Genomic DNA, 71,293 nt, shown 5'->3' with positions numbered 1-71,293 from the left:
CTGTTTTAGTTGATCTTTGTTACCAATCAATGATTTGATTTGCTGTGTAAGAAATACTGTGAAATATGAAGAAATACATTATGTTGCATGATTCTTTAGGTTTCATTTTAGGAAAATATCCAGTGATGTTTTTTATTTATTTATTAACTTATTTTTTTATTCTTTATTCTATTTCTTCTTCATTTTTAATGGACCAGATTTTAAAACTTGCCACCACTTTTCAACATTTAACAAGAATATCAGAGCTCATGTAACTGACATTTCAGACATAATATGACCAGATATTTTATTTAGATCCCGAAGAAGCCGCACTCACTGATCGCCCATCAGCTAGCTGTCTAGCCTGCTGCTTGTTGGGCTAACATTCCTGCCAATTTCTGAATTCCCATTAAGGATGCAGCTAGTCTTCTCATTTCCTCTGATGAGCTTTCATGTTATAAGTCAAAAGTTTTCTTCATGAAAAATATCATTTGCCATGCGCCATGTTATGCCGATAACTCTGCTATAGTACAGATTTAGTTACGCTATATTGCCAAAGGTTTTGGGACACGCCTCCAAATCACTGAATTCAGGTGTTGTTTTTCAGGGGTTGGACTCGGCCCCTTAGTTCCAGTGAAAGGAACTCTTAATGCTTCAGCTTCATACCAAGACATTTTGTACAATTTCATGCTGTCAGCTTTGTGGGAACAGTTCGGGGATGACCCCTTCCTGTTCCAAAATGACTGCACACCAGTGCACAAAGCAAGGTCCATAAAGACATGGATGAGCGAGTTTGGTGTGGAGGAACTTGACTGGCCTGCACAGAGTCCTGACCTCAACCCGATAGAACACCTTTGGGATGAATTAGAGCGGAGACTGAGAACCAAACCTTCTCGTCCTAAATCAGTGCCTGACCTCACAAATGCGCTTCTAGGGGAATGGTCAAAAATTCCCATGAACTCACTCCTAAACCTTGTGGAAAGCCTTCCCAGAAGAGTTGAAGCTGTTATAGCTGCAAAGGGTGGGTCAAGTCCATGTTACATTCATGTGCATGTTCAAGCAGGTGTCCCAAAACTTTTGGCAATATAGTGTATCTGTTACCAGAATTAAAATTTATGTACACACAGACACAGACAAGCGTGAAACATCCTAATGAGGTTATACTACATATAAGCACTGCTAGAATTGATTAGACAGATTAGAGAACAGCAACTAAACAAAAATAATACACATCCAATAGTATCATTTTGCGTGAATAGTGGAAGTTCTTCGAAGATTATGTGGTTGCTGAGGATCCCGCAGACAACAATCAGATTATATTTCTGATTGTGACCTAAATTCATTTTTTCTTCTCAGTACCTTATGGATTCCCATCGTAGCTCCTATTTCCCCGCCCGTTCCGTGCTGTTCCGGAAGGAAGCGAATGGAGTGACGTACCGCATACCTGCTCTGATCTTCTTGCAGCACTCCTCCTGCTTCCTGGCCTTCTGTGAGGAGAGAATCAGTCCTGCAGATTCCCAGGCTCACCTGCTTGTCATGCGCAAGGGCACCTTCTACAGGACCTATGTAGAGGTCGGCAAGGAAGAAGCAACAGCGTCTCAAACTTCTTTTAGTTTTGAATGCATACATTTAAGCTATGTGAATCTCACATCTCCTTTGTTCTTTTCCTCGATCTAGTGGGAAGACATGCGAGTCATTAGCACGGCTGTTCTGAAAGGTCACCGTTCAATGAACCCGTGTCCCGTGTACGACTCCTTCACCGGGACAATTTTCCTCTTCTTCATCGCGGTGCTCGGTCACACCACAGAGTCATATCAGCTGGTGACAGGCATCAATGTCACTAGGCTATGCTACGTGTACAGTCAGGACAATGGGGAGACCTGGAGTCCTGCCACTGACCTCACTAAGACGGTCATAGGAGACACAATTAAAGGTGAGTTCTTAGTTCCTGGATGCTATACAGTAGAACCCCAGCATACAAATTGAATTCTTTCTGGTGGCGAGTTCTTAAGGTGAAAATTTGTCCTCACAGGAAGTTGTGCCTTCAAGCATGGACTAAAAATAGAACGGACCATCCACGCCACCAATCTGTCAACAAACAAGCACCCCAAAAATCACCTAGCTTTTGAGCACATACCCTAGGCAATGTTGGTATCATGTATTGAGTCTTTCGAAACAGCTTCCTCTGACTTAAAAAATGTTTGTAAAATTCATAAACTCGCTTTGCTTGGGTTTCCACTGACGCAAACAAGTTTTGAATGGCTCCCGGATGTACCCGCTACTTAGCCGGCGTTTGGTTGTTTCGGTTCGGTTCGTTCATACACCGAAAGTGCTTCATATGCAGATGCAAGGTTCTTGCAAAATTTCAATTCTCAATGCAAACATTTGTAAGGGAGGGCATTCGTATGCCGAGGTTCCACTGTATTAGTTAATGTCCGAATTTAAACCTGCCTCATTCACTGGAATGTAAAATTTGAGACCATAATTATGTTGAAACAGGATCCACCCCCCAAAAACAGTATTGTTTATTCCATTGTAGTAAAGAGTTGCTTTGGAACAAGAAGTTCTAGTACTTCATTGGGAACTACAGCACTTTTTTCACTCGAAGGTGTGTTAGAGCAAGAAATTGTTCAAAATGTCCACTGAATTCTCACACTCAGAAATACCAAACTATACTTTTCCTTTTTGCAGGAGTAGTACCATCACGGGCATGTTTTAGCTTGCCATATCCTAGGTATAAACTTCAAAAGCTATTTCTTTCTGAGATTTCCAAGGGTACAGGGCTGGGGGGCAGAAGTCATGCTTCAACCCTTGTATTCTGTTTATACAATTCTAACATTTGTTTTCAGATTTATATTTACAGTTACATTGCCTCATTTGAGTAAAGCATTTATCCAAACTTGAGAGATGATAAAACTGAGCAGTTTTTGTCAGTGGTTTTGCATATGGACCCAAAACCTAGCAAATATTTCAAACATTTCATGTTGGCCAAAGGTAAAATGGTCTAGTAATGTAACACCATCTATTGGCTAACTCTGTTTTTATGTATAGTGTGGGCTACCTTCGCTCTCGGCCCAGGTCATGGGATCCAGTTAAAGTCTGGCCGTCTGCTGATCCCAGCCTACACCTACTACATTGACTGCAAGCAGTGCTTCGGAAAGATGACTAAAACCACTCCGCACTCCTTCTGCTTCTACAGCGACACACATGGCAGGACATGGCATTTTGGTGAAACCGTGCCAGAGCCTGAATGCGTGGAGTGTCAGCTGGTCTCAGTGGACGAAGAGGACGGGACCAACGTGCTCTACCTTAATGGCCGCAGTGCCCTCGGCTCCCGTGTTCAGGCCCTCAGTTTTGATAATGGTACCATTTTCCAAAGAGGACAACTGGTGCACAAGCTTGTGGAGCCTAGAAATGGCTGTCATGGGAGTGTGATCGGCTTTCCAGCACCTTTCAACCTCCTCCAGAAGTCCGATTTGGGTGAAGTCCAATCATCTTCCACTGCAGCAAGCCCATCTGAGAAGTTTTTAGCACCAACCTGGGTGGTGTATGGACATCCAACCTGGCCCAAGGCTCGCCAGGATCTTGGCTTGTACCTCAACGTGCGGCCCCGTGACCCGGACAGCTGGACAGGACCGTGGGTCATCTACGAGGGTCCGAGTGCATACTCGGACCTGGCTTATATGGAGGTGGCATCTACAGACGAATCACCGGTTCCTGTTTTTGCCTGTTTATTTGAAAACGGCACAAGGACAGCATTTGATGAGATTTCATTTTGCATATTTACATTGTTTGAGCTTATTAACAACCTCCCCCAGGTCCTACCTCGTCTGAGTAGTGTAAAATCAGCAGAGAAAAAGAGGAGGAGGAGGAAGAAGAACGTGGGTCAAATTTGTAGAGTGTGTTAACCGCAGAATATAAACAAACTCGAAATTCCATTTGTTTTCCTGTCCTAAGAAAAGAACCAAAAATATGTTGAACCTGCAGAATAGAAATCTATAGATATTTGTCAAGCTCCATCACTAATGTTCATATACATATATGTCTGTATGGTGCTAATTAGCATTGTAGCGCAAATAAACTGAGTGAATTGAATTTGATGGACTTGCATGGGAATTGATCCAAACAGTGTAATAGTTTTTCCTTCAAGAACTTAATTCTTGTTTTTGTCATTTAATGCTAACATTCATGTTCAAAAACTCAAGGCCCATCTCTCTTTTTATCTGTTCCTCAGTCTGTCTATTTTTAACAAACACAATATCTCATGAGCGTCCGGTTGAACATTTACATGGAGGATGTTGTAATTGATCCAAACTGGATCGAGGTCAAATGTCTAAAATAAGCCTTTCTTCAATAGCTTACTTTTAATCAAAGAGGACTCTATGATTTATCAATAAAAGTTGCTAATTCTAACCATTTATTCTCTTTTTCTCCTATAAAAAGAGCATTCTGTAATGTAACCCAAATGTAGAATCTTCAGTTATATGTGGTCAACTAAAAAGGACAATGTTTAGATCCTTAAAGTTATTTTTAATATACAAAAATACAATATAAACAATGATATAATCAAACAGTATATATATATATATATATATATATATATATATATATTACTGACAATACAAATAGCATATATATACAGGTATATATAGAGTTTATGTACCCTTACTGTCCACACCAATATGTCCACCTGCATGTTTATCCAAATATCTGAACAATCAATCAAGTGGCAGCAGCGTAACACAAGAAGTGATACAGATACAGGTGAGGACCTGCAGTTAAGTTAAAAATGAGGAAAACAAATGTAACCTTCATTAAACTATGGCATGGTTGTTTTAGATAACACTGTATAAGCTGCTGGATTTTCCACACAGAGTCTAAAGTATCCACAGAACGGTGCAAAAAAAAGGCTCCAGTACGTCAAACAACCACTCTTTACAACCACGGTGAGCAGAAAAGCGTCTCATTTAGAAATTTTAGTTCATTCAGGTCATTTAGAAATTTTTACAGCGCTTGTCTTAAAGTAGCTGGTGAGTGAGTACAGATTTATAATATTGATCAGCTGCCATAAGTTATATATAAGCTTTCTGTTCACACAACACTGATTTTCCTCATGAAGATTGGCTTTCCTTAAAGAGCATGACCACTCCTTTCTTTGTAGATTCTGGAGAGTACACAGACATTTTTTCACTAGGTGTCCAGATTCCCAGGGCTTGAGACAGCTTTTTTCTAAAATTCTTGCACATGAGGAAGTAAATGATGGGGTCCAGACAGACATTAAACATAGACAACAAAAGCGTCGCCTTTTTCCCGGTCTTCAGGGAAGAATTCAGCAGCAATCCATCGGTCTGGCTTTTAGTGAACGGGATCCTACACAGGTGATATGGCACGAAGCAGATAAAAAAGACAACCAGTAAGACTAGAATGTTCTGGCCTTTCTTGGGCTTACGTGTGTTTGTCTCTCTGACTATGACAAACTGGGCAGAGGATCGATGGATGTGTCTGTAGATGGATATGTAGCAGGTGAGCAGAGTGATCAAAACTAGGAAAAAGATCAATATGTTTATGTAGACCACCACTCCATGCCATTTTTTACCTAGCTCACTCTTTAGATCTGCACAGTTATTCATTTTATCCACTCTAGTCTGATTGGTCAGTATTGTATTAGGAAGCGAAAGGCCCATCATTGTGAGCCACACCATTACAGCCATGGCTACGGTGAAAGAGTAACTGTAAAGACAAGCGCCACACTTTCCACCGAACGGCCTCACGATCTTCAAGTAGCGATCCAGAGCCACCAATCCGAGGAAGAGGATGCTGGTGTACATGCAGCAGTAGAAGAGCACGGCTGTGTAATTACACGACACGTCTCGAAGACTCTGGGGTGCCAGTTTGGACTCGATGAGCACGTTGATTGGTATAGTGAGGGTCATGAGGAGGTCTGCCACAGCCATGTTGCGCAGGTATAACAGGAAGGTTCGCCTCTGCGAGCGGATCTGGAAGAACACCCACAAAGCCATGGAGTTCAGGAACAGGCCGGCCGTGAAGATTATTATGTACAGGCAGATGAAGATGATGGAGGAGGGTCCTAGTGGGTCATCAAGTGTATTGCTACGATCCATGGCTGAGAATATAAAAGGCACAAAATTATTGCACAAAACAAAAACAAAAAAGAAAACAACTTCTGGAACCAGATCTTTCAAATCTGTCTTCTTTCCAAGTGGCTTGAGTTTCACTACAGGTTTACTTTCATCTCAGATACTGTTTGCATGAATTGCATGAACTCACTTTCAAACCCTTATAAGGGTATGTCTAAAAAGCCAGATTTTCTCTTTTATTAAGAATGTCCTCCATTGTCCATTCCAAGATTACACTACTCTCATGTTTACACCATCTAATTCGAGCATCATGTAGAATTACGAACGAATTATACGTAATTCAATATGTTCAGTGTGCAGTTTGCTGCCGATTGATCAAAAATAATATTAATCTGTCATGACATTTAAAACATTAGAGTTTGTCTTTAAATATTATAAACTGCAAAGAACATGTACTAGGATTAATTATTTTATAGGACTTATTAATATTTATAAATGTATTTATTGAAATACATTATATATCATTTTTATTTTTTAATTAATAATTAAAAATAAATTAATCATTTATAATATAGATATGAAGAATAAATATATATAATGTATATTAAATATTAATAAAATATATAATAATATATCTCATTATGAAAGAAACAAACCATGCTTTCGGGAAAAGAAAAAAAAATCACTGACAATGGAAAAAGTGATAAATAAACAATAATTTAAATGTTGTTAAACACAGCACTTTTTATTTGTTTTGGATCGTGAATATAGCTGTTGCCAAAAAAACAAACAAAAAAAAAAACCCACAACAACAGCATTTAGATAAACCTGCGATCTGAATTGCAGTCCATTGTTTATGGATTAAACTAGTTACTGTGGTATAAAAGATCTAGAGTAAAATAATCAATACACATGCAGTTCTGATTAAAAGTATAGTGTGCAATATTTCTATTTATATACATTTATTGAAACGCTGTTCATACTTTCTATTCTTTTCTTGGAGTCTTTTTTATCTGCCTTTCCTGCAGACCAACATTTTCTGTTTACTTTCAGACTAAGAGCACTTCCAAATATCTGAACAATAAAGTGCTTCCTAGGAAACAAAGATGTTTAGAACACATCATAATTTAATGCTTTTATAAAAATCTAAGATTACTCATTAATCCTCTACGCATACGTTTCTCTTTATACGCTTCACAACATGTCTATATGAAATATGCATGAAACATGACCTTATACTGATAAGCAGCTGTATGTATAAAAAATATATATATTATATTATAAATAATGATAAATAGTCTCACCTGGATGACTGGGGTTATTTCTGTCCTGCTGTCCTGATGCGTTCTTGGTGTTTGTATGAAAGCAGGAAGCAGCAGCGACGGAACTCTGCCCCATATTTTATTACTGAGTGGAGTGACGAAATTCACCTCTACCTCTGATGTGTTTGGGCTTGCAGCAGCGGTTCAGCGCTTTCCTAGGAAATTTGTATCAACCCTATTATCTATTATCACAGATTGTTTTTAAGTTAAACTCCCTGGAAAAAATCAATTTCCAAAAATCTAATTCCATTTTGAATTTCTTTATTTGATTATCAAGCTGGCATATAATCTGTTTCTGTGAAAACCAAGTCATCAGTAAAATATAATTTAATCTAGCAAGACTAATACGATAATAATAATCAGGCTGATCTTGGATGCTCGCTCTGTCACATGGGTTTGCTGCAAAATGTTTTCTGTAACAGTGAGAAAGCATGGCTGCTACAGAATTCGTTGTAAACAAGTAAACAAACTTTAAGATTAATAAATGAGCCACGTTTAACAAGCTGCATAGAGATTAAATAAACATGACTGCTTATAATTATTTAAAATGGAATTATTTACTGTACTTATACCTATATATATATTTTTTTGTCCCAGGGTCCGCTGTTTGTAGTGGACCATGCACCCGCATGATTTTGGCACAGGTTTACCTGTTGCAACCCTCCCATTTTCACCTGGACTTGGGACCGGCACTGAGAGTTAACTCTTCAGTGGTGGGGTGGCGCCCTGCCGAGGACTCGAACCCGGGCCACGGTAATGAGAGCGTGGGACCCTGCCGCTGGACCACCAGGAGGCCACTTATACCTACTGTATATATGCTTTATACCGTGGAGTAATTGCCTGTGTGTCTTTAGTTCTATACAAAAAAATACTAAAAGAAATTGTATTAGAAATACGATAAAATGTAATAGAAGCTACAATACATACAATAAAATAACCTTACAAAAAAAACCCCATACAATAAAAAACTATACAGGTGGGAAAGGAAGAAAATATATGGGAAAATATCATAATGTATATATGAATGCAGGTATGTTGTGCTATATACAATTGCTGTCTATACAAATTTCCACATTCCAAGAAATTGACGGCTGATAAAATTATCTGTGAAAGTGTTGGGAAATTTGCTGACTAAAGCACAATCAAGACATGACAGGAAAATCCTCCTCTGTGATAAGGTAACTCTTCTATGTCTCAGCGTGCATCCTGACACCCTGTTACTCATTACATTCCATTAACGCTGCACTGAAACGACCCTGAGCTTGTCATCAGAGAGCAAGCTTATTCTGCCATGTCGATTTTCAGGGAGCGTTGGTGTTATCGGCTTATCTGCCTTCTTATCGCTTCTGAGAGCACACAAGAGCTCCAGCTGCCAACAGGATGTGCTTAATATACAGTAAGCCGGGCGTGAACGTACAGTCACGTACATACTCTAGAGTGCACATGGGATATAGAAGGTGTCATGTGCAGTTTATATAGTCAGTCAATTATGGAATTGAATTAGCTTGTAGTTATAAATATTGCTAACCACATTTTTCCCCACAATTTGATCTCCTAATTACCAACCACCCACATAGCAGATGGGACTGGGCCAGATCTGGCATTAAGCTGGCACTGCTGGCTGAGTTCTGGCATGGCAAGTGGTATGTCAGCCAGGTGCGGACCAGGTCTGGCAGTGATGGCACTGTTTATATAATGGCATGCCAGATGTGGCCCGGTTATGGTTTGGTTTATGTGGCGTGGCCCAGTGCTGGCCCATGTCTGGTTTGCCAGAGGCCATCATTCTTTGTGGTATGTGAGCCGAGTGTAAGTGCATTGTGTGGGCCAGACCTATTTTGCTATCTGGGCAGGGACGGTAAAGGCTATGATGCTTCCTCAGAGACATCAAAATCTTTTCATAGCGGACGAAGGTTGGAGGAAAACGCTATCCACCCACTTCTGCATACACAAGCTACCCACAAATGGCTAGTTTCAATAAAACTGATATTGTATAATTTTCATTTCTGACATCCTTATCTAGAGTGACTTACAGTTTTATCTCATTTTCACATCAAGGGCCTTGCTCAGATGCCCAACAGTGGCAGCTTGATGGACCTGCGACTCAAACTCACAATCTTCCAATCAGTAGACCAACACTTTAAACACTTAGCTACCACATCCCCTTCTTTTCAAGACTCCATAGTACAACAAGACAAAAGCTTTCACTTGATTCATTCAAATGTACCGTGTGTTTTCTTCTTCTTAACATCTACACCAATCATGCATAACTTTATGACCACCTGCCTAATATTGTGTTGGTCCCCCTTTTGCTGCCAAAACAGCCCTGACTCTACTACATCCCTGAAGGTGTGCTCTGGTATCTGGCACCAAGATTTGAGCAACAGATCCTTTAAGACGTAAAGGACTTAAAAGATACTTACAAGTCTTAAAGGACTTACAGGATACTTTTCAGAGATACTGACCACTGCAGACCGGGAACACCTCCACAATAGCTGCAGTTTTGGAGATGCTCTGATCCAGTGGTCTAGCCATTACAATATGGCCCGTCGTCAAACTCACTCAAATCCTTATGCTTGCCTATTTTTCCTGCTTCTAACACATCAACTTTGAGGACAAAATGTTCTTGCTGCCTAATATATCCCACCCACTAACAGACGCCATGATGAGTCTTATTCACTTCACCTCTCAGTGCTCATAATGTTATGGCTGATTGATCAAGTATTTCTACATGTATAGGCTTGATTTCTTTTAACCACGATGCCACTGTACAAAGTTTTTAACCTTTAAAGAGCACTGGTATAGATTAAAATTTTCTCATATGATAACCTAATAGAAAAATAATCACAGCTACACAATAAATCATTAAATGTAACTTGATCCTGAGTGTAAAAGTTCTTTCTCCTTTTCTTTTGCAAACAGCTTCCATTGATCGAAAGCTGGAAGTGTGTGTCTGAAAAGAAAGACAGGTTGTGGGTGTGTTATTAGCTTAATATTTGATAGAATGCAACAAAGTGAAAGCAGAGGTAGAAAGGATTATAACATGTTTAGAATGATAGCAGATCACGCAAAGGGTTTTTCAAAGCGCTCGTATCCCGGCTTATTCCTAGGGGTTGTGATGATCTGGTACTTGTCTTTTCTAGTCACACTGTTACTATGGCAACCTTAGTATTGCTGTTAACAGGAGCAACACCCCTAACTTCAATAAACAAATTTTTTTGGACAATCCAGATCAAATGGCTTCACACGTATGAATACAGATGGAATCTTTAGATGGAAGGACAAACCAAATGGTTTGACTTGATATGCATCTGTCTAAATTCCTCGCCTTTTCGCTTATCGCTGCAAAGCCTAAGATAAAGGTGTTGTGTTTTTTCTTAACCATTACGGATTCCTCGTCATACTTAGCTGGAAAGGGGTTCGCGAGAAAGGAAACTTATGTGTTATAGACAAAGGCAGGCTCTGAGCTTCTGCTGAAATTGATCACTTGACTCTGACGTCACCTGTTGTGTCTAAGAAAATCTTAAGAAGAAACAGGTTTTCTTTTCTGTGTATGCTAATTCTTAATCATCTCCATCCCCTTTTTGAGTTATGACTAATTATCTGTTGCTAAATATAAAATGTTCATCATTTATTCATCTTCAGTAAGCAGTTTAGATCAGAAATCTATAAATTGACACAACTGGACATTCTTTCATGCCTTTTTTAAAAACACACACACACACACATACACACACACACAAAGTAAGAAGTTAGAATGTTATGACTCCATCTGCTGGATACTCAGTGACACACACACACACACTCACACACACACACACACACACACACGTTTTTCTCATCATCCTTGTGAGCACCTTGTGAGGAATTATTAACATATCCTTAACCTTACCCTCAGTAGCTTTTTAAATAAAATAAAATCACAGGAATTTGATATCAGTTCTCAAAAACAAGCTTGACTTTAGGTCATATCAAACATAGAGGACAATAATTTAACTCGACTGTCATTTGTTATCCGACTCTCCTGCATGACGATCCCATCTTGCCCGCTAGTTTCTAATGCAAATTCACTTTGAGGCAAAGTCAGGACAGATCGCTTTATCAGAGCAGCGGGACTGTAATAAGTCTATATTTTTAAAGGTATGGATGTGTCGCATTTTCATAATATGTTGTCTATTACATCACAAGTCTGGATATGACACTGAAGATTATAATGGAGGGATTTTAGTTTATTCCATCCATCCTTTTTCTGTATCTCTTACATTTGGCAGACACCCTTATCCGGAGTGACTTACATTTTCATCTCATTTTATACAACTGAGCAATCAAGTGTTAAGGGCCTTGCTCAGGGGCCCAGCAGTGGCAGCTTGGTGGATTTGAACTCTCAACCTTCCAATCAGTAGTCCAACGCCTTAACCACTAAGCTAGCACACCCCTCTGTCCTACCATAAGCTGGGATTTTGGGTACAAAGTACAAGGTAGGGGACACCCTGGATGGGGTATCAACCCATTGCAGGGCAAAATCATATTCTAACAAACCCTTTATACTGGGGAGGAAACCAGAGTACCCTCCTCTGCAAACACACACAGAACATAGGGTGGAGGTGCGAATCGAATCTTCAACCCCTGATGTGTGAGACAAGGGCCTTAACCACTAAGCCACTGTGATGCACCCAAACCTTTTTTGAACTGTTATCGAAATGACTGTAATATTTAAATCGAAATACACATGGCTAACCTCTGGCAAACTTAGACACTCAATGTGAGTCTGCACTCTACCAGAAGGAGGCAGTCACCTGGAATCTATCTATCTATCTATCTATCTATCTATCTATCTATCTATCTATCTATCTATCTATCTATCTATCTATCTATCTATCTATCTATCTATCTATCTATCTATCTATCTATCCAATTTCTACCCCTTATTCTACACAGGGTTTCATGGCACAGTGGAACCTGGAGTCTATCCCAGGGGATTTGGGGCACAAGGTACACGCTTAGGTTAAGGTATTAACCCACTGCAGGGCACAATCACCACTAACACTCCCTTTATACTAGGGAGGAAACCAGAGTACCCCCTCTGCAAACTCTGCACACACAGAATACAGGGTAAAGGTGCAAATCGAACCCCCAACCCTGGATGTGTGAGACAAGGTCAAACATTTTTTGAATTGGCACAATAGAACCTGGAGTCTATCCCAGGGGATTTGGGGTACAAAGTACAAGGTAGGGGACACCCTGGTTGGGGTCTCAACCCAGTGCAGGGCACAATCACACACTAACACACCCTTTCACACACTATGGACAATTGAGAAATGCCAAACAGCCTACAGCATGTGTCTTTATGGTGGGTGGGGGGACCAGAGCACCTGGAGGAATCTCCCATTGCAAAACAGGGTACAAGATGGGGGACATCCTGGACCGTGTGCAAGCTTATTGCATGATACAATCACACACACACTCATTCACACACTATGGACATTTAAAGATGATAAACAGCCTGTTTTTAAGAGCACCCAGATGAAACCCCCTCTGCAAACCAGGGGTCTCATGGCACAAAGTGGGGGACACCCTGGACAGCTCATTGTATGATACAATCAAATATACTCACATACACTCATTCACACACTACAGACAGTTTAGAGATAAAAATTAGGCTTTAGACTGTGGGAGGAAACCAGAGTACCTGTAGGAAACCCCGAATGACAGGAAAAACATGCAAACTCTCACACACCCAGTGCAACGGAAGGAATCAACACCCAGCACCAGAAGAACGAGGCAAATATTCTAACCACTAAACCTCAGTAACGGCTTCAGTGCAGTGACAGCAACGCATCCTTTAAATTTTGATTATTTTCATTATTTATATATTTACTGTATACAGTGGGTAAAATAAGTATTGAACAAGTCACCATTTTTCCCATTAAATATATTTCTGAAGGTGCTATTGGCATGAAATGATCACCAGGTGTTGGTAACAACCCCTGAAATCCACACATGCTATCCAGAGATGTCCATAAATAAAGTTATGTGTAATAATGTCAAATGACACAGGGAAACAGTATTGAACACATGAAGAAAAGGAGGTGCCAAAAGGTATGGAAAGCCAAGACACCAGCTGAAATCAATTAGTAATTAGAAAGCAATCCTGCCCCTTGTCACTGAAAATGTAACCCCCAGGAGCTACTCCAAGCAGGTCTTGAACCTGGGTTTCCAGCATGGTAGGCAGGTGCACAAACAAAGAGGTTATTGCCTGCAGCCTCTAGTGTCAGTCACCAGTGTGCCTCTTGAGATCAGGAGAGTGCACAGCACCTACCGCTGGCCTCTGTTACACTCACCCCCCTTAACCTTACTCCCATCTGGGTCACGGCACCAATGTAACCCCCCAGAGTCCTACTCGCAACCGCTCCGAGCGGGTGTCCAGCATGGGAGGCGGGCGCACTAACAAGGAGGTTAAAGATTGCAGCCACTAGTGTCAGTCACCAGAGCTCCTCTTGAGATCAGGGGACTGAGGATTACCTGCACAGCACCTAACGCTGGCCTCTGTTACAAAAATTAATATCAGCTGTTTCAGTCCCAACTGATGGCCAATAAAAAGGTGTCTCATTACCAAGGTGTCACACAAGAAACATCTCATGATGGGTAAAAGCAAAGAGCTCTATCAAGACCTTCGCAACCTCATTGTTACAGAAGGATTTAAAAACTTCTGAATGTAACAGTGAGCAATATTGGGGCCATAATCTGGAAGTGGAGTCAACATAATTTCACATTAAATCGACCACAACAGGGTGATTCTCCTGACAGAGGAGAGAAAAGAATTAATTGAAGAGAAATAAATACCGGAACGCAAAACACGAAAATCGGACATTTTCCGGAACAGGATCCGGCTCAAATTATACACTGGTCATCCCCAAACTGTTCCCACAAAGTTGGGAGCATGAAATTGTCTTGGTATGAAGCTGAAGCATTAAGAGTTCCTTTCACTGGAACTAAGGGGCCGAGTCCAACCCCTGAACAACAACACCTGAATTCAATGATTTGGAGGGGTGTCCCAAAACTTTCGGCAATATAGTGTGTATTTACTGGGAAAAAGGGTGAAATGTTCAATACTTATTTTACTCGCTGTATAAGGTCCTTATATCATTTATACTTGTAATAAACGTACCTCCTTTCTTGTGCAGGCATGACGAGGAACACAGTTTGAAGTCTTTCTCCAGCTTACAAGAAAACATCTTACATACCTGAAAGTTTTGCTGATGTAACATCATTTTACAAAAAGATTACATCACTAAAGAGTGTTCATACAGTAGGAAATATTACTGGTTATGTAATTAGTCCATTAGTCGGTGATGAGATTAATAATACTAATGATTGATTAACATTAAGAGGTTTTAGCATGTTTTTAGGTAATTCACTAAAAAAAACCTTACAGTTATTCCTCATAGTTTAAGCTACTTTCCTGTCTCTCTCTCTCTCTCTCTCTCTCTCTCTCTATATATATATATATATAATGCACTATTATATTAAATAAAGAAACAGTTTCATAAAATGAAACAATGCGAAAGTGATGTACCATCTTTGAATTCAACACACACACGACCACACACACCACACACAAACACACACACACACACCACACACACAACCAAGCATAAGCCAGTAGCCAAAAGAAGAAACACAGCTTGAGAAAGATTAGTAGAAAGGAAATGAAAACAGCATGACTGTGCACAAAATGGGAATATGTTTTTCCTGCATGCAGCACTTTTCAGATCTCAGATACCACATCTAATATCTAATAGGAGCGTTAGAAATGTTAGAAAAATAAGAAACACGGCAGTTTGTCATTTTGCAGATTAAAAGAAAAGGTCATCAGAAAAAAAAAAAACCTTCACAGAAACATGATGTTCGGGGAAAGAAAATTTGCATTCATTATCAAATGCTTCAAAAGCTGATTCAAAATATGTGTACTAATGAAAAAAAATTGCAGGTTCTTGCAAAACACATGGTCTTAAGCAATGCTGCATATTTTTGTAAAAGGTTTTCTTAATACAAGGCGTGTCAACTTTCTGTGGCCTTTTATTTAACAATGTATTAAATATACAATATCCTATATTAATAGGTAAGCATGCAGGATTTATTTATTTACTGATTTATTTAAACAAATAAAGTTAAATTAAATTAAATTAAAAATTGCTTTTTTGAACTGAAAATGTATTTGTATGATATTTTTGTATTTGTATGGAAATTTTATTCCACTGATGTATAGCCTCCAGTCATTAGGTGGACGAGAGAAGAAATTAATTTCAGTAGATTTGTTCTTTGAAATTTAGAAGTGTTCAATTTCATGAATACTCAAGTAGAGTGAAGTATCATAGTCTGGTTAAAAAGTAGTTGTTGTTTTTTTGCAAATACAGCCATAAACAAACTTATTTACCCACTTTATTCAACATGTAAGGTATATACAAGACTTCAAATCATCACGTACACTATATCGCCAAACGTTTTGGGACACCCCTCCAAATCATTGAATTCAGGTGTTGTTTTTCAGGGGTTGGGCTCGGCCCCTTAGTTCCAGTGAAAGGAACTCTTAATGCTTCAGCTTCATACCAAGACATTTTGGACATTTCCATGCTGCTAATTTTGTGGGAACAGTTTGGGGATGACCCCTTCCTGTTCCAAAATGACTGCACACCAGTGCACAAAGCAAGGTCCATAAAGACATGGATGAGCGAGTTTGATGTGGAGGAACTTGACTGGCCTGAACTTGAGACTGCGGACCAGGCCTTCACCTCCAGCATCAGTGCCTGACCTCATCAATGCACTTCTAGAGAGGAATGGGGTCAAAAATTCCCATAAACACACTCCTAAACCTTGTGGAAGTGCTTCGCAGAAGAGTTGAAGCTGTTATAGCTGTAAAGGGTGGGGCAACTCCATATTACATTCATGTGCAAGTAAATGCAGGTGTCCCAAAACTTTTGGCAACAGAGTGTATTACTAGGAGTTACTATAAAATAAAGTGCTATTCTAATTTCAAAAGAAATTCAAGAGAAATCAGGTGAAGGCAAAACATTAAAAAGTAAAAAACAAAAAACAAAAAGTATATACAGAAGAACCAAACATGTTTAAAAAAAATCTAAAATAAATCTGTCTTTTTTATTATTACAATTATTATAAGTTTGGTCCAGAAATGGCTACATGACTGTTCACATTTTACTCACTGCATTTAATTCATCTGTTAAAGTCTTTAAAGCAGCAAGTGAGATCAATGCCATGAAGAACTGGACTTGCAGTAAAAAATCGCTGAGTTCACATTATAAAAAAATCCCAGCGTGGGTTTAACTGCTCAAAAACTGATGATGTTCAAAAATTCTTCCAAGGAATTGCTGCTTAGGTGGATTTTTAAACTTTTCACAGCAGATTTAGCTTCACTTTCTTTTTTTTTTCTGCTTATTTGCCAAAAACTGATCTATAGTTACCTGATGCCTAGTCTATTATCTACCATAAATGTTTAGCACGTTTTGTTTTGGGAAGCTGAAGCTGCATCTCAAATGATGTTCTCCACACTATGCAGGTACACTACAGTAGAAGTGTCTCAAATCGTCTGAAATGAAATTTTGTTTTTGGAACAGGAAATTTCACGGCGATTTTGCGAAAATTAATCACACATCATGAACTAGTCTAAAAGACAGTTTTAAGATGTCTTGTTTACTAGAGTGTCATCAGCCATCTTGAGATATGACACTGGGGTTTCATTCAGGGTCACTGTCTGGCAGCTCCGCTCCTTTTCTTGCTATGTAATCAAAGCTAAGTGAACGTTGAGTGAATCAATAGTCCACACGGTGAAAATGGATTATATTATTGCCTAAGTGTGCGATTCCTTTGATTTTTCCTTTACAGGATCCTTTGATACCATTGTGAATGTAGAGTCTTAAAATTCCTTTTCTTTTGCATGGTGCCAGTGAGAGGTTATTTACTAGGGCGTCAGTCTATTAACTATAAAATTCCACATTTTCAAGCAAAGAAACTTTCCACCAAATTAATCAAATTTAGTCATTAGCCAGTATGTGAGATCAGTGACGAATAATAAATGAATAGCTTATACAACTTATATTGTCTACATTTTTCCATCCTTCTAGGGTTGAGCTTCCTGCCAGAGTAAAATATATGTACAACAAAATAAACATGAACTTGTGTGTGGAGGCTTAGGAAAACCCTTTAGATGTTTCCGAAAATGAAAGACTTTTAGTGAATAACATTCCTGTTCTCCTTTGTGTATATAGCAAATAAAGATATAGCGGTCCTAAAATTAGGATTTAGGATTATAATGTAATCTACTGTATATTGATACTTTTATATATCAGAGAAAAGCAGATGGGACAGCCGATGGGTTTTCCCAGGCCACCACAGATATTCAGATGAAGTACCGTAAAACCATTAAAACACCATTTGAAAGTGTATTCTTGAGTCCTACATCAAAACTGAGTACAAGTGGTGGATAAATGATTCAATAAATCCAGCGCTTGGTGGCAAACAAACCATTTCATCACGCTTCAGTTATATACAGTAAAAAGGAAATTACTCTGAATTACTCTCCAGGCATCACGTGATTCAATCCATCATTTTAATCCGAACCGTCGTCTTGTGACCAGACCTCCATGTTAAGGCGAGCAGAAGTCGTTGGCCTTGTTATAATGACCCATGTGAGACATTTCCTGCTTGGTCGAGGTCTCTGTAGGGGACTCGAGCACTCCACTGGGTAAAGGCTTGCGGCAGAGAGTGGCGGTTAATTTCCTGCGGAAGACCCGGCACAGGAAGACGTAGATGAGAGGGTCCAGGCAAATGTTGGTGGCTGACAGCCAGAGTGTGATCTCCTTTGCCAAGTAGAGCTGCTTCTGAGACCAGCAATGACTCGATGTGCCTCGTGTTTGAGTCAGGGTGTAGGGAACTCGGGCCAAGTGGAAGGGAGCGAAGCATACGAAGAACACGCCCACCACGACAAACACCTGAGAAGAAAAGATATGAGACTTCATCAACATGACATGGCGTGTCTGATAGCATTGTACACAAACCATTTTATTCCCTGCTTGTTTTTCTGCACAAGATACCGTTCCTGGGGCAAAAAAAATTCACGACAAGAGAGGCATGTAAATGCAGTTGGCCAGTTGTAATGCAAGTGTGTGAAAGTAGGTCTTTCTTGGCCTGAAAATCACCTCAGGATGAAAGACTGTGTGAGCAAACCGGCAACTGAAGGGCAGGCATTACATTTGAGTAAGGTCATTTCTGTGCCTAAAAAGACAATTATTTATTGCTTTCTTGGATTTTCTTGAAGCATAAGATTTATTATAACACTGTAAAGATTGGTGTCAGGTTTCCACTGGATGCAAACTACCCCCAAGGAGCCTGTAAAAGGTTTAATTACTCAAGTAAATAATAAAAAAATTGTGAGGTTTGTCAAGCAGAACATTTTCCATTCTGAAGTCAATCATTTTTCATTTAACATAACCTGCTGAAGTGTTTTACTCCTTTTACACCACACCAATTTGCCAAAGCTTACCATTTTTATTTGTTAAAGAATGATGTATCATAATTTTTGTCAGTTGATTTAATGTTAGTCAAAATCCATAAACAATTTTTCTGTTATAGCGGATCATTTGGGCTGCATGTTTCAATTTGGCACAGGTTTTACACCAGATGCCCTTCCTGACGCAACCCTCCCATTTAGTCTGGGCTTGGGACCAGCACTGAGAGTTAACTCTTCTGTGGCTGGGTTAGCGTCCTGCCCAGGAACCGAACCCAGGCCACGGCAATGAGAGCACTGGATCCTGTCCCTGGACCCCCAGGAGTCACAACATCAATATTTCTACTATTTTCTGGTAAAGAAAACATTTTTATATGCATTTATATTGGGATGTATTGATATATCGCATAGCTATATTACTTAATACAATTATTTGGATTGTTCAAGCTCAGTAAGCTGTATAACGAAAACATATTAGAGCGAATATAGTTGATTTGACCTTCTGACCAATCAGATTCAAGAATTCAGGAGGTTTGCAGTAAATTTGCAAACACTGCATAAGGTTTAGTTTTGACACATCTCAGTGTTATGCTATTTTTTTTTTTTTTTTTTTTTTCCAAAAACCCCTAAGTATTTGTGGTAAGTTTCAGTTTCAGATCAGTACGGATGCATGAAAACCTCATTTTCTATCATTTCCTTGCCTAGCTTTGGTATTGTTTCCAAACTTTTCACATGACATCATTCACCCATTTTACTGTTTTCATCAGCAACTGTTTAGGTTCCGTGGTCAGTCTTATCGGAAGTCTGCATGAGATTTTTACTTTCTGTCCCATACTTGTCAGTCAGAGTAACATGTACTGCGTCGTACCTTGGACTTGGTGCGTTTGCTGGCGATGCCGGAGCTACTCCGTGATGCACGGTACGACTCGTATACTTTCCTGCTGATGAAGGTGTAGCAAATGGCCATTAAACCCAGCGTTCCCCAGAACACCACCTGGCAAAAGTAGTTAAAGCCCTCGTGCCAGCGTAGGCCCAACGCACTCTTCATACTGCTGCATTTCAGCTTCCCACTACGACCCACAGGAGGCACCTGGTTACTCAGGATCACATTAGGCAGTGCGAAAACCACCATGACGACCCAGATCCCTGCACACACCGCCTTACCCACACCGACCCGCTGCAGGGCGCACTTTCCGAAAGGCTTCACAATTTTCAGGTAGCGGTCCAGGCTGATGAGACCCAGCAGCAGGATGCTGATGTACATGGTGGTGTAGAAGAGCACACCCGTGTAGCGGCAGTAGATGGCTCTCAGTGTGGCTGAGCCGATGCCCGCGTCCGTTAGTACCTTCAGAGGAATAGTCAGCGTCATGAGCAGGTCGGCCACCACCACGTTCTTTAAGTAGACCACAAAAGTGGAGCTGCTGTGGATCTGGAAGAAGATCCAGGCAGCCAAGCAGTTGAGGATGATGGCAGCCAGGAAGAGAACTGAGTACAAGCAGGGGAAGAGGACCGAGGTGATCCTGGTGTCCAGCTTGCATGGCATGGAGGTGTTCTGCTGACTCACATTCATCCTCACGGCCCAGCTTTGCCTGGAAAATACAAGAAGAAAAATATGCAATGAATTTGTGTCTTGTTGTTGCTCAGTTGATGGTCATTACTAGAAAATGATTTAATAATTAATTATTATATACAGCAGTTTTTAATGTCTTTTATGAACTGTTTATTTATTTATTTACTTATTTTCTGTTTGTTTATGTATTATTATAATAATATATAACAACAATAAATATGTTTTTTTTGTGATCCATTATAAATAAATAATTACTATTTTAATTATTATTATTTAATAATTCTTTGTTTAATTGAATAGTATTTTTTATTATTATTTTATTTTTTTAAATTCTTCCATACTTTAACACCCATGACAATGTCACGTAGGCCTTAATAGTAGGGCTAATAATTACAAAATTATTTTATTTCTTCCATGCTTTATCACCCATCACAAGGTATAGCAATGGTAGCCCTTTTCCCCCTAAACCACTGGATTTTTTTTTTTTAACCTGGGAAATGGAAATTTTACAATAGAAATGGGCCACTATAATACTGACTCTCCTATATGAGCACACTTATTGTCACGCCTGCTCTCAGTAAATGCTAACCCACATGCCTGGGGTGTATAGAGTTTTAAATAACAAACATGCTAAGGATCATGGAAACTAGACAGAATTTCCAACCTGCATCTTATTGCAACAGAGCTGTTAAGGTGCATGCGCAGAAGAAAATGCATGCATGTCAGATTCCATACTGGAAACTAAATTGGGTCACCAGCTGCAGCTCCTAACCACACAGCAAAACCTCATCGAGCTAACGACATCAAATGAAGTGAAGCAAAGCCAACGATACGATAATGCATTTTCTTTATGGTTTGCACCTGACATTTAAACACAACATAAACCTGATGCATTTACACGCTAACCAGGAAGCGACACGACTGACCATTTAAATGATCAAGTAAATGTTGATTAATACTTCTTTATAAGGTGGTTCTAATGACATAGTAGCTTATCTATATTAGCTGATCAGATCTTATAGATTTACACATGAGACTTAACCACTTCATATCTGCCTACTAAATAAACAAATCTTTCTTCTTCTTTACAGTTTCTTTATATTTATACTCCCTTGCTTTACATTACTATGCACCAATACACCAAGGTCAATTCCTTGTACATGTACATAAACCCACAATTTGGCAATAAAGTTGGTTCTGATTCTGGGCAGAAGAGACAGAATCTTAAACAAAAAACATGATTATAAATGTCATCAATTAGCATGAAGCGAGCCGATGAGCTCTTGCTAGGCTTATCCTTCAAACCGTTGTCCTGCAAAGCATGTCAGATACGCTAGAGTTGAGTAAAGGTTGTACTTCAGCTCCAGCTATGAAGAACGAAAGAAAACATGTCCCTCAACCCGGAATTCCTACTCGGGAACCTTGATGTTGAGCTCAGATCCAAATGGCTGCTCACAGCGTCATCACTAGCACATCTTCCTTTTATACTTGTTCGCTGAGTATGTTATAAAGAGCACCTGTACATTATTCATGTCGAAGCAGAACATTCTGGACATTGGAGGCCGAGAGTTCATGTCAAAGATCAGAATGGGGGAAAAAGTGTGATCTCTGACAGTTTAACCATGGCACAATTGTTATGCCAGTTGGGTTGGTTTGAGTGTTTCAGAAACTGCTAATCTTCTGGGATTTTCACACAGAACGGTGAAAAGAAACCCACCTTGTCAAACGAGAGAAATCTGGTCATTTCTCTCGTTTGACAAGGTGGGTTTCTTTTCACCGGTTTAAGCTGCCTGGAAGTAATAATAATAATAATAATAATAATAATAATAATAACAACTCAAATAATCAATCTGTACAACAGTGGAGAGCAGAAAAGCACCTCAGATGCACAACCTTAAGGCGGATAAGCTAGAACCACAGAAGAACACATTAGCCAAAAACAAGAACCTGGGGTTATCGACCCAAACTCGACTTCTCATTTTCAGCTGTCCAGTTTGAGTGAGTCTGTGCCCATAGGAATCACCCAGAAAAAGATCCAAGCTTCACGTTTACTAGAAACAGAACTATACGTACAGGAAGTACAGTACTGGTTTTGATATGGCTGTATGAGGTAAAATATAATTTTCCCTTATTGCACTAGGACATAATTTCCACCATTAACGCCACATGACTGGTTGATTAAGATGAGAAATCCCAAATACAACCACTACTATTCGTTATCCACCTCGAACGGACGACTGTGTCACAAAATTCAACAGTTTTTAAAGCTTTCTATTAAAAAATCATTTCAGACGCAGTACAACTGTCAAGTCACCTGATAATTCGACCTGAATTTTGACCAAGACTGCTTTGCTTTTATTTTACATGACCGCTTGTTGCTGCTCTCTACAACTTCCCTTACTTCAGATTAGCAGGAATTTTATAAAAAACACTCAATAAAGGTGAGAAAGCAAATGCATAAAAGTATTAAAAATTGAGCAACAGGACGTTTTGAACGATTGATATATGAGCTTTTAGCAATAATAATAATAATAATAATAATAATAATAATATATTCCTTTTAGATTGAGAAGCAGCTTAAGCATCTATTTTAAATGATTACTTCTATCTAATATACATCATATATATATATATATATATATAAGTGCTATTCATGCAGGTTAACAAAATTGCATTTGTACTAAAAAAAATTTTGTGCATAGAGCTACAATTATAAATACTGAAAACAATAAAATACAATTCAAGGAAATAATTAAAAGTAGCTTTCAGTGTAGTGTGATCTAATTACAGGGATCAGGGACTTACCGGCTGCTTTAGGAGAAGTGAATAAATTCTTCTGATTCTTTTGTTTTTCCAGCTGAAACTGCTATATGCAAACCAGTAAATGCCTGAGACCTCCCATTCACACTTTGCCTATTCGTCTGTGCTTGTAGCCCACATATGCTGAGATATACACATGCAAACATCACACACACACACACAGATAGCAAGAGAAAGACACACACACACACACACCCACTTGTTCTCTTTACTGGTGGCCTCTTAAAGACTTCCTTTCTCATTACAATAGGTCTGCCATGCCAGTGCCAGGGTGACTATCCCCATCCCATTCCATTTCCTGTCCTTTGTCTCAGTGTGGCCCCTGGTCCTGCTTCGTGCCCGACTTTATTTTCTCATTTGCATAAGCATCAATAGACTGAGAGGTGATAAGTGATGCTGCGGAACACTAGCCCGTGACGTCTTTTCAGGAACTGCACACTCTTGCTATGTCTTGGAAACAAGGGTGTATATACATATCTGTGTATCTGAGAAGGGATTTTTAACTGTCTGGAAAGTGTGAAAATGTGTTTCGGGTACATGCACTGTGAGCCGTTGTGCAAGTGCACGCTGATATCTATAAGACACACAGCTGTTTGTGGTCAGCTACAGTGTTTTCGCACACAACCTACGTTCCTTCCCTTTGCTTAACCAGTGTGTGTGTGTGTCTGTGTGTGTGTGTGTGTGAGGCAGATATTATATATGTATGTGCTCATTCTGATAAAAATGATATGACATGGACAATTTCTATTTTTAAGAATACACAGAAATGTATTTTTTACCAATGCTCTAAGTTTCACTTTTCCCCTTTTTACTGAAGCAAAGGATGTTTTACTTTATCACAGTGCTAATGAATTTTTGAATCCGTCTGGACATCGGATATTGATTCATTTTGTAGAACGGCAACTCTGGCGATTGTTTCTGCTGCAAATCCATACAAGGCACAAATAACAAATGAAACATTTCCAGTTACTTCGCAAATAAAAACGCAAAATTGTGTGCCGAAGACTTCTGTAACCGTTTTTTATTTAGCTATTTATTATGGAAGGAGTCTCCAGTGCCAGGACTTACCAGATAAATCTGTTGCTGTCATTTTTCCGCCACCTTCTCACAGTCTTTGGGACGTAAACTGAAAATAAGGAGCAATGGATTTAATGGAATTAACTTGGGTCATGGATATTATACAGCAATCTGATAAAAAGCACTACAGGGTATTATTTAATAATAATAATAATAATAATAATAATACAAAAAAACCCCCAAAAAAAACAATTAGAGCTGGCTGTAAGAGAAATAAATCACTCCAGGACATGAAGACATGCTTCTATGAGGAAATTAATCAAATTCAGACAGGGTAACAGGGATTATGCTTTGTTTCCTACAAGAAAACAGAACTTTTTAGACATTGTATGGAATAACAGCGATGCATTATTAGTTATCGATATTCATTATTATCATTATTAATATTAATAGCACCCTGGCAGCATGCTGTTGTTTCTGGGTGCAGTCTTTTTTGTCTATGCAGTGTTTTATTTTTTTTAAAAATACATGTTCAACATTTTCACACGAACCAATGTCGAAGACAGAATCAACAGATTTTACAGCTACAGCAAGAAGGCTATAGAAGAAACAAGATAAGCTTCTGTTTAATACATACTTTAACTCTAGGGAGAAAACGGAATAAACACAACCTCTCTGTTAGCCAGGTCTGTTTGTCTCTCGCTGAAGCGAGAATAGGTCTACAGTCATTGTAAGAGTCTGTACATCTTACTGAGGTTCCTGTTTGAGACGCTGACAAGAATACAGATGTGCCCTGGGGTGATGATGTAAAATGACTTTACAATACTGTTCACTCTCACTATGCCAACTTTGAGGACAACAACCACCTCCTAATTAATACACACACTAACATTCTACATACGCTGTATCTGCATCACACAACTGACAACTATAAAGGACATTGTTCATAATCACACTCTTCTGTGTTGAGAATAATCACACTTATAGTCACCCAAATGAGGATGAGGTTCCCTTTTGAGTCTGGTTCCTCTCAAGGTTTCTTCCTCATACCATCTAAGGGAGTTTTTCCTCGCCACAGTCGCCTCAGGCTTGCTCACTAGGGACGATTTTGTCGAACATCTAGAACTTTTGCACTATGTTTCTTATGTTCTGTAAAGCTGCTTTGAGACAATGTCCATTGTTAAAAGCGCTATACAAATAAAATTGAATTGAATTGAACTGAGTTGGGGCAGCACAGTGGCTTAGTGGTTAGCACTGTTGCCTCACAGCAAGAAGGTCCTGGTTTGAATCCCGGGTTTGAACCGGCAGGGGTGGAGGGGTGTGGAGTTTGTATGTTCTCCCCATGCTTGCATGGGTTGTCTGTGTATATGTGTGGCCCTGTAATGGACTGGAGACCTGTCCAGGGTGTACCATGCCTTTTGCTGGATAGGCTCCAGCAGATCCCAGTGACCCTAATTAGGAATAAAACAGGTATAGAAAATGGATGGATGAATTGAATAGTTAAGCTAGTATTTCTCCAGGAGCTCATTTGACAATAACAGTACATGTGTCATCATGTTAATAGCTGAATTAAATAAATACTTACTTAAATGTGGCCTAATATTGAGTTAAAGCACACACTGATTACAAACGAATGAAGAACTAACCTTGACATGAGCCTTATGTATTCATGCGTGAATTGACCTTAAGTACACGTTAGTTAGATTGTGTAGTGTATTGATTAACCTGTAGGGGTGACCAATATCAAATATGCTCAAAGACTCTAACACCCTGGAAAATAATCTTGCAAAATAACACTTTATCTTAAAGGATAATTGATATCAATGATGATATCAATGAGTGATATCCGTGATGAATGAATTAAAAATATGTGCAAAAGCAGTAAATTAAATGTTTTTTTTCCCCACCATTTAATTGGTGTTTATTATAAAGTTAAGATAACTTGTCATTATTTTGTCACATATACATTACTGCACAGTGAAATTCTTTCTTTGCATATCCCATCCTTGGAGGGTTGGGGTCAGAACGCAGGGTCAGCCAATGGAGCCCAAGATTAGAGCATCTTTCTATAGAAATAATATTTCTACATAAAGCCTACACATATGTAAGGATTAATATGAATCAATAGTTTTTACCCAAGACTGCAAAATGCCCTTTATGGTCTTCCATGGGACATCTAATGATTTGGAGTTTTTTAATACCCTTCTCCTGATCAATACCTTTCAACAAGTGTTGAACGAGTTTTCAACAGGCCATGGCTTGTACACCACAGCTTAACTGGCCAGATGAAACAAGATGACCTTTAATAGGGGTTAATAAGAATAATTTCACTGACGAGAGCTGTATGATAATTACTTTTGGCCATGAGATTGAATGTGATTGGTTTATTCAGAATCCAGCCATAAAAATTTATTTTTACTTTTTAATTAAAAATATATATTTATTTATTTATTTATTTATTTATTTATTTATTTATTTATTTATTTATTTATGTGTGAATGTATGTATGTATTTATTTATTTTATTTTATTTTATTTTATTTTATTTTATTTTATTTTATTTTATTTTATTTTATTTTATTATTTATTTATTTATTTATTTATTTATTTATTTAAAATTTATTTATTTATTTTACAAAATATGCCATGCAATTTTAACAGGGCAAGATTATTTTGAATAACCATAGTTTATATATACTATCTACTTGCCGGATGGATCTTCTTGCTTCCACCAGCAGTGGTCACCAGCAGACAGCATACCACAGCTTCTTCTTGCAGTTGTATCTATGTTCCTATTCCTTTTTCCTTAACCACACCCTTCTTCTTCTTCTTCTTCTTCTTCTTCTTCTTCTTCTTCTTCTTCTTCTTCTTCTTCTTAATATTTTTAACTAAAACAATTTAGCACATTTTCTGCATGCACTTCCTGTGATCCTTCTGGTTTCACCTTTCGGTAATCCCAGTCTTATCATAGCCAAGATAGACATGATAAGATAGAACTGAAAGTCTTCTTTCCTCTGATGTAACACCTTATCAAATTATATCATTACCACACATTTCCTGTGAGGCTTTTGGCTTCCACCTTTCAGTAATCCCAGTCTTAATTATAGCCTACATGACAAGATAGAAGTGAAAATATTTCAGCATTCTTCTCTGTGATGTAATACCTTATCAAATTATATTAATACCACAAATTGACCCACACATTAGCAACGTAAACTTGCAACTATTTCCTGTTGCCAGTTTTCTTTAAGCCTAGAAATTCTGTTAATAAATAATATTATTACTATTAAAGCAGAGTTTGTATTTTATAGGTGAATTACAGTATTGTAATGATATGAATGTAGCATAAAAGCAATAGATAATGAAGTTAATTAAATAAAACTAAGACTATTAAAAAATGTGCAAATGAATAGTAGGGAAAATACCATGCCTCACAACTCCAGGATCAGGGCTTCCATTTCCATCTCTGTGGACTTCAACCTGAGCCACTGGGTTTTCCTCAGGGTACTCTGGGTTTCCTCCCCTGGTCCGAAGACATACGTCATGGGCAGAATGACATCTCGGACTTTTTTGTGGTTTGTGAATGGGTCTAACGGGTGTATGAGGGTGTGTGATTGTGCCCTGGGTGTCTTGGGATAGGCTTCAGGTTCCCAGTGACTCAGTAGGATAAGCGTTATAGAGGATAGATGGATGAATGGATGAAATGAATGAACTGCATCTTTGCAGTTTAAATGCAAGCGTTTAACATACATTATAAGGACAAAAGTATGTGAACTTTGTGTATGTGAACTATTCCATCTTGTTGGACATCCCATTCGATAATAATGGCCCTTAAAGTTGACTAAGGTGCAAAGGATTCTAACCTCCGAACTGACCACTGTGCCAATGATCCAGGTTTAGAATCAATGAACTATTCAGTTTGACCCATTCTAGTGCCCGTGGTTATGTCTGGAGCTTGCACGGGTATGTTAGTGACCACATACTTTCCATATAGTGTAGCATTTCATTCCTCTTAGGTAAACAGCACTATACCTTACAAACCATCAATAAAAGCGGACTGAATGGACTGGAAGTACAATTTTATAATAGAACTGGAAAATCCACGAGGCCTGCAGTTTCCCACTTGTAGATAAACACCTCTTTTACCAAAGGTGGCTTTTTAGCAAGTTCCTGTCACTAAAATTCTGCCATGTGAGTGCCTGGGTGAATAGACCTGTCTCAGTGTTGACATGCTAACATTTATTCACTCATTTGCATCCAAGTTTTGTGGGTGAAAATGTGGTAAGTGAAATGGCAGGCCACTAGCCTGAGGTGTCTTTTGGAAAAAAGGCAAATGGCCACCATTCAAATTGTATTATCTACTGAAAGGTTGCACAATACACATAGAGATGGATTGATATCTGAGCAATAGCTGTGGGGTGTTCATGTAAATGTTCTATTTTTATGACTGCAAGCTACAAAAAAATAACAAGTCTTAACCTAAAGGTAATGGCAAACAGAGGCTTATGCACTGTTTGTAGTGAGACCTAACTTTAGCTGACGTTGATGTTTAGAAATCCAGTGTGGTAAAGTGGGTATGTTGAAACACGGTAAACAAGATATGAGACAGTTGATCATGATGACAATGTTTAAGAAGGTTCTGGTCCATAAATCTTGGAAGCAAAGGACAGAAAAACAAACACTAGTTTGTTTTTCTGTCCTTTGCTTCCAAGATTTATGGACCAGAACCTTGTTTAGCATCGTTTTATGTCTCTCTAGATTCATGTCTCTCTATACTAACCGACAGACCTCTGTGCTCCTGTGACTGAAGAAAAAGCTCTAAGCAACGGTGGAGAGAGTGCATGAACTTTGATCTCATGGAAACGTCACTGAAAGTCCAACGCCAGACAACGTGTGCTGTGCAAGACTTAAATACAAGTGCCAGTTACTTTATTTATCTAAGCCCTATTGGTTGCTACTTTACTACAGACGGCAGGAAGAAAGAGAAATGGCTTAAAGAAAAAAAGAAGAGGAAAAAAGGAGAGCTGATCAGCTCACACCAACAGAATAAAAAAATTCAAAAATAAAAATAAAAAAATGAATAAATAAAATAAATAATAATAATAAAAATAAACATTAAATATGACATTAAAAATTAAAATAATAAAATCTTATTAGAATAAAACTTTATTGGACACATTCCATGAATAAAAAGCTCAGTAGCTAGTAATTTGTCTAAACAAAAGATAACCACATGCTTATTAATTGCATTTTAGCCCGTACGTTAGCAAAACAAATCTGGTTTTGTCACAGGGTCAGTTTTCCACAGATACTGCAGATGATCAGCTCTTAGACCTTTAAGACATTTGTGCAATAAATTTCAAAATTCTTTTTAAAATTATACAAAAAATGTACAAAAAAGTAAAAAACAAAAAAGGATAAACAATTCATCACAAAAAAACGCTTTGATGAAATCTTTATATGACAACAAACATGGATGTGTAAAAAGATATACTTTGGTCTCTGATGTGAAACTAGGCACAATTTGAGCTTCCTGATGTGGTTTCAACACCGTCAGCGTTCAGTGTTCTGCAAGAATGTGTCACACACTTATCGTGCTATGCCAGCTATTTACAAAAAGGCACATGCTAACAGTTTTTTTTCGGAGCTGTACGACTTTTACATTAAGCTTAGAATGAAGTATCTGTGGACTGACATCCCTCACCGTTTTTGCCGACAGTTGGAAAAAATCTTTTAAGGTCACATATCTCCATAAACTTCTCTCTGAAATCCCTGCAGAGGAAGAAGTAGATCAAGGGGTCCAGACACACGTTTAGAGATGAGAGCCAGAGGGCAAAGTCCTTCCCAATTTTAAGTGAATGCTTATAACATGTGTTATTACTTTTAACCTGTAGGCTAGTATAAGGTATGCGGATGGCGTGGTAGGGTAGATAACAGATCATAAATACGAGAAGAATGAGAAAAACACGGAACTTTGCTTTACGTTTCCGCTTGTCGTTGTCGCCGCGAGATCTCTGGTATGATTCTAAAACCGTCTTAGCAATGAAGGTGTAACAGAACACGTTCACAATGAACACGGCCCAGAAAATCACTTCGGCGAACATGACGACTGCCTTGTGAAAAGAAAGTCCTAGATCAGTTTTCATGGCGATGCAGATCTCTCCGGGCTTATTCGTAGGGTCTTGGTTTGATGTGATAATAATCGGTAACGTATTCGAGCAGATCAACGCAGTCCAGAAAAAGAAGGCGAGGAGGTTACTAAAGAGCAGGTTCTGACACAGAAGAATTCCCCCGGATCTCACAATCTTCAAGTAGCGGTCAAGGCTGATGAGTCCCATCACAATCACGCTCATGTTCATGGCTAGGTAGAAGAAGACGCTTGAGAACCGGCAGGCGAACATTTTCAGCTGATCGGAAGCTCCCGGGAGCTCGCTGGCACCTCGGATGGGGAAGGTCAAGGTCATGAGGAGGTCGGCTGCCACCAAGTGCTTCAGGTACACCATGAAGGTAGAGTTGGTTTTGAGACGTAAACATACCCAAGCTACTATAAGGTTCAGCAGAAGAGCAGGGGGAAAAATTGCGAAATAGAGGCCAGGAAGCGCCAGTGCCCATGCTTTTTCATCAATTCCACAATCTGTAGGGCGTATGGTTTTGTTTGAAGCCATGATTAAACCTAAAAAACAAATTTTGGATGAATATACTTGCCTTGCATACTCACTTTTTAACATAATGACTGTTTTCTTTTTCAATTCGTTCAATATAATGAAAAATCTTTCAATGACTATGAACAAAACTAAGAAATAAAACATGTGAGGATTCCCCGCTTTGGAAAAATCTCTTTTTAAGGAATGCTGGATGGGTGTGAGTGTCTGTGTGTGTGTGTGTGTGTCTGTGTGTGTGCTTCACTGAACATGCCTCAAGGCAAGACTTGTGTCCTATTTGTAAAGTCATTTGCAAGATAAGGATCCTGAATTTGCAGATACAGCAGACTTAAAGATTTTATCTCTCTCACTTGGGTTATAAGCCTTGAACAAATCTGCCAGCGTGGCTTCCTAAATAAAAAAAAATCTTCACTGGTTAAGAATCCCACCACTGATGCGAGAAAGTTTGCAGACTTTTTGTTCAGAAAATTGTGTAAAAAGTACATGTGCAACCTGTGAGACGGTTCAAGCACGCATCATGGTACAGTGTTACATGAGACTGTCAAGATTTAGTGAAATCTGGCAAAGAGACCACAAATTCATATCTGTGCATGTTAAGACACTGAAAGTGAAGAAACCCATGCATGCAATTAAACCGAGCAATGCTTGTTAACATCGCCAGTTTCGCCGCTGATAACATTTTCGAATTTGGTGAAATCATTTGTTAATGATATGGATAAAAGAAGTGCACATAAAATCTTCAGCATAACCATTTCTAGTCCAGGCTTATATACAGCATGGCGGTTCGAAAACAGCATTTGAGTCGATTCGCTGATTTACATTTACCGCATTTGGCAGACGCCCATATCCAGAGCGATTTACATTTTATACAACTGAGCAATTGAAGGTTAAAGGCCTTGCTTACAGACAGCCTGGTGGAGCTGCAATTCAAAACCACAACCTTCCGATCAGTAGTCTAATACCTTAACCACTAAGCACCTAATTATCAGAAAGATGACAGTTTTAGGCTGTGCCAATTAAAACAGATTTCATACCATATTAAAGATACATTTCTCACCTATAATAATACTAGGTGTGAAGCGGGGACACACCCTGTATAGGATGCTTTTCTATAACAGCTCACAATACACACTAAGAGGTCATTTATCTTAGTCAGTCCACCTACTCAGAGGATTTTAAGAAACAACAAATCACAGAAACTCAGGATCAAACCTGCGATCCTGGAGATGTGAGGTAAGGATGCTGCCCACTGTAACCACCTTGCTGTGATAGAACTTAGAAGGAAGTCGCTGCATATTGCGCATTGCTGGAGGACTTATAAACGATTTAGTGTAGATTTGTTTCCAATAGATTATAGCTAACTATTTGAGATAAACAAGCAATGTTTACTGAGTTTTTATTTTTATTTTTATTTTTTTTTAATTTCCTTCAACTTAAATCATGTCTAAATAAAGTGACGCGTTCTTATAGGGAACAAACAGGATATATATTTCTGCGAGTCTTTTTCGATGGTTAGCAGTGAAGTTTTGATAATAATAATAAAAAAAAAAACAATAAAAAGAAACCAAAAAAATTAGAAAAAAGTTTAAAATGTTGATATTCACTAATAAAATAATAATAATAATAATAATAATAATAATAATAATAATAATAATAATAATAATAAACTTATTTTTTTCAGTTTTCGGATAAACTTATTCTGATCCTAGATGTAGGAAAATATTTCACATACCTCTTAAGAAGTGAGAGTGTTAAACTGTTCTGATGTTGTGTGTGCCACTTGTTCATCTGTATCCTCCCCTGTGAAGCAAGTCTGGTTAACAGGCTGACTAAGTGATGAAACACACCCACTTGCATGACAACTTCTCTGTTGGTGGCATTAATACTGAGAAGTAAATGCTGCTGAACTTATTCTGGTGCATTAAAAACCATATAGCCATGCTCTGGAAATAAAAAAAAGGAAGGAAAGAAAGAAAGAAAGAAAGAAAGAAAGAAAGTGAGAAAGAAAATAATCGAACCTTTCTAAGATCTATCATTTCCTATAATGCCTTTCTTCATAATAATTGCTGATCAAAAGCAAAGACAACTTGCCTGACTTCCTCTTTCACCAGTAGTGGTCACTAACAGACAACACATTTCCTCAGGCTGCTGTTTTTAAGCACCCAGATTGCTTCTCGTGTCATTTCTAAAGAGTAATACTGGCTTTTAAACATCCAGAAAAAAAACATGGCCTGCTTCCTGCTACTTGCTCTGTGAAAATGAGGTTATTATGAATGATAAGAAGAAATGAAAACAGGAAGTGTGGTCTTATGTTTTATTTAATATATCTATGCCATTAAGGGCCTTGCTAAATAAGATGTATTATGGATAGACTTAAAAAGACTTAAATATGAACAACTATATAAAAAAATTCACAATGTATATAAACTGATCAGGCATAACATTCTGAGAAGTGAGAGGTGAAGTGAATAAGAGTGAATAAGATGATCCTCCTCATCATGGCACCTGTTAGTGGGTGGGATATATTAGGCAGCAGGTGAACATTTTGTCCTCAAAGTTGATGTGTTAGAAGCAGGAAAAATGGACAAGCGTAAGGATTTGAGCGAGTTTGATGAAGGGCCAAATTGTGATGGCTAGACCACTGGATCAGGGCATCTCCAAAACTGCAGCTCTTGTGGGGTGTTCCCGGTCTGCAGTGGTCAGTATCTATCAAAAGAGGCGAGCCGGCGGAGACAGTGTTATGCTTTGGGCAATGTTCTGCTGGGAATCCTTGGGTCCTGCCATCCATGTGGATGTTACTTGGACACGTACCACCTACCTAAGCATCGTTACAGATCATGTACACCCTTGCATGGAAACAGTATTCCCTGATGGCTCTCTCTCAGCAGGATAGTGCACCGTGCCACAAAGTAAAAATGGTTCAGGAATGGTTTGATGAGAACAACAACGAGTCTGAGGTGTTGACTTGGCCTCCAAATTCCCCAGATCTCAATCCAATCCAGCATGTGTGGGATGTGCTGGACAAACAAGTCCGATCCATGGAGGCCCCACCTCGCATCTTACAGGACTTAAATGATCTGCTGCTAACATCTTGGTGCCAGATACCACAGCACACCTTCAGGGATCTAGTGGAGTCCAGCCTTTAATTTCTGTCCCTTCTGTTCTTTTATCTTGATGGGGAAATGGAATAATAGTTCAGACTTCTCACTGCTTGAATGCATGCTGGCCACAATACTGATTAAACTTCCTTCCTAATTTTAGCTCTGTGGTAGAGTTCTTTCAACACAGATCAGCTCTTGTACAAGAAGATGCAGTATTGTTGGCACCATAGTATCATTTTTTATGCAATGTCTCATTAACTATTATTAAAGGTAAAGCTTTTTTTTGAGAAATTAATTAAAAACATTTTTTTTTTTAAATTTAAAGAAATTTTTGTGTGTGTGTTTTTAGACTTACTGGTGGTATCAGAAATATTTATTATATGAAACAGAGGTTTGTAATTTTTTATTTGTAATTTCCTGTTCAGCAGAATTTACACAATTGGGTTTCTGGAAGATTTGAAATTTAGCCCAAGTGTATCAGGAACTTACTCAATACTAAGCATTACATTTCTATTCATGAAAGAACAACACAGCATCCTTTTTATCTGGTTATAATCACATTTAATGTCGTGAAACACCCGTGAAACTGCAGAAAAATGCAGAAAAATACTTTCTGACAATGTTTAAGAAATAAAATAAACAAAAAAAATACACACACATACAGTTGAAAGATATTTAAAGATATATTTAGTGACGTAGAAGCAAAAGTCAAGCGAGTTAGTCGGTCGTTACAATTGGTTAATTGATTAAGATTTCTACATTTTAATTTGTTGATTATTAATCGTTTTAAAATGTCTGGACTTACGAACATTTTTGTTAAGCTCTTATTTTGAATATAAAGCATTAAAGTGTCTAAGTGACTTTTCCTCCTCCTAAGACATTTTAAAATTTCATAGCAAAATACAGCGCATTCTGGAAAGTATATTATACTGTATTATACTATATAAAATACAGAAAAGAGGTTAAAAACTTCACATTCCGGATCATTTGTAAGAGTCACATGACTATGTTTGTGTCGAACGGTTTCCCACAAGGTTGCTGTCCGCAGGAGTATCCGTACTGAGCTGCAATGCCCCACACATCCCAGGCGAGAGGCGTAGGATTTTGAACAGCGAGTCTCTGAAGGAGGTACAGAGGAAGAAATAGATCAGGGGGTCTAGAAGAGAGTTCAGAGAAGACAGCCACAGTGTGCTCTCTTTCACCTGGAAGAAGACAAGTTTCTGTCTGCAGTTGAAATGATGCTCCCTCGTCTGGCTCAGGGTGTAAGGAACTCGGGCGAAATGGAACGGCACGAAGCATATGAAGAACACTGCGAGAACCAGGAAGACGTTAGCTCTCACCCTTTTCTTCCTCTCCTGGCTTCCAGCTGCCGTATTCAGAACGCGAGTCCGCGCGAAGGATTTGAACAGCTCTTTGGTGATGAGTGTATAACACACCACTACTGCTACCAGATTACCCCAGAAAATTACCTGGCAGACGTGGTTGACAACTTCGTGCCACTTTAAGCCTAATTCAGTCTTCAGGCTACTGCAGCTAAATTGGTCCGATTTAGGCGTCTGGCTGGTGAGGATCATGTTAGGGAGGGAAAGCGCCAGCAAGGCCACCCAGATTCCCACAGACAGGAGCTTCCTGTAGGCCAGCTTTTTAGGACAGGTGCCGGCGAAAGGGTAGAGAGTCTTTTTACAGCGGTCGATACTGATAAAGCCGAAGAAAAGGATGCTGATGTACATGGTAAGGTAGAAAACCACGGAAGAAATGCGGCAGACAAAAATTCGGAGACTAACCGAGGCCATGTTCGAGTCAGCCAGGATCTTAAAGGGGAAAGTCAGAGTCATGAGGATATCAGCTACCACGATGTTCTTGAGGTAAATAATGAAGTGCGAGCGACTCTGGATGCTGAAAAACACCCAAGCTGCTAGGCCATTGAGGATGATTCCTAGCAAGAAAAGAAGAGAATAGAGGATGGGGAACACCGTTGTCTTTAGGACATTATTGCGAGAACAGCCTTGCCATGAGGAATTAGTCAGGTTCCTGAAATTCACCAGGCTCAGTGATGTTCCTTCTGTGAGCTCCATTGGTTGCAGGGTTGCTGTGAATAAATATTAAAAGAAAGGGTTATCTGATAGCAAGAATGACATTTGATTCTGTTTCACTGTGGTAACAGCTAAAACATGCTAACCTGTTAGACCTATTAGTACTCATCAGTAGACAACCCGCTGCTGCTAGCAATGACCTCACACTTAACATTAAACACTACCTTTAACAGATAGCATGAAAGCCACCATCTTGACCAGGCAAAGTAGCACCATTATGCAAGGTGCCATAAGTTGCTTGTGTGTGAAGGACTTTGCAAAGGGTGCATAGAGAAGGGAAGTGAGAATGCAAATAAACACTTCAGCACTTCTGTTCACACATTCTATTAAAGATACCTTTTAAACACCGTATTAGTTCACTTGTATTGAGAGCAGTTCTATTTTTAATCACGAAGTGTGAAATCCTGCATGCAGGTCACTCAGGATGACAAAGAAAGCAGCCGAGCGGTTACCCTTTCGCTCAGGAGTTAAATAAAGGCAACTTGCAGAGGCAATGCTGTCATTTGATCTCAACCTTTTCATCAGTAGCTAATAACTTAACCACCAATAACTGGTCTATGGATTAGTGCTGGCTTAAATCTGGCCATTGGCGTAAGGTACTATATACACTATATTGCCAAAAGTATTCGCTCACCTGCCTTGACTCGCATATGAACTTTAGTGACATCCTATTCCTAATCCATAGGGTTCAATATGACGTCGGTCCACCCTTTGCAGCTATAACAGCTTCAACTCTTCTGGGAAGGCTGTCCACAAGGTTTAGGAGTGTGTTTATGGGAATTTTTGACCATTCTTCCAGAAGCGCATTTGTGAGGTCACACACTGATGTTGGACGAGAAGGCCTGGCTCTCAGTCTCCGCTCTAATTCATCCCAAAGGTGTTCTATCGGGTTGAGGTCAGGACTCTGTGCAGGCCAGCCAAGTTCATCCACACCAGACTCTGTCATCCATGTCTGGATGACATGTATGGACCTTGCTTTGTGCACTGGTGCACAGTCATGTTGGAAGAGGAAGGGGCCAGCTCCAAACTGTTCCCACAAAGTTGGGAGCATGGAATTGTCCAAAATGTCTTGGTATGCTGAAGCATTCAGAGTTCCTTTCACTGGAACTAAGGGGCCAAGTCCAGCTCCTGAAAAACAACCCCACACCATAACCCCCCCTCCACCAAACTTTACACTTGGCACAATGCAGTCAGACAAGTACCGTTCTCCTGGCAACCGCCAAACCCAGACTCGTCCATCAGATCGCCAGATGGAGAAGCGCGATTCGTCACTCCAGAGAACGCGTCTCCACTGCTCTAGAGTCCAGTGGCGGCGTGCTTTACACCACTGCATCCGACGCTTTGCATTGCACTTGGTGATGTATGGCTTGGATGCAGCTGCTCGGCCATGGAAACCCATTCCATGAAGCTCTCTGCGCACTGTTCTTGAGCTAATCTGAAGGCCACATGAAGTTTGGAGGTCTGTAGCGATCGACTCTACAGGAAGTTGGCGACCTCTTCGCACTATGCGCCTCAGCATCCACTGACCCCGCTCCGTAAAAGCAGTAAAAACAGTCTGCATGCCTAGGTGCTTGATTTTATACACCTGTGGCCATGGAAGTGATTGGAACACCTGATTCTGATTATTTGGATGGGTGGGCGAATACTTTTGGCAATATAGTGTATATGTATGAGTCTGCAGTTTCGAGATACTATATGTTTCTAGAACATTCACATTTTGTGTATTTACTTTATGTTGAATATTTGAAATAAAAAGTAATATATCTATTCCATCTATTTAATAAAATCCATTTCCTGTTCAGTCAGAACCTTAAATATTGGCCTATTAACAAAAAAAAAAAGTAAAGAATTGAAATTAAATAACGCATAGTGACATAGTATATATATCAAAATAATAAAAAAGAAAGGTCGTATTTTCATTCACCATTCGTATTGCTTGGATGTAAATTAAATCTCAGACTTCTGGCATTATTTAATTTCAGCTAAAAAAAAGAAAACGTAGACAGCTAAAACAACAATATATTTTCTGGATGTTATAATTCAATATATAATACAATAACATGACAGAACCTTGGCTTTGTTAATATTTGTGTATGTCCCAGAAAACGTTTGTGTTACTGGCAGTTTGTATTCTAGCCAGAGTTGAGGCTCAGATTATAGATTATTGAGATAATATATTTAACCACATAATACAGATTAGCCTTAAAATACAACACTTACAAATCAGTATCATCCGGTTTTACACTGCGTTTTAGACCTGAATCCGGCTCTTCTCGTACGTGTAGCATTCACGCCTATATGTTTTCCTTCACAGCTTAAATAAATACTCTGTTTCAATCTCTGTACTGACGGATTAATCGAAACGTTCAGCGTCAGAGAAATGGATTTTCTGACACTGTAAGAGAAAGGGACTGAATTCATTAACACGAACATTCCACACATTGTTTTGGAGATAGCTCCACATAAAAATAGCTCCACATAACCTCAAATCCAGATTTAGAAGGCTGATAGTAACGTGTCACCACGCTGTATCCTGGATATGTTTAAACTTTGCACCTAAAACACAACATTTCCATACACCCAAATTACAGTTCGCACACACCTACATTTGCATTTGTGTTTGCATTATTCCCACCGAAGTACCGCTGAAATGACCTGTGAAGACAACATTTTACTTTACTTTACTTTACTAGTCATTCCAAACTCACCTGTTACACACAGCTCCGTCTTGATGTACTTCTCAGTCTGATGGTCTTCTTCTACAAGTCTGTTCCGAACAAGAATAAAAGTAAACATACTAGAAAAACAGAAACTAAGAAAACTTTCTCTTCTGTTTTTTGTTTCCTGGCAAGCTGTGTGTGCAGAGGTTCGGAATCCAGAATAGTGTCAGTATGTCATATGTTTGAACTGCGCAATCGAGCTATTGTCTGCATTTTATGCACGCATTATATATTTTTTTGATTTTTAAATGTTTATTTGTTTATTCCATTATTATTTTAGTTTATTATTTATTATTTAGTTTATTCTATTATTTATTATATATATATATATATATATATATAAAATATAAAAAAATATATAAAGTGGTGTTCTTGTTTCAAGTAGCACAATAAGAAGGTAAGAAGGCCAGGAGAAAGCCATTACTGTGCCCAGGCCACAAAAAGGCCTGCTTTCAGTACACCAGACAAGCACCTAGACACGCCTCACAGCTTCTGGAGCAGAGTCATTTGGAGTAATGAGACTTTATATTCACAGCCATAAATGCTATGTTTGCAGAGGAGTCAACAAGACCTACGGTGAACTGTACACCATCCCCACTGTAAAGCATGGGGGTGGATCTCTTATGTTTTGGGGCCGTGTGAGCTCCAGTGGCACAGGGACGTTAGTCAAAATGGATGGCATGATGAATGCAGCAGGTTATCAGCAGGTTATGACTGGCAGACGATTTGCATTCTACAGCACGAAAGCTGTGCATGGGATGCTCTTGGATGTTCCAACATGACAATGATTCAAGTTGACCCTCCAATGGCTACAGCATAAAAAAAGGTGAAGGTTCTGGAGTGGCTCCTGACCTCAATATCATTGAGCCACTTTGGGAAGATCTCAAATGTGCAGTTTGTGCAAGACAACCAAAACATTTACAGGAACTGGAGGCATTTTGCGAAGAAGAATGGGCAGTTATACCTACCACCTGAGAGAATTAAGGACTTCATGCACAATTATTACAAAAGACTGCATGCCATCAGTGATGCTAAAGGGGCACCACACAATATTAACTAAAAGTATGCAAACTTCTGAACAGGAATTATTTCCTAATTTTCATAGTGTCATGTGTATCATTCCGTTATGCCTTTCATATGAGCTTAAGAAATAAAATAAATTTGTTTTCTTTAAAAAATGGTAAACATCTTGCGAATTCTCCCAAGGTATGCAAACTAATTACACTAATTTGTGGATGATAAAGATGATGTTGCTAGATAAAAATCAGAGTCGCATTAGCGATATACACTCACTGTCCACTTTATTAGGAACACCTGTACACCTGCACATTCATACAGTTATCTACAGAGTCGATCATGGTGCAGAAGCGCAATGCAAAACATCATGCAGATACATGTCAAGAGCTTCGGATAACGTTAACATCAAACATCATAATGAAAATTGCTAAGACATTTATCATGACATGCATGTCGGTACCAGGTAGGTTGGTTTGAGTATTTCAGAAACTCCTTGGATATAAACAACAGTCTATAAAGTTAGTCACATTGTGCTGCTGCTGCTGCTGCCATGACTGGAACAGGATCACATGATTGGCTGATTAGATAACTGTATGTATATACAGATGTTCTTAATTAAGTAGACTGAGAGTATTGAAAAGATTTGAATAGCTTATATTTGCTTTATGGTTCAATGCACTTAAATCAATGCCTGTTAAACAAATTAATGCTTCATTCATTATGTCTGTTATCTACTGTATTCCTTATCTCACACTTAGTGTTTTCCATCTCGATCCTGACCTAATTGAATGAATGAATGAATGAATGAATGAATGAATGAATGAATGGAAAAATAAATAAATAAACTAACTCAGAGGAAAGAAGATAGAGCTGAAAAGGTTGTTCCCCCACATGATCAGCTTTTATCCCAGACTTCTCGTTTTAGAAGAAAGTCATCTTGACTTATTGCTCCATCAGCAGAAGTTTGTTTCTATTTCAAGAATAGTGAAGTCATGTCAAGGATTCAACCCAGCGAAAAGACGGCTTAGAATCAGCATTTTGAAATGCCAAAGGTTTATATAAGAAACTGTATATTTCATAAAATGATCATTGTATAATAAAATACTCACAGTACCAGGTGGAAATTCCAACAAGCAGCCAGCTAACATGAAACATCAACAAGAATCACCAGAGGCGGTCCATTGGTGTCCATGGGTGTCTGTTCCATGAAACCATGATCCTACTACCTTTCTGTGGTAGTACACATTGTGGAAATGAGAGAGTTACTCTTCACACACACCTCAGTTAAAGAGAATTTAATCTCACTGTCCCTTGTCACGCTTCACCTCAAAGGCTCTTTATATTAATAGAACAACCTACCTCATCCTCATATTACATACATAATAAAGAGTAAAGAGCCACACCCAGAATAAGCTTCTGGGTCAATATTTGGCCATGTAATTAATCTTTATATTTTACCACTATAATTACTACATTTTTACAATGTTCTGACATGGAATTTACTGCTTCAGAAAATGACTCGGAGCTAAATGGCAGCCATTTCAGCCGAATGCTGCTGGTGTCTTTATACGGTAGCTCGCGCGTAATGCCTTGGATCCAATTCTAAAAGCTTTCACACTAGGATTAGACTTAAGCCTCTTGTAAACTGTGCAATTTCAGCGGTATTATAAGAATATACCTCGTCACGCTGTACAAGACGATCCCAATAAAATCCTGGCGGTATTTTAACGTCGTAGACTGCGCATGATATTGTACGTTGTTTGACAGATTACGCAATGCAGATCCTTTAATAATATTGCTAATAATTACTACACACCATTACTCAACCTGTGTGATTCAGCTTGTGCCGAAAATGGGGTTGCATGAACAGAAATAAAGCTTTGGAATATATCACTAATTTGGATTATTAGTAAAAATGGAAAATAAGATATCACAAATTGCCGAATTTTCAACGTGTGCTTTATACAATACAGGAAACTCTCATTTATCTGCTTCCACGTTCCACGTAACTTTTTCCCGTCATAATAGAAAGGCATTCTTTCTCTTGTGCCACAACCAACCAACCAAACAAACAAAAAAACCCACATGTTTTGTTTAAGGATTGCCATTGCCAATACAGTCGTTGTAGCTTTCCTAGAAGTCTTACATGATCCTATGCTTGGTCCTATGTTTTTGGTTATTAGATGATCTCTAACATATAGTTTTGCCTCATCTTTTCTCCTTTTTCTGAAGAAAAGATGAAGCAGTAGTGTAGTAGAGACAGCAGGCCTTCAGGGTCCCAATTAAAACTCAGGGCCCTGAGCGACAACATGGCTTTGAATGTTTTGTCTTCTTCTCTTGTATTCTTCTGCCTCTATTGGTGGGTTTATGCCAAGCATCATAGCATCATTTTCTAAGAGCTACATTTTCATATCCTGCCAGAAAATTGTCGGAAAATGCATTATCTATTCCATAACAGCAAAGATCTAACCATATTATTGGTTACTTAATTGAAGTTCACATTCATTCAAGTTCATTCGTTCTTTAAATGTATTTTTCAAGAAAATTTCAAGCAATACCCGAGGTCAAGCAATATCACAGAAAAGGACATCTCCTGAGTATTAACCTAGATTTGGTTCATTTCTTCGATCTGATATACAGTATGTTAGCTCTGTCACTGCGAAGTCTTGCCAACCAGCCTGTTATTATTAGGTTCTAAGAGTTATTATTCCTGACTCTGAGAACGTCTTTGCATTGGCCTGTTGCCTGTGTGCCGTCATGTACCATCCTTTGCCGGTCTGACTTCAATGAAATGTCCACTAAACCTTACCCTTACACCTGGATTCAATATTTCTCTTTCCCAGTCTCCACTGTTCCACAAAGAAGCAAATACATCCACGGATGCCATGGATCTAAGAGCAGGAAGCAATTTGTTATGCCTCAAATCTCAGTTCTGAATTCAGGAGGTTTTAGAATCTCAATAAAGAGCGTCTGTGCTTATGATGAGCTCATGATGAGTAATACGGAAAAAGCAGACAACCTGCTGCTGAGGTAGCTTCATGATGAACAGTTGAGGATTTATATGCTTGATTTATAAACCACTTGACTTGCTCTCATCCAGACCTTTTTCCACCTTAAATGGTGGGATAGTCACAGAACAAAGATGTTAAAACATGAATATGGTGGCATTTGTAACATACTTCTGATGAATCACTTTGTAAACATGGTGTCAGCATCATTAAAAGGGATTTTACATCCTGTCTTTACACAGCCCTTCTATTGCCGTTGAGGTTTATTTATCAGTCTGTGTGTCGCTTTCACATCATCCTATTAACCACATAATGCTGCCACATCTTCTTCTCAGGACAATAACTCGTCAGAGTATATCTGATTTTTCCTGTACATGACGTTCGTTGTGTTGTTTTTGTCAACACTGCAGATTTCTACCGCATCCTAGGGGCACTGCGGTGTTTTTTCACATATGAAAACAGCTGGGTAATCCTCACTGTTCTCACTCCCAGCTATAGCTCTTGACTCTGTTCCAGCACCGGTATTAAGATACTCAACAACTCAACACTTCAGTCTCAGCTCCGAGGAGTGGAAATTTACAAATCTGCACTCAGTAGGAACGAGAGCGTTACATTGGCTTCTATATTTTAACTCCGGATTTGCCCTTTCGTTTCGTTTTATTTGCCCTCCTTATTTTACAATCTGCTTCATTTCCAACCTGAGAACCTGAATGTGATACATATGGCTTTAAAGCTCTCGTGAAAGTTGGGAGATTTATCTTGGGAGTTCGTACAGAAATGAGAGAATAAAAATAAAGCTAAAATTTCAAATAACATCACTTTAGTTTTGCTTTCCTGATACAACAAACACTAAAGCCTTGTTCTTCCCAAAGGTAGGAGTGAGAAAAGGAAAAGCAGGAATTTGACACCGCTCCTGGTTTTCCATTTAAAAAACTCCCACTCTTTTCCACCTCCTGGGCCCCCATATCGTCTGCATCCCCTTCGTTTGGCCCCAGCTCCTTCATGTGCGACCTAGGCTACCGTCGTCCTCACCCTGCCAAAACAAACACTTCCCTCATGTGTGGCTTTGAAGGGAAAAGAGCGGAAAACTTTTTCTTCACTACATAGTCCTGGCTAGAACAAGCTTGTCTCTTTATACAGCTTTTGGCAGTGCTGCTGTTGTACCTCTCGTTCATAGCAACCCAGTGAGATAAAAGCAGCAACATTGGCAACTAGCTTTTATTGGTCTCTGTCTTCCTGATGGCAAAAATTACACCAAATCTTTCCTGGATACTGTGGAGTGGGAATGGAATGACCCCACCCTGAAAGTTAATTTGTTGAGCGGTGCACTATTTTGATTAGTCTCATTAGTCTCATCATTGTTTAGTTATCGGTGAGAATCGAGGTTTAAACAGAACAAATTTGGCACCCATGTGAATTATAACGAGCTTGGTGCCTTATGGCTGTGGTTTCTTCAGTCCTGGACTCTCTGTTTGTTCAGTGTAGGGTTACTGCAATTACCAATCCTGGCAGATGCCTGATCAGCGTTTTTATACAGTGGCCACTTTTCAACAATTTCATGGTCTGGAATTTAGCTCCCTGCCAGTACAAGGTTAAGAAGAAATGAAATAGGGGGCACAGCAAGCTGTCTCCCCTACCCAAAGGTATGATATAGGTTGTCTGTCTAGAGCAAGTAGGACAAAAGCCTTCAGTTCTCGTGGTTTTTTTAGCAAGGCTCATGGAACACATTATTGTCCATTTTTCCAGCAGTTAGGCCCCAACATCTGTAGTAAATTGTGGCTATGGTCTGGTCAGGGATGGTCAGGTGTACACTATGTACCAAGAGGCAATGTTTTTAGGATTAGGACACAGCGTTATGAGTCAAAGTCAGGCTGGATCATGAATCTCAGTTGTTTACCTTCCTGCTCGTCCACTAAGGTTCAAGATCTTTGTCACGTACACAGGTTTTCAACTTGCAGTGAAATGAAAACCCGACCACTCCTCATAAAGTGTGCATAAGCTAAATTTCTGAAACTAAGTTTAAAGAAGAATGAATAAAATAATATACTGTATACTTGTAGTAATGGTTCAGAGGGTACAAACGTGACAGAATGGAAATTGTTGTATTTAATGTGCAGGTGACTTGCATGTAGTACTAACAGTACTACAAGTGCAGTGTGCAGAAATACAGTGAAGTCTTTATGGGCAGTTTTTGGGATGAGGACACCGTGTTATCCTGGTCAGGGTCATGCTGGATTCAGAATCAAAGCCAGGAGTAGGATCCTGGTGTATCTGAGAATAGAAGCCTTTATTTGTCACATATACATTACAGCACAGCCAAATTCTTTCTTCACATATCCCAACTTGGAATGTCAGAGTGCAGGGATAACCATGGTACATCACCTCTGGAGCAGTGAGAGTTAAAAGCCTTGCTCAAGAGCCCAACAGTGGCACCATTCTGATCTTTCAATCAACAACCCAGAGCCTTAACCGCTGAAGCCACCACTGCCTACACAGCTTGACATTAACATGGACTAAATGTGTGGTTGGTATATTCCATGGTTGGGGCACCAGGTATAGTTAAATAAATGTTTGACATTTTATTTCACTTTTTAAACATGCTAGTTCTTGATACATAACATCACTTTGTCCAGTATCATGCTAACAAAGTTTCTGTAATACTAAGGTGCCTCTAGCTTGACAACCATCAACTTAATTCATATAGGAAAAGGGTACTTATGTTCAAAAATGTTTTTGTGAACTTCCTGCAGTTACATGTATCCACCACAGAGGTCTCCAAAGCTCTAAGAGATATGTACTGCTGCTTTAAGTCTTCCAGAAATGACTTCACTGTCTCTTCACATATGAACCCACTCTGTTCCCAGTATGATTTTATTGACGTTTCATTCTACAAATCATTACTCCAATAACGTGGTTCCAAGTGAGCTGGTGATTTATTTCACACACACACACACACACACACACACACACACACACACACACACACACACACACACACACACACACTTTCTCAGAGGAAACAGTTTGGAAATGTAGTCTCACTGGAATATGGTTTGATTCAGTTTCTTTTTTAGTGCCACATTTTCTAATTAAAGCAAAATGAGAAGCATATTGTAGAAACATCTAAAGAGCACGCCGTTTGAGTTATGTTGTTAATTAAATAAATTCTTTATTGTGCATTGCTGTGTTCATTTGTGTAATATGGCGTAGCGCTGAGGTTGTCACCTTGAAAATGTTGTTGTGGAGTGTGTGATGTTTGTGGTGCGGAATGTTCTGGACTCTGTTGCTGACCCAGTTTTGCACACAGCTGTGTGTTGGCGTTTGATTTTACAACCAAATGTATTTATCCACTGAGGTTAATTAATTCCTACATTAATGCATTTGCAGCCATCAGTATTGTGTGCTGTATAATCGACCAGAAGCATATCACTGTCCTCTATCTAAACTTTATGTAAGGAGTAAACCATTAAGGGACTTACTGTTATTGGAAAATAATCATAGCTGGGGTAGAGATTTATAACTCATATATCAACTATTATATTATATTATATTATATTATATTATATTATATTATATTATATTATATTATATTATATTATATATTTTTAATAAATTAATTAATTTGTTTATTTATTTAAATTAAATAAATAAATAAATTAATTAATTAAAATATATTTAAAACATATAATATAATATGATATTATATGATATGATATGATATGATATGATATGATATGATATGATATAATATAATATAATATAATATAATAGTTGATAATATAATACAATAATATAATATAGAGTTGATAATATAATACAACAGTTGATTTTAATTAAAGACCATCCATTTTTAGATGCATTTAGAGTATTGGAATGTTCCAAAAATAGTTCCTAGGTCCTGTTATCCTGTTACAACAGCTATAAACATTCCTTCTTTAACCAGCCTCACGTTTTTATTTTCCTTGCAGTTAATAAAAGAAAAGTAACACAGTTTGTCATGTTACACAAACTCCTCTATCATAAAGACCTTTTTGTTGCAGAAGACAACAAAACTGAGACTGAACAAGCACTGAACCTGGAGACTCCTTCCATACATGTTTAATAAACTCACATCAATCTACTCACATTCATTCATACATACATATATAACAACACTTTGTTTAAATAGGATTTTATGCTCAGATTACGTACAGCATCTGCCTTACAAGCTTATGAGCTGTTACTATAGAAACAACAATGTCTTCAACAATGCTAGCACTCAGGTCAGTGCTGCCGCAAACCGAAATTTAATCAGCACAACAGAAATGAAGCCTCTTCTAAATAATCTGCTGATTTTATTGCCTCAAAATTATACACGCCCACAAAGTGATGCCGCACTTTGCCATCGAGGGTAAACATGGTGAGAATGAGTAATTACCCATTAACACAAGCTTAAATCAACAGATTTATTATTCCTCTGCAGCCCTACACCATGTCCCACTGATGTTTTGAGTGCTCCTAGCGAATGAGGTCACCGGACGTGTGGAAATAAACTTGGATTTGTTGAGATTCTGTCGGTTTCATGACCTGCACTAGGTTTTTATTGCCCAAAAATTCCTTCTATGTTTGAACAAGAGCGTAAAATAGGACATCGGTCAGAGTATAACCTCATAACCCTTATCAGACACATAGTGTAGATATATATATATATATAACCTCTGTTTAAAACACATTCACACCATAGAAAACTTGTTTGTTTCATTTACTTCCTACACCTAAACTGAAAAACTTCCACTAAAGAAGCTATTTGGTTATTAAATGTTGGGTTAATGCTTTACACAGAAGCAACAAGACTTCTGAACATTTGTTTCTTGTTATGTGGAAGATAAAAATCACACACAGTAACCTCAGGTTCCTTTCCATAGCTACGTATTTATAGAATGTGTAAAAAGCCCCATGGCAGACATAGCAGTTCATCATAATTCAGTAGTGTGAAGTGTTAGAACCAAACATTTATCACATAAACCATATAGGCACTGAAAGTACTTAACCATTTATGGGTTTCAAAACTAAATAAGTTTTTTTTTTTTTTTTCAAAAAATGTAGGTTTTCAAAAAATTTAGGTTTAGGGGTGCAATGTATCTCTAGCTAACTCTGGATCTCTGGATAGCTACAACTTGTTAAAAGCATGACTTTCACCATGTGATTAAGTCACACATAGCTAGCAAGGCTAATGAAATCTAAATAGAATTCCAATGTTGCTTTTGGTGACATTATTGATTTTTAAAACTAAGGTGTCAAAGTATGTTTTTGGCTGCTTCCCAGAATTCAGCAACTGGCAAAATTCCAATGGGTTTCCGCAATCTGCCACTCAAGCACCTTTGAAGGCCATGAACTACTAATTAAGCCAACAGACAGCAATATTTGACCCTCCATTAAAATGGCTTTTAGGGACTAATATGAACCAGATGCACCAAGGTGCTTAAAGCATAAGCTAAGATCCATTCATTGAGTAACTACACAGTAGGGAATGGTGTTATTTCCCTGCCCACCCACTGCTATAACAACATGGTGCAGGCATGTATTCAGACCCTTCGCCCCGTGTCCCTAATGAACCATAACCACTCTACTGAGCTGCCTGGTTGGAGAATTAGAAACGTCAGCTCAGAGACAGGAAGCTTTTCCGGGCTCCAAAAGGAAAGGTGTGCTGTTGCATACTGTATTTAGTGTAAAATAAACAAAGTGTGCTCTATATTTAAAGGTCTGAGTTTGAACCCTGGGGGATGTAATAAGATGAGACTGATTTTGAAGTCTGGACTAATCAACCATGGGCCTCGGGGTGTCTGGGAAAGGTGCTGACCAGTTCATGTGGTTGAGCCAAGCTTCACCTGGAGCTCATTATACAGTGTGGAACTACATTAATCAAGGGAAGCAACTGCATATGTTTGATCTGAAAATGGTCAATGAAAAATACTTTGTGACACCTTTGGTTCGAATTTATGCTCCTAATTTCCAGTTTTGCGTTACTTTACATCCAGGGACGGGAAACCCTGTGATGGAAACAGAAAGATGAATCAATCCATTGTGGCTGTAGGACCGAAGTGCGGATTTTCAACCACAGTTGTGAAATTCCGGCATCAACGTAGCAGGCTGGGTGAAAAATATCCAAACGGGTTATAGTGATGGAATGCTGTGGGGATAATTCTACATAAATATTTCAACATGTTAATCAAGAGAGAGCTAAAATTAATGCTAGGCAAACAAATTTATTCTAACAAGCTTCACTTTACTTCACTAGTTTAGATTCATTGTTGATATTTAAGGATGAAGTACTCCTTAAAAAACAAGAAAAGATTATAATCACCTGATGGATGAATTACGTTTGTTTGGGGCAATTTAGCATAATCAACTGATCTCCCAGGGCAGGTGGAATACTGAGAGTAACAGTGTGTTTTAAATTTAAGTCAGATATTTTAGCACTACCTTCTTCTTCCTTTAAGTATGTCACATTAAACGGAATGACTGCTACCTTGTGTATATCATAAGACACTAGATTTGATTAAAGATATGATTAAAACCTAGAAATTCCTCAATATGCTACATAAAATATCAGCAGCATCATCTCATTCAATGAAGAGATTACAGAAGTGGCCTTGGTCAGTGTTTGTGGAAAACTCAGATATGGCAGGCCTTTGAGAGAGCCTCTGATGGAAATGGGCAAGCTTTATTTTTCCATTATTTTTCATGTGCTGTGTTGTAGCCAGCTGGAATCCCAAAAACGCTCATTCCAACTGGGGGAATCCACTGGCCAGATGTTACCCAATGCACAGCATGGATGGATTTGACATAAAACATAAACTAAAACATATTTTTAGTCTTTATTCATTTGACAAAAACTAAGTCAACCAACCAAAGCAAGAAAATCAGCTAATAAATACTGCTTGTTGCCAAGTTTTCACAACACTGATGTGACTTCTATACGACTTCCAAGTATGTAAGACTTATTTCTCAACTATATAAGTCTTAATTTGTTTGATTTAACTTATATCTTCTGTATTCAATTTTTTTGTTTTGCTCTAAGGAAAGCATAAGCTTTCCAAATGCAAGCTCATAAAGTCTGGCTAATTCAGCCCAGATGAGCTCATTTTAATGAGCCAAGCTAACGACATGTTTAACTTCCACCCTCCAGTGAAAGAAACCAACGCCAGTACAAATAATCTTGCATTTGTAACAAGGATATAATTAATATAGTACGCCATAGATTGTACTATCTATCTCTTTGCATGTAATAAAAAAAAGAAGAAAAGATTCTTTTAATGATAAAATCTTGGAAATCTCAGCAGCAGTCTTGTTTGGGCTTTGGGCTACTGATCAGAAGGTTGTAAGTTTATCTCTTAGGCAACTCTGTAAGTATGTAATTGAAAACTGTTCTTCATAAAAGCATTTACAAAATGAATAAATGCAGATAATATATATTTGAGGTAAGTTACAAACTTAACCTATCTATAGGCTTTGGTTACCAAGGATAACCAATGAAATCTTTCTGTACCGCATTGTAAATTAACAAAAGCTAGCAATCTGCCAGAAAGCTGTTTCTAGAAACTGAAGACCCAACAGCAGTTACCCATCATTGAGCTCAAACATAAATATCAGCACTAAAACCATGTTTTCTGACACAGTTTATGAGTGATTTGCTTTTCTAGGCAGGATTACATAACTTACCCCAAATTACTGTTTGTTACACAATATACTTTGCCAAACCACCTAATACCACTTGATTGTTCTTGAGCATATGCTAGCAGTTTCTCTGGCTTACAAATCAAGTCCACATTCCAGTGTTTATGGAAAAGACCTTCTTCAGCTTGACTTACGTATATAATGGAAGATGTTTTGTCTGAAAACAAGAAAAAACTGAAATTTATAATGCCCATTCAGAGTTCAATAACTTTCGATGAACTGTTGAAGAGTTAATAAAACGAAGGCTGGAGATGGGATAATGTGCTGTATAAAATAATGCCTGGTAGACATTTGTGTGAGAATTTGTGCCAATTAATGTAGTAATATATATATAAAAAAAGACAATAATGCTAACAGATTTTGTTTGTAAAATATTAAAAATCACCAATTCTGTACCATTAGCAATTTGGAAAATTATTTTAAATCCTAACTTAAAAGTCTCTGAAGGGCTAAAATTACTTGAATTCTAAGTTTTAAAGTGTATTTCAATACCCTTTCCGTACCCTTAATATGTAGAAATTGGTATTGTCCACCTTCCATTTGTTGCCCCTATATATACAGTATATATATATATATATATATATATATATATATATATATATATATATATATATATATATATATATATATATATATATATAATATATATTACTGAAAACAAAAATAGGATTGATTCTACAAACACTGACATTTCACAAAAAAAATTTAAAATGAAGTGAAATATTAATGAAATATTTTATAATGTATAAAAGCCACATAAATATTAAACACAGATATAAGTATTTCAGAAAAGAATTCAAAAGCCATTTATATAGTGACAAACACTATTGTTTCTTTTGTAAAAATATAACAATGAGACCACTATACGTGTATACTGATCTATACTATCAATCACATAAAAACTGTGATATTTTTCAAAATATATTAATTCAGTCTTAAAATGTTGTAACTTGCAAATATTTTACATCAACATAAACTGTACTACAAAATATATTGAAAAGAAAAATAGGTGATTGATGTCAGCTGCTCACTAGATTACTTATTACATGGGCAGTAAAAGTTTAGAAAGCAGTGAAATCTCATACATAGCAATCTCCTACAGCTCTGCATGTATTAGAACTTGTGATTAGTGCCACATATCGTTTCAACATAAAACTACTTGGTTGTAAAGTATTTCTTTGACTGCAGAATTCAGGGCCTTGTTGCAAATTCATGTCAACGTTCATGCCAAATAGCAGATCGGTGTAGTCTATTTAATACATCCATCTTTCTCCATCTTTCTTGGTATAGCACCCATGTGAATCTTAGAGTGATATATGGTTAAATAAATGTAAAACATTTACTACTGATAGCTCTCTAAATTTAGGATTATGCCACAACAGCACTTAATAAACAGAGGAATTTTTGGAAGCATTAGTGTCTGACAACTGTCTTAAAGATTTAAAGAGGACTGATTTATGTTTATTGGCTCTTTTAAATAACCGTCAGATATGTGACTCGGGTGACTGTTCCAAGATGATTAGTTGCTAAGCACTTATAAGCACCAGAGTCAGCTCTTGTTGGCTTCTGAATAATAAGTGTGCCTGAAGGATGGAGTAGCTCACTGCCTGTAGAACGTCCCTTTCCAGCTGTAGAGAGAACTGATCGGTCAGGTAGTTCCCAGGTGATTTCTGGTTTTGGTAATCCAACAGCAACGCAGGTTAGTTGCACTGGAGTGCCTGTTGTTGTCCTTATGTTTGGTGGGGGTCCATTAGCGATGCGGGGTATGTAGGCAACTATGATGACAGGCACAGTTAGAAGTGCATCCCCTACATTATTCTTTGCACGGCACATGTAAGTCCCACGGTCGTGTAAATTGGTCTGATGGATGACCAGTGTACCATTGTCCATTAGCTGGTAGCGACCAGTGATCTGAGTACGGCTTAAGACATGACCTCCTGGCATTGTCCAAAGGATGCTGGGACGAGGGCTTCCATCAGCCAAACAGTGGAGGAACAGGGGTTCTCCAGACATGCTGCGAATAACCCCTCTCGGACGTGTCAGAATGTAAGGCTTTTGTCCAACATCTAGAATAATTAGTTTCTCAATGTATCCCACCTTGTTCTTTGCAGCACAGCGATACTTGCCTGCATCCCCTTTATTTGGATTATGTATGATAAATGTGCCATCACTGCCCACTTGATGTTGAGATCCTATATTATGCCCTCCAATCAACTGGGTACCATTGGGTAAAGTCCAGATCATATCTGGAGGTGGGTTTCCATCAGCAGAACAGTTAAGTACTGTAGTTTTCCCTAGTCGGGTCACCAACCTCTCATTAAAGGGGTTTTTGAAGATAGGCCTCATAAGTTGGTTGGTAACCTCCAGGTGTATTACCAAGACAGCTTCACCCCCATCATTCCTTGCCATACAGATAAACTCAGCGGTATCTGTAGGTCTAACATTGCGTATTTCTAAAGTCCCATTGTAGTGGACATTAATTCTGCTCCCGTAGTAAGGAGCTGTAAGAAAGATATTGTCTGGCATTATCCATGTGATCTTTGGAGGAGGGTCTCCTTCTACCTTGCAGTCTATGAACTTCCTAGAATATTTTACTGCTGTATCCTTAACAACTGTCCTGTTCTGGTAATAGCCATTGATGATGGGTGGATTTCCATCCATTTCCAACTTGTATACTTTGCTCTCATCCCCTGCAGCATTGCGAGCTATACAAACATATTCTCCAGCATCAGCTAATTTTACATTGCGGATATCAAGAGATCCATTGACATGCATCAAATATCGTTCATTTGATGCAGCAATCATGTCACTCGATGGTAGCATCCACAGAATCTTTGGTTTGGGTTCCCCTATGGCCTCACAGTCAAAGCGGATGTTCCCTCCTGGCTTGACTTTGGCATAAGTGAGGGGTGAGGGGCGTATACGAGGTGCTGCACTCACAACAGTGATGTGAACGTGCATTTCATCCTTGCCTAAGGTGTTCTCTGCATAACATGTATAGTCACCTTCTTCATCCATCCCCACCCTATTCAGGTAAAGAGTTCCATTATCAAACAATATATAACGTTTAGATCTACTTCTTATTCCTCCATCAGCTTGAAGAGCATTGTTGACCAGTGTGCCATCTGGCAAGCCCCATGAAATCTCTGGTACAGGGGCACCAGAAGCCTTGCAGTCTACCTTTAGTTCCTTGCCATATGGTACCTGTTTCTTCCCAGCAAACTTGGGTTCAATCTTAGCTGGCTTCATGGGCACAGAGACTTTCATTAATTGTAGATCATCTCCAGCACTGCTGCGTGCAACACAAAGGTAGTCTCCAGCATCCTTATCACTAACTGAGTCAATGACAAGCGTGCCATTCTCCAAAACCTGGATACGACTGCCCATTCTGCAATAAAGAAAGTGAGATTTTGTTAAGCCAATAAGAAACCTGCTTTAGAACCTAATCTATCACCATGGACTCTAGTCTTCCTATACACTTCCTATACTATACACCACAGCCAATGGAAAAAAGATTTGTAAGGAAGAGAGTGGTGCATTTAGATGATATAGAAGAACAAACAGCGATGAGAGTGCTACAACTAATAGTTCCAAGTCTTTCACCTTCTGAATTAAGATATTTGATAAAAGGGTCAATTACCTGTGCCACTGGTCCACAAGGGCTTTGGATGGAAGTCTCCAAATAATTTGGGGTTTGGGAATGCCAGTTGCAGTGCAGTTCAGACGAAGTTGGCTGCCATATGCCAGTTCAGTCCTCCTGCCAGATGTTTCAATAATTTCGGGGGCAATTTCTATTTTTTCAACCGATAGTGTGACCACTCGGCGCTCAGATCCTGTGGAACTAGTTGCAATGCATTCATATTTTCCACTGTCAGAGACACCCAGGTTTTTCAAGTGAAGGGTGCCATTAGGAAATGAGTACACTCTGGAGCTAGTGTGAAGTGGCAATACAACTATCCCATCCATCAAAACCCAGTGTGTTGTGGGTTGAGGGTCTCCTTGTGCTGTACAGGGCATCCATACACTCTGACCAACATCAGCCTTCACCAGCTGCCGTTTTTCTTCCAAAATGTCAGGGGGAGCTGCCACCACCTGAAGACGCACGGTTGCTGTATCTATACCAGCTGGGTTACTTGCAATGCACTTATAATGTCCTCGATCATATACTGATACCTGTTGGATGACCAGAGTACCTTCTCGTGTAACCGTTACTCTGCCATGACCATTGTTTTGACCTCTAACTTGAGTGCGGTTTGCTAGAATCCATGAAACAACCGGCACTGGTCTTCCTTCTGTTTTGCATTTCATCTCAACTGTTTCACCAGAATGGGCTTTGATATCTCGAACCTTTGCTTCCAATATCTGGGAAGGATAAGCCACCACTGACAGCATGACAGTGAGTTTGTCAGACCCATAAGTATTCTCAGCCAGACAAATGTATTGTCCTTGGTCTTTGACATTTGCATTCTGGATCAACAATGTTCCATTCCCGAACACCTCAAATTTACCCATTTTTCCTTTAATGGTCAATGTAGTCCCTAAAATAAGAACAGAGGAATATAAAATCAAACAAATAAAACAAATGCATAACAACTCAATTTTTATAAAATGGAAATTTGCAAACGTTCCGAATTTGGGTACCTGTATATGGGGAGAATCGTTTCCAGCTGATGCTAGGTTCAGGGTTACCTGAAACCTCACAAGGAAGGAAAGCATCAGAGTTTGATTCAACTGTAAAACTGGCTGCATGTCCACCAATGATTCTTGGCTTAGATGTTATATCATTTGTAGATGATTCAAATGCATTGGTAGTTGATGATATAGTGTCATACACAGTGGTGTGATCATAAGTATTTGGAATTTGTTTAGAGATATTTTTGCTGGATGGAAATGAAGTAAGCTTATTGTTTTCTTCTGCTGTCACAACAGTTACTGCATCAAAGATAAGTGTCCTCTCAGTACTAGTCCTCTTTTTAGATCCATCTCTTTTAGTGTCTGGCAAAGCAGTTGTTTGTTGTTCCAGAAGGTCTTGGTTTTTGTTCATAGGTCTCTGAGTTTGATACCTTCCCCCACCTCTTTGTGATGGGATTCTTTTATTTGAGTTCATTCTTGCTTTGGATTTCTGTTTTTTTGACTTCTGGGTGATGTAAGGCATTGCTGTATTAGTTGTATAAGAAAAGCTTGCTGTAGGTGAAAGTTCACCTGTAATAGAATGAGTTTTTGGGAAAGTGGTTGGTTTGGATTTGGTTCTCCACTCTTCATTGTCAAAATCTATTATGTCAGATGATGTGTGAATAGTGGATTTTGCAACCTCTGTCGTAGGTATATACAAGGGCTTGGTTAGTTTTGAGGTTGGTTGTTGAGTGGTGGTTTCAAATGTAGCAGATTTGGTTGTTGGAGATAGTGTGGTATATTTTTTAAGTGGCCGTCTTCCTCTGAAACGTCGTCTGTGGGAATTTGGCTTTCGGATTTGTGAAGATGTACCAGCAAATCCCCCAGACCCTCCAGAGTAAGACCCTGAGAACTCAGCTGTATCTTCCTTGTATGTTTTCTTTGTTAGGGATGGTGGAATTGGTGCAATGTGAGCTGTAGCTGTAAATACCCTGGATCCATACGTAGGTGTAGATACTGGCTTGTACATAGCTGTTGGTTTGTGATACTTGCTAGATGGACTGGCAGTTGTAAATAAAGTGATGACTTTATAAGAATTCTGTGATTCTGCAAATTTTGACAAACTTGTTTTGTTATGAGGGGATATGCCCAAATTGCCTTGATTTCCTTGTGTAACGGGAGGTATGGCAGCCATTGGTGCTGGCATTGACTCAGCTGTAGGTAGGGCAGTTAAAACCCTTGATGGTGCAGTTGTGGTCATGGTTCTGACCGTTGTGCTCTTTATTATTATTGATGGTTTAGATGGTTTTCTTAGTCTCTTGAGAATTTCTCGCTGACCCTGTTTGCTTCCAAAGAATCTGTGCCATGGTATCTTTCCCTGTATGACTTTAGAAGCCTTAGTTGTCGTTGTAGTTGCAACAGCGGTTGAAACGTCTTTCTTTGGATCTTTTGTAGGTTTTTGCTCATGGACATTTGTAGATTGAATATATTCGGTGTAACTATCTGACTTCGATTGTCCTGCACTTATAAATGTAGTGGACTTTGGGGGTATCGTTGATGAAGTAATAAACGGGGTACTCAGGGTTGTTGTAATGAGTTTTTCCATTTTTCCCACAGAAGAGGTCAGCACTTGAGATGTGACAGCTGAATCTTCTGTGTTGGTTTTTAGAGTTGGCATTCTACCTTTCACGTTATCCAAATTTGTGGTCAGTTCCACTGTGTATGGAACAGTGGAGTTAATCTCATACTCTACAGATGGTCTTTTGAGCTTATCTAGTAAGGACTGTATATCTGTAATCTTGTTCGGACGAATAATTCTGCGCCTGCTGAAAAAATTCCGTCTCTTTCCTGGTCGCTTTTTATTAGGAGGAATAATTTGGATTTGCTGGTGGGAGATGATGGTAGATCCAGGAGGCAGATGCGGAGACTTGATTTTTTGAGTAGTATGAAACGTGATCTCATCTTGTTCTCTTTCTGTCGTAGTGATTGCTGTAAAAGTGGTTTGACTCTCAGGGTCTGTAGACGTGTGTACTACTGGGTTTACCCTTTGTGTTGGTCGATCCAGCACTGGCGTCACATTAGGGCCCTGTAATTTGATATTTGGCAATACCTCAGTTACAGTCTCTGGCATATCACCAGAAAACTGCAGTTCTGTTTCATCCATGGTCTCAGTAACTGTAAATTTCATGGTAAATGGTTGCAGAGGTTTATTTGTGCTTCTTTCAGAAATGTAGGCTTTGCTGCTACTAGGACCAACTTCATAATCTTGGGTGGTTATTAAAGGTGTTGTCTCATCATTTTGAAATTCATAATTGCTAAGAGTAACACTTGGCACCATTGGGCTGGCATCTGTGTAAGAGTAGGAACCTGTTGTGATTGTTCTCATGTTTTCTGTTGTTGCTCTAACATTGCTTAAATCATCACTTAGTACCTCTGTGATTTCAGTAGCCTTATTTTGATCATGTTCTAGCAGGTGATATGTGGTCATAAAACTACCATCAGTATTTTCTGGATTTTCTGTACTTGATATTGCTTGATCTGGCAAGGAAACCTCATCTTCAAACACAGCATTTCCTGAACCCGTCTCATCATCAACAGAAAGATCAACATTAGCTTGGGATTTATCTGATAGGTTTATACTTCCATCTTTCCCTGATTTTTTGTTTTGAGTTCTCTTGATATAATCTGCTAATCTCTCAGGGTCTACTCTCCTGTATGCTTTGTCAAACACCCTTCTAGACCAGCCAGTGTGTCTGTTACCTCCCCTTCTATTTGTTACTCCATGGCGAAGTGAGGGCCGGAGCCTGGGGTATGGTCTATCTGAAGTAATTGTCCTCGATTCCTGGTTAATTCTACTAGAAAACCCTTCACTGTAAAGTATTTGGCTATTTTCTGTACTTTCCTCTACATCATCACCAGAGCCATCTATGTTGGTCAGTGGAACAACTTTTGATCGATCATCAGAAACAGTTACTAGGGAGGCTAATAAATCCACCCCAAGAAGGTTAGCAGCTAGGCATCTGTAAAAACCCCTGTCTCTCTCAGTCAGTGGATGTACTGCTAAAGTACCATTTGGGTAGAGTTTCTTGTTTCCAAAAGGCCGGTCCACAACTGTGTGGTCTGGTAGTATCCATTGAATAGAGGCTTGTGGAGTACCATTTGTTTCACAGTCAAGAACTAAGCTCCCTCCCAATGTTCGGGAATGCTGAACACCGTTGGCCTCCTCCTCCTCTACATCTGGGGACAGTACAGTAACCCTAAAAGAAAGTACATCTGCGTCTAGATAATTAGTGGCAATGCAGTGGTAAATACCGGAATCTGAGCTATCTGCTGCTCGTAACGTAAGCTTCCCGTTGTCTAATATAACTATCCTCCGGTCCTCACTGCTATATGGTGCACGCACCTTTATTCCATCTGGTAATATCCACTCTATGGAGGGTTTGGGATCACCATAAGTCTCACAGTTCAGTTCAGCCACGCCACCAGAAAGTACTGAAAACTCTGTCTTGGTCTGGTTATCCTTTTTGATCATTGTCCAGCTGAATCGGTCTCTCCTCACTTTATTGCTTTCAATATTTATTTCAATATTGGAGAAATACTTTACATGGAGTGTTGAATACGTGGTGGTAGTAAGGTCCAGCTGTAGGTTAATGGTACCCTGAAGTAACCATGCAGGATTTGCCTTAATTTCTGCCTCAATCTCTGTGAAAATTTCATTCAGCTCAGGATCAGACGTTCTTGCTTGCTTGTAGTTGTAGATCATTTCTGGTGACATAGTGAGAAGTAACTCCCTCTCAAGTCTCATTGGGGAATCACTGTAAGAGGCCAAGATGCCCCAAAGCTGATGAATGTGATCATAATCAATATTACAAACAAGCGACGTAGACACAGTTGCACTCAGTGTTGTAACATCGTCACCTATTACTCCTTTGGTTACATTCAAGTTGTCCAAACCCCCTGGCCTCTGTACAACACAGGTGACGCTGGCATTATTGTTAAACTGGTCTGTGATTTTCATTTCCATCATCCCTATTGGAGCTATAAAGTCTTTGGGAAGAACTGGGGTGTAGCTGTTCTCCTCCATTGTGATATTTCTCTGTTTCAAATGGGAATGAATCCATGGCTTAGAACATGTGTAGGCTTGACTTGACAGATAAATAATATTACTGCCTCTGGAGGTAAGTGGCGAGGCACACATGGGGCACACCTGTTCTACAAAAAGCTTTCTGTCTCTTTTGCATTTCAGGACACCTGTAAAACAAAACTGATGTTTTAGGCAGAAGCAACAAGGTGAGAACAAGTAATAGTTACAATTTCTACAGAAATTTGCATTCTTCTCTGTAAAAGCCTTGGACACTTTGTGTGTGCTGAAGGTCTACTTTAGCAAAAACATATGATTAGGAAACATTAAAAACAATGTTCTTGTTATGTTGTCACTTGCCTTGCAGCTAATCATAAGTGGAAGTCAATATTTTGTGTGCAATCGGCTAGATTCATAAGTTCAATATATACAGCAGTGATTGGAAGGAAAAGGCTCTGTCAACCATACCTGGATTCCTTTCCATCCATGCTGCAAGCCAGTCCATTCGACAATCACATGACCAAGGGTTTCCACTGAGAAAGAGATTCTCTAGCTGGTAGCAACCAGTGAACACTGTAGCAGGTAGAGTGGTCAGTGCATTCTCTGAGAGATATATCGTCTTGATAGATGAATATTTGAATATCTGGTTGTATCTCAGAGTTATAAACGTATCTGGATGAAGCTGCTGGAGTATGTTGCCTTCGAGGTTGACTAACTGTAGCGAGGTGAGACCGTAGAAAGCTTCTGGATGGATGAATTCGATGGTATTGTGGTCCATATAGAGACGCAACAAATTCTCCAGGCCTTGAAATGTATCTTTGCGCAGCTCTTTGATTCTATTGTAACTCATTTTTAATACCTAAGGAGGCAAAGTCATCAAGAAACTCTCATTAAGCACTTAAACTGTATAGTGCACATGACAACTGACAAACTGATGACAAGACATGTTATGTCAGTATATACATGTATTGAGGGTTCAGTTATGCAGGTAGTTATGTTGTTTTTCTGCACATGCCATTCAGATGCAGTGCAAATTACCTCTACGAATTTCATACCTCTGAGATTTTCAGAAAAGAGGTTGCCAGGAAAAAAAAAATCAGTGAGAATATGAATATGAATAGAATATAGAACATATGGATGTTGTATACAACATCGAAACAAAAAACAGCAAGGGGTAATCTAAAAATGAAATAATAATACCGTGATATGAGAAGATGAAAAGCCTTAATATAAAGGAAAAAACTAGCAGAAGATTAGCATATTCCCAATTTATTGCTGCATGAATAGTAATCAAATTAATCAGTGTAATTTTGGTTCAATTTAACAGTATGGCTCTTAAGCTGTAAATGTGCTGCCTTGCTTACAGCTCACTTGAAGTTAACTCCTACATTTACAGTCCTGGTGTGTTAAATTTTCACATTATTTTTATTTTTAACTTTATAGTACTCAAGGGAAAATCATTTTCTTTGGTTTTCAAAACACTAACTGAGCAAAAGCTTAATCTCCAGTAAGGCAGAATATTTAATCTTCTGTATATAAGCATACTGACTTATTCTTTATCTTACTCTTTTAATCATATTATGTATAATCACAAACATTGGCATGCTTGCTCCTCTTTAACGTACTGGTCCATTCTAGCCGCGGGTCTGCACCGTTTGTTACTTGTTTCGAGGTCTTGCACATGTTTCTTGCATTAGTAAGCTGCAGTTTATTTATGCTTGTGGGGCATCAGTATGGGTTTTGTGGTTGGAGATTATTTGAAATTTTACCTCGACTGACTTACATGAAAAAATACAAACGTGAAACGTCAAGTTTGGCCGGGATTCACAGTCTTTTCTCGGGCATTATATCGCACAGTAGAATGCCTTTGACATTTCTGCGGCATTTTGTTGGTGCTTTCATCCAAGTCTTGTGTTTACCTATGTTTTGGTCTTTGATTATGAGCCATCATTACTCTATTTACATATGTTTTGACTTTTGTTTCTTGTTAAAATGCAGATTTTTGGAAAAAAGCATCCTGAAATACTGTCCAGTACGCTCTAATCAGTACTTTAGCACCAGCACAACGTTCCTAATTGCAGTATCATAGTATGGTATATGACATACAGTATACTATAGTACTCTGTAACAACAGTTCACAATTTTTTTCAGTTGAAGCCCTTTACACAACTCCGGGACTGTATTCCATTAATTATATTTTTTAATTTAGAATTAATGACTCATCCTTTCATCTATCATCTGTTTCATTTTAGCATCTGACCATCATTCAACCCACTTGTTTTGTTTTGGAAACAAACAACCTGAGGTCCAAGTGTTTTGTTCCAGTGCAAAGATTTATTTCTGCTTGTCTTCGCAATGTGTCGTGAACCGAACAGCTGAAGCGCATATGCACACATCCCGAGCATCAGCATTTCAGCACATCCAAACCGGACGAGTTTAAAAAAGGTCATTTACCTGCAGAGCCTTAAGGTCGCTGAACGCCCGGTCCTCAATCGTTTGGATGGTGTTACTGTGCAGCATTAACAACTCCAAGCTTTTCAGACCTGACAGTTCGTGTTCCTTTAGGATTGTTAGACTGTTGTAGCTAAAAAGAGAAAAAAATAAGAAGGATTATTAGCTGGAATATGCATGTTCTGCATGTAAACACGGACCTTTACTTTTCGATGGAAGCTGAAAGTGGGGATTCAGTGAGATGGAGTAGAACACAACACATGTGCAAGTGTGAATGAGTGACTGCGTGTGTTTGTATATCTTGAAACAAAATGTGAAAATGGTCAGATATTCCATTGTCCTGGCCAACTTTAAATTAAATAAACAAATAAATAAAATAAATTCAAATACAGTAACAAACTAACAAAAAAAAAAACAAAAAAAAAAAGAAAAATTAAATAAAATTAAAGTAAATAAAATAAATAAATGAATAAATAAATAAATATATAAAATAAAACAAAATAAAACAAAATAAAATTACATTATAAATAAATAAATAAATAAATAAATAAATAAATAAATAAATAAATTAATTAATTAATTAATTAATTAATTAATTAATAAATAAATTAAAGTAAATAAAATAAAATAAATGAGTTTTTTTCCTTTAGGTGACTAAGGTAAAGATTAGAGTTAGCAATAGTTAGCCTGTGTGTGTGTGTGTGTGTGTGTGTGTGAGAGAGAGAGAGAGAGAGCTCGTCTTACCCCAGGTTAATTCTTTTCACATCTGGCTGAACCGCGCTGGGCATCATGCTCAGCGACCTAAACGTGCAGTGCACCTCAGTGGGAACGTGGCACACGCACGGCGCAGGGCACGCGCTGCTCCCGCACCGTGCCTCCAGCAGAAACAGCACGAGCGCCAAGAATCCAGCGCGCAGGTAGCGCGAGCCTCCGCGGAGAGCGTGCATCTTGGACACGACACGGACGCGCGTCTCGCATGCAGTCCTTTTTAAATGCTGCAGCTTCGCGCGTCCATCAGTGCAGAGCTGTAGGTGGAGAAGCAATGTCATCCCCCCGCAATAAAAACCCGCATGTGGCATTCAAATGATGTTCGTGCTGAACAATTTGCTGGCGTTCTTCACGCGTCAAAATAGATAACTGTTCAAAACATCAGACCAAGAAGATGAAAAAGAAGAAGAGGATGAAAGAAAAAAAAAACTTTGTCTTTCTCAAACCATCCTTTTAGACTCTAACAGAAAACCACAAAACTTATATCTGATACCTGAATAATTACGTGATGCACACGTGAAACCTACACATTTCATACCCCCCCCCATGAGGGTACTACTATTCAAATATCATATCTGATTCTTTTCACATGATTCATTTAAATTTCACATGCGATTCTTTTCACATATGACTATATTCAAATGATTCATTTGATTTCACATGACTCTTTTCACACGATTCATTTAATTTCACATGCGATTCTTTTCACACGATTCGTTTAATTTAACAAGCGATTCTTTTCACATGATTCATTTGTTTTCACCTAGGACTCTTTTCACATGATCCGTTTCATTTCAGATCTGATTCTTTCCACGCTTCATATATTTTTCACTTGTGATTCATTTCATACGACTGATTTGTTTGCACATATGACTCAAATGATTCATTTTATTCCAAACATGATTCATGCATTTTCCCTCGTGATTCATTTCATATGATTCATTTGCTTTCATAAGTGATTCACAAAATTCTTTTAATTCCACATACGAGTCACCTTGGATTCAGTCCACACAATTCACCTATTTTTCACATGTGATTCTTTTCTGATGATCTTCACTTGTTTTGATTTGTCACTTGATTCATATCTAATTCATATGATAACTTTCACAGATTCCTATTCACTCGTGTGCTGATTCTCACATGCTTTCGCAGTTTATGAACTTACCTGTGCTGTTTGAATTTACTGGTGAAATAAGAATTGGCTAAGAAAATGTAGTATTGTCAGAGCAGCATTCGTTTGGAATGAAGAAAAAAGTTTAGAAGAAAACAGAAATAACACTAAACAGGAATTGTACAGAGAAAGACAGAGAGAAAGCAATCACTGCAGTCACGACTGTTTATATAAAGGCAACACACACACACACACACACATTTCCTGATACCACTGATTTCACTAAAATGAGCCCAAAAAGTACAAATACCAGCTAGATCTGATGGATGTGAGATGTCAGAAACTTACCCACTGCACCAACTTTCCAGGAAATTCTTGCAACTTCAGAACAACATTAAGTTCAAGATAAGTTTATGAAATAAAGTAATCCAGATTGGGGGAAAAACAAAACAATTAATCCATGTGATTATTAAGCTGTGTATCCACCAAGTTTCTTCCAAGAAATCCTAGTTCCAAAATTCCATCCAGAGAAAGACTGGATGTAAGAGGAGGCTTTCTGTGTCTCAGGTAGACTGTGTGTGTGTGTGTGTGTGTGTGTGTGAAGCTGCTCTCATCCACTACGTTTTCATTCCTCCCTGTCAGACAGAAGGTGGGGGTAGAGGGTGGGTTGGGGGATTTGGGGGGGGGGCAGTCATGTTAGATCAGGTTAGACCTCAAACAGACTTACTAAGGTGGAAACTGAGCCAATAATGTGGCTTGTATTGTAAGGAAAATTACTCCAAAAACTTCTAAAAAATTCTAAAAACATAGTAACCTTGTGATTGGGGTGAGATGTGAAGCGCCACCCAGAAATCCAAAACATTAGAACTGAAGTATATTTTATGTCTGAATCTGTGCTTTTGTTTATTTTAATAATGGGACTACTGGCTCAGCACTATTTTAAGGTGGAATTGTGAAGAGAACAATACTTCTCTGCTCTCTCTACTCTCTCTCTTTCCTTCTCTTTACTTTTCTTTATTGTTTCTGATGGGATTCCCCCCCCCCCTTTTCATTGATCCTAAAGCAAATGACAGTAGGGATGTAACTGAAAAGGAAGTCTTACAGATAATAATACTAATAGAAGGAGTGCTATTAAAAAATTGTCATGCAAAGGGGCGGGGTTTACTTTCAGATGAAGCTTGTTGGAGTCGTGTTAATTGCATGGTTAATTGCAGGACTGAAAAACTAGTTTATCTGAGATTAAACTTAATGAGGTAACTGAGGTTGAAGATATGCTAACACACCAGGCTGGTATTTCTAACATTGGCCTTTTTTCCTCGAAGATTTTCCAGTGGTTCTTGGAGCAAAGTGGTAGAGTTCAATTATTTAAAAAAAAAAAAAATCCTGTTTAGACCATGACCACTTTGTGTTTAAATCCAAGTATATTTAATCTTTGGTGGCCTAAAATAGATAAAGTTTTCGTATCTAGACATTTCAGCAAATCCTTATTTTATCAGGTACACCATGACTATAATAAACCCAAACAGCACAGGTAACGTAATAACAGCTATAAAAGCAAATGTGTTTGTTTCTAAATCAGTACCAGTTACTAATTTGGACCAGCAAGCACCAGAAACCTAAGCATCAGCATGTGAGATTGAAGCACACCTCACTCCTTCTCTGTATTCAAAGCCGTAGCGGACATTCTTTTAAAATGATGCTCAGCAGGGATGCTGTGAAAATACTTTGAACCGTTTCAAAGTGTTCATCACTGGTGGAAACAGTCCTGCATGTTTATTAACCAGTGATGGATTACTACCTGCCAGGGACTCAGAAACAGATGTGTGTGTGTGTGTGTTTAGATCATGGTGGAGTGATGATAGGTAGTGCTGTGTTGCAACTGTGTCTTGCTGAGGTGTTGTTTCTGATCCAGAGATTTCAAATATATATATATATATATATATATATATATATATATATATATATATATATATAATTTTTTTTTTTTACAGATATTTTAAGAAAAGCTAGTTCTTGAACTGAACCCTCATCATGGTCTTCTCACCAATTTAGTCTTCATCTTGTTTTGGTCTTCACCAAGTCCTGAAATATGTATGTAGCACCGGGGCCCTGGAGAAATTATGAGTTATTTCATTTCACTGTGAACTGCGTCAGCTATATATGGTTGAAATGACAATAAAAAAACTTCTTGACTTGGCATCTCTTAATCAGCATTATTCTTTATTAACACGGACATTCCATCTACACTAAATAAACACAGCAGTTGGTTGACTTTGTAAAGAAAAAACTGTGATGTCTCAAAAAATAGTAAAGTCTTGGGTGGTATGGGTTTCAGTATTTTCTTAGTGTTGGGTCGGTATGGGATTTGGGTTTGTCCTAGTTGTGATTGGTATAGGTTTAGGTTGGTATGGGTCTACTCTTGTAGATATAGGTCTTGATCTTGGAGGTGTATTGGTTTGCTGTCCGTTGGTATAGGTCTTGGTCTTATCCTGGTTTCTGTTGGTTAAAATATCTTTATTTGTCACATATACATTCTTTCTTTCTTTACATATCACATCCTTGGGGGTTGGGGTCAGAGCACAGGGCCAGCTATGATGCAGCATCTGTGGAGCAGGGAGTGTTGGGGGCTTTACTCAACACATCTTGTTTTGGACTTTATTCAGTCTTATATATATATATATATATATATATATATATATATATATATATATATATATATATATATATATATATATTATTTAGTTTGTGCGGATCGCTACCTCTGACTACTCCAATCATCCAATCAAAGGACGGGAAATTGCTGACATAATTGTATGCCTGCTAGATGGCCCCAGTGATGCCAACTCAAAATCTGATTGGTTAATGTAACAATTTCATTGCCACTTATTTTAAGCCTGATTCTGAAGGCCTGGCAATACATGATGTCAGCCACTGGCTGAAATATGATTGGATAAATACTCTTATCATAAATATACACTACTGGAAGCAGCGCAACCGAGAAAAAAGCTATGAAATGTAGAGAATAGACTATTGGGAATCATTTAATACACATTCATGGAAAAATATATTAAATATATTAAAATGATCACTGCTGTTTAGGCCAGCCCACCACTGTAGAAATGGCATCCACATCTTTTAACAGATTTATTGATATTTTTACATATTTAATTGTCATGGAAAAATAAATACAAATCCTTAAATACAAAGACACAAGAAAGGGAATTAATACAAACCTCACCACTGATTCATATGAGTCAAATGCGTTTATTTTTTAAATTTTTTTAAATCTATCAACACTTTTATTGAGCACAAGAAACACATCTAACAATTTGTGAACAAAGGACAAAGTCTTTCTGGTTTATTTTGATGCTTAGCTAAAAGATATTATTATGATTCAGTTCTCCAATTAAGGTTTCAGTTTAGCAACTCATTGTGGCCTGCTGAAATGGCAGCCACATACACGTCTAAATTAGGTTTTATTGAAGACATTCCGAGGCATTCTCTTTTAGTAAAGCACTGCTGAAATACAGCCAGGGGGAAAAAATAGAAAACCACCCAGACAGACAGGACAGAGGAGGGCAGAGAGAGGGGTGGAGAAAGTGTACGAAAGTATATTTCGTGAAGGTGAGAATCCTGTGTAGATATGAGGCACTTCAGAGAGGTCAGGGGCTCTGTGTTTCGATCACAACGGCAAATTTACACACCTGTCCATCTTTTTATATAGCATGTAAGTGAGTACTAGAGAACAAACAGAGAGAGAGAGAGAGAGAGAGAAGATCAGTATATACATATCATTTTGCTTCACATTTGGATCTTCTCCAGCCACATGTATATGTGTCCTGTAGGTTTTCCTGACTCAAACTGAAAGGTTCATGACACACATACATATGCTTCAAATCTTTCTGTCTATGTGTGTGTGTGTGTGTGTGTGCATTGTAATGCTGGACTGCTCTCCCTCTGATTTATGCCTATGTAGGTGTGCTGTCTAGATTACTCCAACCCCTGAGTGTAGTTATGGTTCTCTATGTTCTTCCAACAAATATCTTGCACATGGTTTCGGTGGAAACTTGCGGTCTTGGATCACTGTTGGAGATATCTGACTATACCATAGCAGTCTTGATTTTGAAGTATGATTTAACTTTATACAATAATAATAAAATTAGATCTTTTTACATAGCATTTTAATGCTAAAAGGTGAAAGCTATGATGTATATGAGTGAGCTTATTTTTTTTCCTCATTCATGGTTGCATTCAGGGTTATGTTATGATAATGTAATGGATTGCTGACACTGAAGACTCATTCCATACACTTTGTTCTAAAATCATCAATTAATTATTTTGTTGTCGTTGTTGAATTAGAGTTAAATCACCCTGAGCTCTCACCAGGCCCTGTGTATTCGCTGGGGCAATGGAAATGGTAATGTATTAGAATGAACACATTAATTCCTAACCCTAAACTCTAAACCATAATCCTATCCCTATTCCTAATCCTAACCCCTAACCCCTAACCTTACCATTAACCCTAACCCTAAACCATAAATCTATCCCTAAACCCTAAACCCTAATCTCAAATCCTAAACCTAGTTTTGGTGGTCAGAAGTAGAAGAAACGAAGAAGAAGTAGTAGTAGTAGAAGAACATTTCCCACATATTGATTACAGCACAGTGAAAGTCTTTTCTTCAGCTTGTTAGAAAGTCGGGTTCAGAGCACAGAGTCTGCCATGATGCAGTGCCTCTGGGGCAGAGAGGGGGTTAAGGGCCTTGCTCAAGGGCCCAACAGAGGCAGCTGAATGAAAACAGTATTACGTGAGCGTGTTCTGTTCGGATGTCTGCTTCGTCCTGTCAGTTCCGGAAACATGAAAAAGGATGATGTGGTTTAAGGAAAAAAAGCTACACACAACACCTTGTACGTAAGGTTCACCATTTGCTCCCTGCATACTTTCCTCTATACTTAAAAACATTCCAGCTCTCCTTGCCTCTGTTTTATCTGGCAGTCCATTTTGAAAGTAGCCATACATAAATATTACCTCAATAGAGATTGATATTCCATAACTGACATGCTTGATTACGGCACATTGACTCCGTATGAGGTTACAATTCAACATACTGTTGCACTTAACAATCCTTGCCCTTTATAGCAGCTTAATCAGGAAAGGAGTTAAGGTTTGTTTCCACTTTCTCTTGTTTCCATCTTTCCACTTTCCTTTCACGTCCTGTTTAACCTGAACTCGGGGTCATCAGGACGCTGTGTATACTGAAGTCACTGAAGTTCTCTTTCTTTCAGCTCCGGTGGGTCTAGTTTATGTCCTGGACTAAAAGGCGAGGAAAACCTCGGGAGAATTTTACAGCTTCGGTGTTTGTTATCTCAGACCTGAAATCATAATCATAATCATAAAATACGGCTGTTTACTTCGCTCCAACACACACACACAGACACACATGGTCTTGCTTTAGCAGGAACTGTTGGATTTAGTGTCTCCTTAGATCCTTATTTTATGCACGGGTCCAGAAAATGATGTTCAAATATCACGTCTCTATTTTAAACTTGCATCCTGTCATAGATTATTGAAGCAAAAAGAATCTAAGCGTACCTTTTATATATAAAAGAGCTTGGATATAAACCACATCGGATCTTCTGATTCACAGATCAGATTTTAGTACAGGTTTTACGCCAGGTCTTAAGCCCTTCCTTATGCCACCCTTCCATTTTATCCAGGGTTTATACCTCAGCTTCCTGTGATGTCATCGGATTTTAGTGCTATTTTTAATCTTATAAATATTTTTATATTTACATGGAACATGTGCATCATCCATTTCTTGGAAGAACAGAAGCAAATTAATGATGCTGACACTTTAATAAAGGCTTTAATAAAACAAAAAAGTACCTTTTTAAAACTAGCTGCTTTGTCTTGTTTCAAATTATTACTCATTCTTGGACTCAATACATTCACCCTGCCTGCTTTTCCTATCAGGTAATCTCCTGATCTCCTCAGAAAAAATCTCCTACCTTTATAATAGCCTGGTATTTCAGCCAGGGTCCATGAAAATATTTAGTCTTGATTATGCTGCACTTTTTGATCTGCACAGTTTAATGACCTGTCATTATAATAAAACCAGTAAGCGCCTGCTTATAAAAGATATACACGTAAGATTACACAGGTAATAGGAATTGGGTCTTCTACCCTGCCATTGTGGCTTTTTATTCAAGTGGTGGAAAAATAGGGATTTTAACACTATTTTAGTGTTGAGTTAATCCAGTTTATTCCACATTTCTCTATTCTGACTGCGTTAAAGGTGTTTAATCTTCTATAACAATATTTCTGGCTGCCCTGCGATGGGTTGGCACTCCGTTCAGGGTGTATCCTGCCTCGATGCCCGATGACACCTGACATGACACCGAGAATAGATCGGATAAGCGGTACAGACAATGAAATGAAAATATTTCTGGCTGTACCAGTAGTTACAGGTGTGTATCACAGTTCATACGAAGTAGTGGAAGGAGTCTCCACTGTTAGTACTTCGTAAAAGTTAAAGGAAAAGCTTTACGTAACTTTTCTGACATTATAAACATCATAATCGACGGCTATGAACAGGATAAGAACAGCATGGTTTCTTAAACCTTCTACGAACAGATAAAAAGTGCAGCATGCCATTCTTTAATTAATTCATTCATTAATTAGTAAACAAATAAACATGTAATAGCTGGCAAATCGCAATGGACTAAGAGCTGCCCAACACTTTGAGAAGTGCTGTGATTGGAAAATTACTGGAAAATTCTATTATTGTCAAGCCCTGTCATGCTGTTTTTGCCTGCTTTTGATTACTGCTTTGGTTTGTTGTCATCTGTTTACATTGTCTGCCTTTGGTTTGAATCCAGTCATGCTTAACTGTAAGAATAAGATGTTTTGTTACAGAAATTTAATTTGATCCTTCTTAAAATCATCATCATCATCATCATCATCATCATCTAAACTATGAAATACATTCATAAAACTAAAAAAAAGTGTTTTTTAACTCAAATCCTGCTGCTCACTAATCTGTACATGTTCAGGGTTTCAGTCTTCAGAGAGTTCTTCTTGCGCTGGACCCGAGAAAGTCCTTCTAAATAACAGGAATGATCTCAGGCCTACAGATTAAAGCCACTTGTGTGTGGTTATGACAAGAAACCCTGGCCATAAAGGACTGGTGAATTATCTACACTGAAAAGTCCTCAGTGCAGGCGTCTCTGAAGCAATTATCAAGAGATATACAGTATATTTGGGCAGATTTATTATTCATACAGTTCCACTGGGTGCCAGCTGCAGAGATATTTTTTTTACATAGCCGAGTATCTTCCAGAAAGTCCTATTTATTATACAGCAGCAGTCACATCTAACATATCCTACACATGAAACTTGCTTTCGTATAATTATAGCTATGACTGTGTTATTAACACCAGGAATGTCAGGTTTTTAGAAGGTCTCCTGGGTGTAATTAGCATCAAGTCTGTGTCGAGCAAAACCCAGTTAATAGACGAAGGTTAAAGACACATGGAAGCTATCAGTGAGGTTCTGTTTAATCCCTTATCTCTTACTTTGCCTATATTGCATTAGTCATCTACTTTTCTGACTGTGTGCCTGAAAATTACAAATA

At 38.5% G+C, this 71,293-nt stretch overlaps 6 protein-coding genes across 8 annotated transcripts in view; 1 reads left to right on the top strand and 5 right to left on the bottom strand.

Annotated features, from left to right (window-relative positions):
* neu4 (sialidase 4) overlaps positions 1-4,345 on the top strand; it is a 4,609-nt gene extending 264 nt beyond the window's left edge. Inside the window, exons 2-4 of the mRNA XM_058418767.1 lie at positions 1,336-1,551; positions 1,657-1,912; positions 3,031-4,345. Coding sequence (XP_058274750.1) covers positions 1,342-1,551; positions 1,657-1,912; positions 3,031-3,887 — 1,323 coding nt within the window. The 5' untranslated portion in view covers positions 1,336-1,341 and the 3' untranslated portion in view covers positions 3,888-4,345. The remainder of the gene's footprint in view (positions 1-1,335; positions 1,552-1,656; positions 1,913-3,030) is intronic.
* Positions 4,346-4,599: 254 nt separating this feature from the next.
* LOC131370610 (G-protein coupled receptor 87-like) lies at positions 4,600-9,947 on the bottom strand. 2 transcript variants are annotated; one of them, XM_058417977.1, is made up of 3 exons: positions 9,820-9,947; positions 7,382-7,554; positions 4,600-6,103 (listed from the first exon to the last, which is right to left on the bottom strand). In XM_058417977.1, the coding sequence occupies exons 2-3, from the start codon at positions 7,473-7,475 to the stop codon at positions 5,091-5,093; spliced, it is 1,107 nt and encodes a 368-aa protein (XP_058273960.1). In that variant the 5' UTR covers positions 7,476-7,554; positions 9,820-9,947; the 3' UTR covers positions 4,600-5,090. The 2 variants fall into 2 exon arrangements, with proteins under 2 accessions (XP_058273960.1, XP_058273961.1); XM_058417978.1 differs by lacking the exon at positions 9,820-9,947 and having other exon boundaries at positions 7,382-7,931.
* A 5,735-nt stretch (positions 9,948-15,682) lies between these two features.
* On the bottom strand, positions 15,683-23,678 carry LOC131370621 (P2Y purinoceptor 13-like). Its single transcript, XM_058418001.1, has 3 exons — positions 23,293-23,678; positions 19,786-20,506; positions 15,683-18,402 (listed from the first exon to the last, which is right to left on the bottom strand). Exons 2-3 carry the CDS (start codon positions 20,485-20,487, stop codon positions 18,058-18,060), a joined length of 1,047 nt encoding a protein of 348 aa, XP_058273984.1. The 5' UTR covers positions 20,488-20,506; positions 23,293-23,678; the 3' UTR covers positions 15,683-18,057.
* Positions 23,679-29,475: 5,797 nt separating this feature from the next.
* Positions 29,476-32,878, bottom strand: LOC131370564 (P2Y purinoceptor 13-like). The gene is made up of 2 exons (XM_058417912.1): positions 32,718-32,878; positions 29,476-30,996 (listed from the first exon to the last, which is right to left on the bottom strand). Exon 2 carries the CDS (start codon positions 30,986-30,988, stop codon positions 29,993-29,995), a length of 996 nt encoding a protein of 331 aa, XP_058273895.1. The 5' UTR covers positions 30,989-30,996; positions 32,718-32,878; the 3' UTR covers positions 29,476-29,992.
* Positions 32,879-34,527: 1,649 nt separating this feature from the next.
* Positions 34,528-40,785, bottom strand: p2ry12 (purinergic receptor P2Y12). Of its 2 annotated transcripts, XM_058418641.1 has the most exons (3): positions 40,767-40,785; positions 38,888-38,946; positions 34,529-36,175 (listed from the first exon to the last, which is right to left on the bottom strand). In XM_058418641.1, the coding sequence occupies exon 3, from the start codon at positions 36,159-36,161 to the stop codon at positions 35,091-35,093; it is 1,071 nt and encodes a 356-aa protein (XP_058274624.1). In that variant the 5' UTR covers positions 36,162-36,175; positions 38,888-38,946; positions 40,767-40,785; the 3' UTR covers positions 34,529-35,090. The 2 variants fall into 2 exon arrangements, with proteins under 2 accessions (XP_058274623.1, XP_058274624.1); XM_058418640.1 differs by lacking the exon at positions 40,767-40,785 and having other exon boundaries at positions 34,528-36,175; positions 38,888-39,066.
* A 10,612-nt stretch (positions 40,786-51,397) lies between these two features.
* Positions 51,398-64,234, bottom strand: igsf10 (immunoglobulin superfamily, member 10). The gene is made up of 7 exons (XM_058418638.1): positions 64,011-64,234; positions 62,528-62,808; positions 61,787-61,916; positions 59,801-60,191; positions 55,282-59,502; positions 54,281-55,178; positions 51,398-54,028 (listed from the first exon to the last, which is right to left on the bottom strand). Exons 2-7 carry the CDS (start codon positions 62,728-62,730, stop codon positions 52,114-52,116), a joined length of 7,758 nt encoding a protein of 2,585 aa, XP_058274621.1. The 5' UTR covers positions 62,731-62,808; positions 64,011-64,234; the 3' UTR covers positions 51,398-52,113.
* Between the last annotated feature and the right edge of the window lie 7,059 nt (positions 64,235-71,293).

Source organism: Hemibagrus wyckioides, linkage group LG20 (assembly GCF_019097595.1).
Source record: "Hemibagrus wyckioides isolate EC202008001 linkage group LG20, SWU_Hwy_1.0, whole genome shotgun sequence".
NCBI lineage: Eukaryota > Metazoa > Chordata > Actinopteri > Siluriformes > Bagridae > Hemibagrus > Hemibagrus wyckioides.
Note: the sequence above shows the minus strand (reverse complement) of the source record. Positions and strands in the feature narration are given on the sequence as shown.

What these genes read in the sequence shown, in the direction of transcription:
- LOC131370610 (XM_058417977.1), bottom strand. Translation starts at nt 7,475, where the DNA reads ATGGGGCAGAGTTCCGTCGCTGCTGCTTCCTGCTTTCATACAAACACC. An exon ending in AAATAACCCCAGTCATCCAG is followed by an intron (nt 6,104 to 7,381) that starts GTGAGACTATTT and finishes TTATATTCTCAG; the next exon opens with CCATGGATCGTAGCAATACA.
- LOC131370621 (XM_058418001.1), bottom strand. Translation starts at nt 20,487, where the DNA reads ATGAATGTGAGTCAGCAGAACACCTCCATGCCATGCAAGCTGGACACC. An exon ending in GCAAACGCACCAAGTCCAAG is followed by an intron (nt 18,403 to 19,785) that starts GTACGACGCAGT and finishes TTTTCTTCTCAG; the next exon opens with GTGTTTGTCGTGGTGGGCGT.
- LOC131370564 (XM_058417912.1), bottom strand. Translation starts at nt 30,988, where the DNA reads ATGGCTTCAAACAAAACCATACGCCCTACAGATTGTGGAATTGATGAA.
- p2ry12 (XM_058418640.1), bottom strand. Translation starts at nt 38,975, where the DNA reads ATGTTTACTTTTATTCTTGTTCGGAACAGACTTGTAGAAGAAGACCAT. An exon ending in GACGGAGCTGTGTGTAACAG is followed by an intron (nt 36,176 to 38,887) that starts GTGAGTTTGGAA and finishes ATTTATTCACAG; the next exon opens with CAACCCTGCAACCAATGGAG.
- igsf10 (XM_058418638.1), bottom strand. Translation starts at nt 62,730, where the DNA reads ATGCACGCTCTCCGCGGAGGCTCGCGCTACCTGCGCGCTGGATTCTTG. An exon ending in GTGAAAAGAATTAACCTGGG is followed by an intron (nt 61,917 to 62,527) that starts GTAAGACGAGCT and finishes TTCTCTTTTTAG; the next exon opens with CTACAACAGTCTAACAATCC. An exon ending in ATGGATGGAAAGGAATCCAG is followed by an intron (nt 59,503 to 59,800) that starts GTATGGTTGACA and finishes TTTGTTTTACAG; the next exon opens with GTGTCCTGAAATGCAAAAGA.